Source organism: Rosa chinensis, chromosome 6 (genome assembly GCF_002994745.2).
Source record: "Rosa chinensis cultivar Old Blush chromosome 6, RchiOBHm-V2, whole genome shotgun sequence".
In the NCBI taxonomy this organism is placed as follows: domain Eukaryota; kingdom Viridiplantae; phylum Streptophyta; class Magnoliopsida; order Rosales; family Rosaceae; genus Rosa; species Rosa chinensis.
In genome coordinates, this window is record NC_037093.1 from 9,518,988 (window position 1) to 9,588,468 (window position 69,481).

Below are 69,481 nucleotides of genomic sequence, written 5' to 3' on the forward strand. Positions count from 1 at the left end.
ACACACATAAATATTTTTTGCTGATATATTTACTTTCAGGAGTGTGCATGTCTGTGTGTTTGAGGGGGGTTATTTGTGCTGAATATAACACACACACACAAAATATATACTGCTATTTTCTCTTTGCATTTATGTGGTGTTCTAAATGCTATGCCATTCAAGGTTATTAACCAGATGTTTTTTGCCAGGTCAGCTGAAGACGCAAATATATTCCTTGTGAATGATTTTCAAAATCCTCCGCAGGTATGCATTATTTAAGCTAATTCCAACAGGGCTTGGTGTACACAACAGTTGTTACATTTATAATATATCTGAGTTATATAAAGATGACAAAGGAAAATGAGGGAACCTTTCAGCTGCACCATAAATTGCTGCAATGAAGATATCAATAATTTTGTGTTGACAAGGCTTGCTTGCTACCTAGCCGCTTTATCATCTATTTTGATGCTACACTTATTTGTGGGTTAAAAAAAAAAAATGATATTGTTAATATTTATATGGATTACTCTCTTAATCTTACTAATTTGACAGCTGACCCAAGCTGGAAACTGTATCTTTTCCTCGTATTTTTTTTGGACTCAGAAAACTATATTGTCTTTGGAGATACCATGGGCACTTTCTGTTGGAAGTGCCATCTACCTTTTTCTTGGTTGGCGAGACCTCTGTAGATGAAAGCCTGGAGAAAACGAGTGAGGATATTCAATGTGTGAAAATGATAGTATTTCTCTCAATACTGAGAGGCAAAGGCAAAAGGTTCTGATTCTGCACTTGATCTCTCAACTGAAGTGTTGGAAAGCTCTCTCATTACCAAACTTGCTCGAGAAACAACTTCTCAACTCTTTTCATGATAGTCATAGTAAAGGATATGGTGCTACAGAAAAAAGAAGTAATTGTTAGATTATGCCTACTCATTTAAAGTGCCGTTGTTGTTTGTTTCAGCCTTCAGGTAATGCTTGTATGCAGCTATCAAATCCAAGTGATTACTTATGACAAATGCTGAGATGAGAGAACTTACATTTCAACTTCTTGGGAATGATTTCTTTCCGAGATGGAAAGAAAGGAAGTGACTGAGGCTTCCTAGGACAATAACTCCTTTCTATACTGTACTAGATTACTAGGTCCTCTTGGTTTTATACTTCTGCAGTCACGGTAAGAACTTAGCTTCCTGTCTTAATTTATAATCCTGTTTCCCTAAAAAGTTAGTCCGGTGCATTTCAGTTTTACTGATGGTGGTCCAGTGTTTCACATGCTGCCTGCTTGTTCTGTTGTAATTCAGGTTAAAATCAATCCCACTGTAAGTTTATATTTTGATTTGGAGACCGTACATATTGAAGCACCGGTAAACTATGTTCTCAGGAATCAGAGAAAGGGCACTGGCACATTCCCATGGTATCAGAACATGGTTATGCCTCATGCGAGCTAAATTCCGTGCGGCGAGGAACTTCAAGTGTTGTGTTCATGGTTTTCTTTCCTAATGTTTAAGTTGGCAACATAAGGTGGTACAAATTAAAATCCTGAAGCTCGTAAACAAGTGTATTTAAATCATTATCTATGATATAAAATATTGGCTCAACCTGGTAACCTGGCCTTCTGAATTTGCCTATGGGTCTGGACATATCAATCCTGTCCAAGCAATAGATCCGGGGCTGGTTTATGGAGCTTCTAAGGAAGAATACATAAAGCTGCTCTGCTCGGTCTTGGGAGAGGCCGAGGTCATACTCATATCAGGAGATAATATCACTTGCTCTACACACTCAGACAAAGACTAGCCAAAGGATTACAATTTCCCTTCACTAGCTACTGTTGTTCCACCAAAGCAAGCATTTACAGTTAAAATTCACAGAACAATTAAGAACGTTGGCCTTGCAAACTCCAGTTACAAGGCCAAAATCTTTGCAAACTCAACTCAAGTGGACATCCAAATGGGGAGCCTGAAGTTCATCCTTCAAGTCCTTGAATGAGGAGAAGACTTTTGATGGATCGTTGTTGGATGAGGATTGTCAGATGGTGCACAACTGCATGTGTTGGCGGCATTGCTGGTTTGGTCTGATGGAAGTTCATGGAACTCATAGCATTAAAAGTTCAACTCTCGTCCTCACCAACCAACATCAATCATAACTGCTTTAATATGCAGAACTTCATTGCTGGAAAGGAAATGAATTTTCTGATTTTACGTACTTGCACAAGTTGTTTTCAAAACCAGTGAATGAAATAAGGCCAAACTACATGGCTAGCTCTTGTAATAAAATCTTCTATTAATGGAGGAATATAAAAGTTTTGTCTATCTAATACATGTTTTGCTGGTATATTCTTCTTGATTTTGCTGATATAGTAAAATACCAAATCAAAATGAGACTAGTAGAGACTTTAGTGTGAGTTCGCCACATGAAAGAACAAGTAGAGGAAGGGTTTCACTCTAATATCTTCTCATATTTAAAGAATAAAATTCATCTTTTCTTGCTGATGTAGATATCAGCTGTGAGATACAAACATTTACAAGTAGCAAATACAATTATGGTGCGGAATCTAGGGTTTAGTTAATTCACATAATTTTAGTTAATATCAGTGAGATATTAGTCACATAATTTTACTAACCAGACAATATAAAAAAGACATATATTTCATCATTGCCATCGTCTATCAAAAGAAACCAAACATAAGTCAATGCCGATATTAGGAAGCAATCCACTCATACACTATTAGGTACTATTCCACTTCATAGACTAGGAACCACCCAAACAGGTGGGAAAAAGTGAAATTCTAACTCTTCAGAACTTAACTCTTTGCCAATTAGGTCAGACAATGAGTTTATCCTACGTACCTCAGTGGTTTCAAGATTGTATCTGTTAATCACACCTCTAGCAAGCCATCCACCTTGTAGAAAGTAGATTGAATTGTCTTCAGATCCTAAGAAACATGTCTTGGGCAAAGACATTGACTGATCATGAAACAAAAATAAACTCTGGTCACCCAAATTCTGCACTTTCTCCCACTTCTTATCCTTCACATTCAGCTTTTCCACCAGAAAGTGTGCACTGTTTGTATTCTCACCACCTCTGACCACACGTAGAACTTCACCCATTGACTCCACCAAATAGCTACGACCAACTGATCTCAGAGGAGTGGTGTCAGCAATATTAAAGATCATTTTCAGGTAGGATTCTGTGAAATCCCACACATATAGTGACTGTTTCTTGGTCAATGCGAATAAGTGATCATGGTGAAACAGTATGTCATGAAAGATATACTTGTGTGGATAGTCCAGCTTACTCCAAGATGTGTCTCCATACTTGCAGAATGCAAGTGCTCCAGTAACAAATCTTGTTTGTGTATAATATGCCACTATGACAGAAAAGTTATTGCTAGATGGATTGGAGGACAAAACAACTTTAGTAATTTCAACTGAATGCCATTCAGAGTCAGAAAGAGTGGCCTTACCTGGGATTTCAGTCCTAGCTCTAGTAATCGGATTAACAACATATGCTAAAGATTCTCTCACATCCCAGTTCTTGTGAAAGACAACCATCCAACCATGTGATGATCCCTTACACCTTACATCAGAAAAATCATGATGATGATTGCCATATACATTTTGAATCTCGTAAACCTTTTTCTGTTCTGGATCAACAATGGACGATTTGCAACGAGTATGAACCAAGAGCCATGGAGTTTGAGGAAACCCAGTGTACGAACAAAACGCTTTTGCAGCAGTTCTCCATGTGTGGTAAACAGCTCTAAAGCTAAGAATGTGTTTGAAAATAAGGATGTCGTCGAAGACGGGCGGTACAAACTTTTTCAATATCGACTCACCAATGTCAGTTGGCAGTTCAGACCATCTACTCTTGGATGTCCTCATCACAGCTGAATATGTGTGATCAATCATTTGTTTCAGCTCAACCATCTGGTCATATATACCATTAAAATACACGAGGCATATAGGGTCATGGTTCACTGCAACATGGACTCCACCATGAATAAGCCTGAGTATATCTTCATCCCTATTAGTCTATTACCAGTGACCAAGTTGGAGATGAAGTCCTTGGCTTGTGTGAAAAGCTCGAGAATCATTAATTTCTCATAATCAGTAAGTGACTCTCCCATCTCTTCATGCAAACAGGAGACCCTGGATAAGAGTAGATCAAGGGTTCAGAGCTGGTTTTCTGCTTCTTCCTCTTGTTCATTCTCTGCTTCTTCCTCGTCTTCATTCTCTGCTTCTTCCTCTTCTTCATTCTTTGCATCCTCATTATCATCATCATCATCGTTGTTGCCATCCCCATCCTCATCATCACCTCCTCCATCACCATTAGCTTCAGGGTGATCCTCAGGATCCCCGTCTTCCCCTTGTTTCACTGGAAAGTCCTCATCCATTGCGTCGTATTCCTCCTCAGGCACATCATCATCACAATACTCATCATTGTAATCATCTGTATCGCTGGCATCGTTGTTTTCTGGACCAGGCTTTTCCAATATGAAAAGGTCTTCAAAAGGAAAACTGCAGAAAGAAGCAACAAACCAACTTCAATTGGATGTAGCCTCAAAAACCAACTGCTAAGTGCAGGATGGAGAAAACTAGATTTTTACTACCTTGCAGTAACTGGAGTCAATTTTGGTGACACTTTGACATGATTCATCAGGGATCCAGTCTGAACGAACCAACATTAGAAGTGACAGATATATCATTAGATTAAGCAGCAAGTGCTTTCCATTTTCTTATATCCAATGGCCGGAGACCCTATCTTGACAAGACAGCCTTCCAAATTTATTATGTCAATAGAACATAGAGAAAAAGAAGATTTGAAACGAAGATACATGTGCCATTATTAATGCAAACAAGGTCTGTACATTTTAATAACATCAAGACTTGGTTAACATAAACCACAAGACTAGGGCTCAAGAATTTCATATATAAGATAAAACAAGTTGCTGTCCCAGAAGCAAAGAAGACAAAATGCATGTCTCCAATTAGCATAGAAGGGCGTGTAGCCCACGCTTCCATACTTAAAAGCTAAACAGGAAGGGCGTGTAGCCCACGCTTCCATACTTAAAAGCAAGCCCTTCTCTTCCCACCCTAATTCAAACGAACGAACGACCGACCACATCCCTTGAACTTATCGTAAAAGCAATTTTCACAACTTGAAACACCATAACAATAGTAGCCGCGGAATCCCAGATTCCAAACACACAAGTTCATTCAGACAAAGAAAAAAGGAGAGAGAGAGAGAGAGACCCCCAAAATCAGCAGAGCAAGAGAGTTGTGAACAGCAAGAACACTGTTGACCGACCACCATAGCTTCCAGAATAGAGCTCTTTTCCTCGAACGAGTACAAGGCCATCATCATCATCTTTGCTGCAGAGGCAAGCTCGGGAGCACATGTACCCACAATATGCAATAGGTTCACACTTCACACAGAGAGTGTGAACCATAGTTTTGGTCAGGCTAGGCTCGGTCAATAGGCTCGGTGTCGACGGTGTGGGCCAATAATGTACCTCACAATAGGCTCGGTGTGAGCCAGTAATGTGCTGGATGGGAACGTCTCAGCTCTCTCAAGCCTCAAGTAGTGAGTGTCAAGTCACCTGTGTTAGACTGCCACGTGTTCGCTTATAACTTGACCTTGAGATTCTTCTAGTTAGTTTCCTACTGTGAGCGGATCCAGTATGGACACGGAGGAGCGGCGGTTCAGTATCGGGAAATTATTTTTTGTCAAAATGCAACAAAAAATAAAAATAAAAAAGAATTTACAAGTACTTATAAAAAATTATCAGATACAACACTAAACTAGCACATAAAAACATAAGAATACAAAACCGTACCATATCTATTCAGAAAATTTATTAGTATAAATAAATAAATACAACCGATTAATTTTACAAATACATATAAACAATGATCAGATACAACCAATCCATCTTTTAGTCCCTATAAAAAAAAAGCACTGGAAAATGAAAAAGATGGTACAGAAAATGAACAACAAATCATTTCCAAAATTACCTGGTTTCTTCTTTAGGGGAGCTAAAAGCCATCTACAAGACCAAATTGCCAGATGGATAAACACACATGCGCACAAAAAACGGAATATATAAATAGTCATGCTATATATATATATATAAGAAATAACATGTGAACCTAGAATATATATGAGTTTGAATTAAAAAGGACTTTGATTAACCTAGGATTAAATCTCTAGGTTAAGGACAACTTGGGCACACAAACAAAACAATGATTACTTGTGAATTTGGTCAGCTAGAACATTTCATTGCCCCAGTCACCAAAGGAGAGGAGCTGAGGGAACGTACACTAAATTGTTGTTGATTTACTAGATGGTGAGAAACTAAGTAAGTGCGCACAGATTAACATTCAGAAATGCATCATCATCATAATGATACTTCTTTTATTTGTGAACAGGAAATCCACCGGTACATGGGGTAAATGCATATCCCAAATTAGCCAATATATCATATGTCTCTCAGAGCTAGCACAAAATAATCCAAAAGGTTAGGTGAGGCCACATGCAAGTAGATCGAATATATATGAGATGAACTTGGACACACATGCACAACGAATTACATGAAGAGTAGTAATTATTTATGCACCTATTTCACAGCCATTATATGTTAAAACAATATTTGCACAAGCTGAATTATTGGATCACCAATCCAGAAAAGTAATCCTCCATCTTGCCTCCCTCAGGTAATATATTCCCAGACCAATTAAGCTTCCAATGCTATAAACATTACAAGATACCGTCCCAAAACTGTTACGACCAGTAAGCCCATCAGTTGATCCTAGGAAGTCATTGACGATTTCAAAACGAAGAAATCAAGACTCTTCCATCAAGTGTCTTACCAGTATTAAAATGCTGTATCTACAATTACTGAAACGTAATTGCCGTAAATAACATGCTGTTGTCTAATGAATGACTCCCCTGGCATAAAAAAGTAATTAACTAAAAAAAAACTTACCTATGAACCATATACCAGCTGCTGGAATGAATACAATACGGATGCTAGAATAAGAGCAGTCACGCACCCTCCAATTGTTAATGCAATCCTACATCAGAAACAAAAGAAATCAAAACATACTCAGTGAAACTCATGGTACAGATTAATGGTTGGTCCATGGTGTATAAGGCGGGTGACTTTCTTTACATGACTTGATTTATGAGCACTGCTTATAAACTTGAAGGTATCGAATTTTGCCTCTGGCCCAAGGTTTAATCAGAGAATACTTTTTCTCAAACCAAAGTAGTTCACTCAATTCATACAGTTATGATCTGCCATCAAATGCAAAGATAGACTTAGATGATATATCCTCATTAATAACGGCCACTAAAAGAGGTCTCGAAAAGATGAACAGAAGCAGAGACATAGCCATAGCTAGAGGTCTCGATCATACTAGGTTTAACACAGTGCAGACAAATAAAATTTACAGGACCCTGCGAAGGGAAACATGGAAAGTCAGAGTAAGTATACCATAGTTCAGGCCATAAATGCATATTTGAGTTAATAAAGTGTAATTATCATAATGGTAACTACCGCATTAAGGTATTCCAGATAAAATCATTAGTTTGACCCCAAAAAATATTAACAAATTAGACCATCAAGTGGAAATTTGAAAGTATGCACTGGCAGCATAGGTGACTTCAACCAATTAATCAAATAATACAAGACAATTTATTTTGATAGGCAGATAATTGACTTGCAAAGACAAGTAGTTCGCCAACTGAAAATAGAGCTAGGAAAGCATACATGTACGTTTGAGGAGCAAAAGGCACTGAAGCAAAATATTTCCCCAAAAAACGTAGCTGCTAAAAGGAGCTGCGACAACATCCAATATACATTTTGAGATGTGCAAGATACAAAGGAAACAATGTCGGATATAAAACACCAGGAACAATTGCAGAAAATTGGTAGGCATCAACAGTCGTGTATGCCACAAAGTACAACTATATGCTGCACATCGCCCCCCATCTTATGGTATCCTAGTCTAAGACTAGTGTATGGCTGAAGTATACTATGGCCATCCTGGAAAAAGAAAAAGAAACACCAAAAAAAATGTGGAAAAGAAAGATATGTATATCCTATAACTTGTGTAATCTCATAAAGTGATAAAACAAAACATATGCTTTTTTTCGAATGCTTAAAGAGTTAAAGCAGTGAATGAAATTCAAAGAAACCATCATTATCTTCCGCAAAGTAACACCAAAGTTTCTAAACCAGCAAATAGCAAAAGAGCATCATTATTACATCACAACAATATTGTCTTTGTATTCCTCGTTTTGCTACGGAAGATTACAGCATACCACCCACGCTCGTAAAAGTCGTGATATTCATTTTTATTAGACTATCCCTCTGAGAATTCTTTTCATGCCTCTTTCCTTAAAACACTGACTTCCTCTAATATGCATTTTTTCTACCACTACTCCTTCGGCATTTCGTTAGTGAGAAGGTGATTGGATTTAACAAAAACAAAAAGTCGTAAACAAAATCCCAAGACCAACTAGCAGTTTCAAAAGCCAATGGACTGGCTCAGTATTACATGCACACAGTGAAGAAAAAAGAAAATAATGCATGCGGTAATTGGTAAACAACAGCATCAATAATATTAAATCCGTCCTTAATTATAACACATGAATACGGTGAATACCTACCTTGAAAGCATTAGAAATGCTGCTGGTCATGAAATCCAAAGGAAAGCCTCCTGCTACTGTACCCAATATTCCCACACATTAATTGTAATACCTCCAAATATCAAATCTGATCAGTCTGCCAGAAGAGCATGAATTTAAAGCAGCATTACCCAGTTTATCGTGGTTCTGTTTCCCAAGCACTTAACATCATTCACCACTATATGAAGAATTAAGGAAGATAAAGGAAAAGCCTTATATTGAACGATACAAATCTCAATAGCAAATCCAATGCAATTTCTTACCATATGATTTATATTATAACCAGTCGTAGGCCCCCAATATGAGTATGCACACCTTACAAAGTCGTATGCTATGTAACCTGATGAGCATGAAAATTTCAGAGTATCAAGCGAATTAGCAAATATATGAAGCAAAAAGGAAAAAGAAAAATAAATTATAGCAACTCAAATTAATAATCATTGAGTGACTTCTCCAGAAAATATAGCTATAAAAGAATTTTTTGAGAAAACCGCAATGAACCAAGGTATAAATCAGATAGAAAAGATGAAATGTAAAGCAACTGGAAAAGAGGAAATAAAAAGTACCTAGAACATTAACAACATAAACATTATCAACCAAAAGCATCTTCATATCTTTCGTAAACCTTGAAATTTGAACCTATATTTTCGTTGCGAAGTTCACCCTGCCATAAAATAAGATCCAAGGTGTCAAAATTCAAAATACAAATTCATGTTATGTTGACTGCTAGCACTTCTAAATATGATAGTGTGGAACAATCAGGGAAGAAATAGTATAAAATTAAGAGAAAATTAGGAAAAAACCCAAAAAATGAAGCTCCTCTTAAGGGAAACCCAATCATATGTTTTCTTTTAATCTACACCCATTCACATAATTAAACCTACCGTATAGGTTTTAAGTCTATAATTAAGTTTTTTTCTTTTTTTTTAGTTTGACTATTTTACCCTTCTCGTCAAAGAAGGAAAAAATTCCTCAAATATAGGTGTTTTTTTTTTTTAATTTAAATATGGCATCAGTTATAAACACAAATTAGAATTTAATACCATCAATTTATTTTTCCTGATTTAAAAACGATTACTTGCCTTAATTATTGCATATCTCTTCCTTTTTTATTTGACCTATATATTTGCCATTTTTTAGTAGATATGTTTGTGTAGATAATCCTATTATTAAATATGTCAACGTGATCAATTGCCTTAATTATTGTATGTAACTGATGCCATATTTTAGGAGATATGTTTGTGTAGATATTCCTTATTTAAAAAGATTAATTGTCTTAATTATTGTATATCTCTTCCTTTCAGATTTGATCTTTATATTTGCGATTTTTAAGTAGATGTGGTTGTGTAGATATTGCTATTAGATTTCGTAGATTTCTCAATCTGATTAAACATCCTTTTGTGGAGGTATTCCTATCATGTAGTGATTAAACATCCTCTCATCAAGGTATGTCATTTTGCTTTTCTTTTTTTTCCCTTTTTTTGAATGAAATTTGATTCCCCATTCCAATAGGCGTAGGTATAGAATCAATATTCCATGTTCATTAATTTTCCATAATAGGGTCCATGTTATTGTAGATGATGGAGGGTGCAATCAGATCAAGCTTCACTTTAGTAATTTCAGCCCTTAACTCGTCGGTCATAACACGTCCAAACTTGAGAAGGTCGCACCTAAATTCCAGGTGGGTGTACTCTTTAGCCATCAAAATTAACTTGTAGTATCTATTGAGAAATGAGAAGATGAAACAAAAACCTGCAATCAAGAACTTGTATAGTCTATCATACCTACTCAATATCAAAAACCTAGAATGATCACAAAACAAATACCTCTTCGTCAGGAGCACACACACCTTTTGAATAGATAGCAATCACAATACTCATCAACCGTACCAATCGGATATGCTGTCGAACACAGACAACCCACCAATCTCTGATTGTGCAATCCATTTATATCACAAGCTTGTAGAGATATTGACACCAACTTTGAATGTGCAGATTACACTTTTCAATGTGAAGTTACATAACCTCCAACCCATAGGAGAATTATCAATTGCTGAAATCAAGGGTTAAGTAATTCTGGGCGACGTCTATGGGCAGCCGTTTCATGATCGACTTCCATCAGCAACATTATTGGATTTTATTATCAATCCTATTTAATAGGTGAATGGGAATTTGAAAGTGGCAGATTCAGTAATTCTTAACAACATTGGGTTTTATTATTTAGTCTATTTAATAGGTTTTTTTATTTTGCTTAAATCTAATTAATTGGTTTGGGTATATATTAAAACACTCTTATGGATGGGTTTATTCTAAAAGAGGTGTGTCAATTTGGGTGTAGAATCAAATTCCCCTAAAATTAAACCAACAGTTTGGCTTGATTGTTGCATGCACCCCTAAAATTTGAATACACATATGCATCTCAAATTCGTTGGACTGATGTTTGAAGAACACTTGCATCTATAATTATTTGGTTGATTGCACTTTACATTGGGAATGGTCAATATGTATAGATTGTGCACTTCAGTTTACTCAAGCAGCTCAGTTTCATTTCTTACAACCAAAAAAAAAAAAAAAGAAGCCTCAGTTCTTGCCAAGGTTTGAAATACCTGCCTATTTAGTTATTTTTCCCTAGATATTCCCGGTCCTCCCAACAAAAGCTCTTTCATTACTGATGCATCTGTCAACATGTCCTTAAATTTGAGTTCCTATATATCTGTCATGGCCAATATTTTGAACCTTGGTTTTCCCTTGAGGATGTCTCATGAAGAAACAAGAGACGCCAAAAAAAAAAAAAAAAAAAACCTGAGCAACCTATCTATCCAATAAAACTAACATAAATCAATTACCTTACAAGTTTATTAATTCTCACCTGAATCAAAACATTTGTCACCCCAAAAATCAAGGTAGGCTGTTTGATGACTTTACTAGACTACAGATATATTCACATATACAAAAAAAAGAGCTATTTAATTGACAAGTTCTCAGAGATATTCTGTGTTGACAACTATGGTAATAAACCCACAGCTATACATTTCCTACTAACTGAGCAAACGACTATCTATACACATCCTTACAAACAGAACTACATAAGCCTTAGGATAAGTGACCTCACTAATTCTGTTCATGTATGGTAGAAGTCTCCCTCCACTGAAAATTAAAGAACCATCTTTACCATTCAAAATGCCTGAATCTGCAATGTCCAAGGAAACAAATATATATCATCAAAAAATGATCACTCCAAAGAGGTCTAAAGAACAATAACATATGATAAGTTCAGCAAAAAAAATAAAAAAAAATTGAACATATAAAATGAGCATTTAAATCAATTCCTAAACAGAAAGGTCCAGAGAGTCTGCAAATATTGAGGATGCTGCTTTCTAATGATAAGTCATATCAACTTGAACTTCTGAGACACCCATGCATCTTGACCGCTGTCAGCACTTTTTTTCAATTCAGCATGCAGACAACGTGTAATCAACTAATCACAAATTGCTTTACCAATGACTGTCAAAAAGTTACTGAATCACTATGATTCAATGCATAAAAGTACACCTTCAAGATGCAGAGGCTTCATTACAAATCCAAGAATAGCAAACGATAGCATCAGGATTGCCTCCCCCCCAGAATGCAAATGCCAATTGGAATGAATTCCCACCTATAGAAATCAACAGATAATGTAAGCTGATCAGAGGTAGGAAACTGTAACGAATATGGGAAGCAATAAAGAACATCAAACAGAAAGAAAATACAATTGTAGTTGAAACATGCAGGTTTTTGGGTTCTAGGCATTTTTCAGCTGACCAAGGGAATATTTATTCCTACTTCCCAAAAAAAAAAAAAAAAGGGGGACTACGTATTCCTAATACATAAATTATGCAGCAACTAGGTGTAACACTTACCAACCCACCATATACATAACCAAGTGCATATTCAGATGGTATCCACACAGTTTTCTGAGATAAAAGACAGTATAAATCAATTGACATAGAACTTAGAAGAATATAATCAAGAGAAGCAATGAAGTGACAAGAATATTTGAATGATTGGTTAAAGTAAAGAATAGTAGACCAACAACTAAGAACATATTGAGAAGCTACTGATAGTTTAGGAAAGTCATTACTCATATGAGTCTTATCAAATGAAACCAAGATGACTCCATCAATTAGCACAGGCCCAAATTTTAATCGGAGAATACTTTTCTCAAACCAAGATATAAAAATAAAAGTAGATCACTCATTTCTTACAGTTATGATCTGCCATTAAATGCAAAGCTAGACTTAGATAATATATCCGCATCAATAACGGCCGTAATTCTACTCAAGTATGTGAGCAGGAATTCAATAGAACTTCAGTTTCATCATAAGGAATGGTAGTTTTGATTTTCACCATCTAGATGCGTTGAAGTATTTCACTTTAAATCACTGCTTAACCACAACCAAAAATGAAAAATCAAAGAATTACTATGTACACTTCGCTATCAGGCTAAAAGAGTAAGAAAATAGAGCTTGCGTCCCTTGGTTCAGTAATTACTTCTCGCCAAGTTTTGAATAGAGTACAGAATAGTCATATCAATGTGTTATATGCATGATAATGAAAATAGGCAGATTTCCTGGAGAACTCCAACAAGAGGTGAGGAAGGCACATCCCCAAAAAGATGAACAGAAACAGAGACATGGCCATAGCTAGAGGTCTCATACTAGGTTTAACACAGTGCAGACAAACAAAATTTAAAGGACCCTACGAAGGGAAACATGGAAAGTCAGAGTAAGTATACCATAGTTCAGGCCATAAATGCATAGTTGATCTAATAAAAGTGTAATAGTCATAATGGTAACTACCGCATAAGGTATTCCAGATTACATCATTAATTGGGACCCCAAAAAATACTAACAAATTAGACCATCAAGTGGAAATTTGAAAGTATGCACTAGCAGCGTAGGCGAATTCAACCAATTAATAAAATTATACAAGACAATTTATTTCGATAGGCACATCCCTGAGTTGCAAAGACAAGTAGTTCGCCAACTGAAAATACAGCTAGGAAAGCATACATGTTTGAGAAGCAAGAGGCACTGAAGCTTAATATTTCCCCAAAAAACATAGTTGAAGTGGGATACAACCATATTTATTCAGAAAAAATAATTAGTGCACAAATAAAAAGTACAACCGATCGATCTTACAATTCCTAAAAATGATCGGATACGACCAATCCATCTCACAAATATTTCACCATGGATTAGGAACCATCCAAACAGGTTGTGCATTATAACAATGCTTTAGTTCTTCGAGATGTTTGCCAATTAGAATACATATGGTCTCTATCCTACGAACCATGTTGTATTGAAGGTTGTATATTCCAATTTCTTGACCACAATGTGTGACACAATCACTCGTTCCGTAGTAGATTGAGTTTTCTTCACATCCTAGGAAACATTGGTTAGGTAGTGACAGTAACTGATTATGAAACAAAAATAGAATTTGGTCACCTAAATTTTGCACTTTCTCCCACTTTCCATCGGTCAGATTTAACTTTTCCACAAAAAAGTGTGAAGTATTACCTCGTCCACCTTTTCCCACACGTAAGATCTCGCCCAATGACTCCACCAAATAGGTATGATCAACTGGTATGTGAGAAACAGAGTCTTGAAGATGCACGGTCTTTATAGGAGAGGATCCACTACAGTCCCAGACCTCAAGTGACTCCATAGCCAATGCAAATAGCTTGTCATTGTAAAACATAATATCGTCATAGAGATGGCTAAGAGCATCATTGAACTTAGTCCATGATTTGTCTTCATGTTTATAGAATGCAAGTCCTCCATGACATGCCACTACCACAAAAAAGTTTTTGTTGGTAAATGGATTGGAGGAAATAATACCTTTAGAAATACGGTAACTTTGAAGAGTCTGAATGCCTGGAAGTGGAATGCTACTTCTTGAAATTGGATTAAAAAGATGTGCCATTGACTCTTGGGAATGTATGTCTTCGTAGAATATGATCATCCACCCATGTGATGAACCGACACACCTGGCACAAGGAAAATTCTCATAGACATTCCTGATTTTGTAAACCTTTCTTTCTGCTGGATCAAAAAGGGAGGATCTGTTATTCTGATGAAGCAGAAGCCATGGGGTTTGACACAAAGGAGCGTAAGAGCTACAAGATTTTGCAACACTTCTCCAAGAATGACAAACGAGTTTAGAGCGAAGGATGTCTCTAAAGCCAAGGAGGTCGAATTCAGAAGGTATAAGCTTTTTCAAGATCAATTCTACAAGGTCAGTCGGGAGCTCGGACCACCTCCTTCTGCTGTTGATGATTCCATCAATAACTTTTTGGAGCTCATCGAACACTTTACGAAGTTTCAAGTAATTGGGATCCTTGATCTTCACCATAGGATTGATGTGGATGATGTCTTCAGTCTGCTCTAGGGCAAAATATGTGGCTTGAGGGAACAAATAGGCTAAGTCAACTATGTATACACAAATCAAAGAGATCTCTACTTGTTATAGGAATCCTATTAATACAAGAACAAGTCTACTTTTTTTTTTTTTCAAAGGATTTCACTCGGGAGTTGACAACAAGTCGACTCTATATTGTCAATATAATTAGAAGAAAAAAAAATTGTTATTCCCAATCCAAATATTATTTTCTTGTGAGCCACTTTTTACCAAAATCCTTTTGTTCAAAGAGATCTACTTGTTACGAAAAAAAAAAAAGGTTATAGCTACGAATTTGTTTTGTGTTTTAGAAAGTTGTAATAGGTGATTATCCTTATTTAAAACACTAAAAATAAAAAAAAGTAAAATAAACCGAACCCGGAAAAACATCGGAGCCCCGTATCCTGTCCAAAGTCCGAGACTTGTAGACCCGCCCAAGTCTCCCACAGCAAGTTAAGTTGAGGACTCACTCGTAGAACGGAGAGAAAGCAAAGCAAAGCGAAAAATGGAAGTAGAGGTCGACGAGAAGGAGCTCAAAGCCGCCGGAGCCGAGTTGTTCTCCGACGGACGCCGCGGCCTTCGAATCCACGGCTGGGAAATCGAGACTCGCAACCGCTCCATTCTCAACTCCTCCACCCACGAACTGTACGCGCTCTTATCAATTTCCCCTAATTTTTTTCAATCTTGATTTTCCCTAGGGATTTGTGATTCTAGGGTTTGCTTTGCAGGTGGGAGAAAAAGCTTGAGACTTGTCACATGCCGGAGATGATATTTGGGGAGAGTTGTTTGGTTCTGAAGCATGTGAAGAGTGGCACCACTATTCACTTCAATGCTTTTGATGCTCTGATTGGGTGGAAGAAGGAGGCTTTGCCTCCAGTTGAAGTCCCAGCTGCTGCTCAGTGGAAGTTCAGATGGTAACCTATTCAATTTCATGGATTTACTTTGCGATTTTCGATTTCGAGCCTTATTGATGCCTTAGGATCAACTTCAGAGTATTCTCCAAAAGAATGTTGATATACTTATTGAATTTGGTCAAATTTATGATTTCGTTTAAACTTCTCTTGAGGTGTTCTCATTGGTTATGAGTTGTAGCCTAACTTTGTGACTGTCAATTTGATAGCATGTTTCTAATGTGAGTACCGCTTTTGATTTCAAGGCTGATTTATGCTCTAGGATTCCCTTCATATGATTTATATCCTCCAAATCAATGTTGATATACTTAATTGAAATTAGAAATAAGATTTACTGGCTCTAGTTGACAGGACAGAGATGTATTTTGGCTTATAAAGCTCTCTCAATTGATTATTTCATTTAAACTCCTCAAGAGGTGTTCTTCATCTATATGAGATGTAGATTTGGGGTGGGAAATTACGTCTATTGTAAGTCTATTTGATAACTTGCTTGTGGGGATAGAATTAGCTGTCTGTATTGATGCTGGCTTTTGAATCTTTTGATCAAGTTGTTTTTATTATCAGTTTACTGAAGGATGTATTTTTGAGTCTTACAATCCTTTTCTCAATTTTCAGTAAACCCTCTGAGCAAGTGATACTGGATTATGACTATACATTCACAACACCGTACGGAGGAAGTGAAACTATTACCTTGGATGCAGACAAGGTGCATTCTCTCTCTCTCTCTCTCTCTCTCTCTCTCTCTCTAATATATATATTAATATGTGTGTCAGTGTGTGTGTTTAATTGGTTGAGAATGTCTTGCCTGAAGTAGGATCTCACCAATTGGTTGACAAGGCTTCTCTTATAAATGAGCAAGTGATTATGACTTTGTTAGAAAGGGAATGTCTGTAGCATGCTAAAATCCGGAGCAAAGAAGAAAATGTTTGTGATTCAAAGTCCATTGTTAGAGGGTCAAGCGGAACCGTGGAAGGATGTCTCAGCCAGTATGGATTCTTTTCCTATTGTTATCTGCTAACTGTTAGTAACAGATAAAAGGTTTGGAAGGATTTTGGGATCAATCCTTGAAGCTGCGCTTTGCAGGACTTTTGAGATCATCAAGATTTCAAAATGCAAAACTAAATAAGTTTACCTCTGTGATCTCTTATCTATGATTTGGGATTTCGGTTTTAGAAAGAAACCTAATAAATGAGGAGATACAAGAGGTAGTTTCAATGCTGGAACTCACAGATGGAGTTAGATTGGTGGAAACCAAGTTAGATGTAAGGAGGTGGAAGCTAAGAGGATGCTCGTGCAAATCTTTTAATTGCTATCTCATTGATAACTATGCTGACCCTTTATTTTCTCCTATGAGATCAGTCCGGAAAGCTAAGGTTTCCCGCAATATTTGGCTGGCTTCTGGCGCATGAGAGGGGGAACTCCTGTGATTGGTTTCAAAGAAGATGGCCAAGTTGTTATTTTTCTCCCCAATGGTGTGTCATGTGTAAGCTTCATGGAGAAAGTGCAAAATTGTGGCAGAATCGGTTTAGGGAGGCTGGGGGAGTTGGGCGACTCCATCTGGGTGCCTTGCTCCATTAAGTGAGATTCACAGTGGATTTGGCAAAGGGAGAAAAGCTAAAGTTCTTTGGGGTTGCAGTGTTTTGGCTGTGATTTAGGTAATTTGGATGGAAATGAATAAAAGGATCTATGCTAACCATAATGGAGTGCGAGTGGAGGACCTTCAGGTGAAGGTTAGATTCCCATCAGCTGTATGGGCTTCAGTTTCGGTTGAGTTTAAAGACTACTTTCTCCTCCATTCTTCTAGATTGGATCACAGGCACAGCATAATTGGTTGGCAAGGCTTCTCTTATACATGGTGGAAGTGATTACTATTAACATGATTGTTTAATTAATGGTGTGCAAATTCTTTGTATTATTTCTTTTATGTTTCACTATGACAGTGATGCAATCAGATTTATTTTGGTTTTGTGTGGCAGCACGAAGGAGGAGAGGTATCTAAGGAGACCTGCAATCTCCACTGGGAGGACTGCAAAGAAAAAATTGATGTGGTTGCATTGGCATCTAAAGAGCCTATTCTCTTTTATGACGAGGTGAGAATCCTGATAATAACTAGAAGCACTCAAATACTAATGTGCCTATGCCAAAATATGTATCTTTGTAGGATATATATACTTGCCATGATCAAGATACTCCTTGTAATTGAACAGGTAGTCTTGTATGAAGATGAATTGGCGGATAATGGTGTGTCTCTTTTAACTGTAAAAGTGGTAAGTCTTCAATCTCTATTTTTCTGGTGGCTTTATCTGCTTTATTCAACAATCTGAGGACAGGAAGGACTTATATCTTACATTTGAATTTTCTAGAGAGTCATGCCGAGCGGTTGGTTTCTTCTCTTGCGTTTTTGGGTGAGCTAATCTTCTTAGTTCTTTTAATTTCTACCTAAATGTTATATTAACTGAACAAAATATATCATTTCTTTATGCTATTTACTTTTTTGGCACAAGCTCTTTCGAAACTCTGTTTTAAGCTTAAACATGTCTTAACTAATTGATGCTTTTTGGTAACTATATAATAAATGTCAGTCACTGCTTCTTTCTGTTGCCTTTGATATTGAAAAATATATCATTTCTTTATGGTATTTACTTTTTTGGCACAAGCTCTTTTGAAACTCTGTTTTAAGCTTGAACATGTCTTAACTAATTGATGCTTTTTGGTAACTATATAATAAATGATACTCACTGCTTCTTTCTGTAGCCTTTGATATTGAAACTCACTGATTGAGATCTTCTTGCAGCTTAGAGTTGATGGAGTGCTTATGAGATTAAGGGATACCCGCATGCACTGTGCTTTTGGAGATAATGTAAATCCCATTATTCTTCGAGAGAGCTGCTGGAGAGAAGCTACATTTCAAGCTTTGGCTGCAGTAAGTTCAAGTTCTATGCTCACTGTCAAACAAGCGTAGTTTTGTCTCTATGTGGAAACAAAACTATGCTTCTGATTTGTGAATCTCCCCTACTTTCCCAAAATGATTTTGATATGCGACTTATGGAAACTCAACAGGCTTTTTGTAAACCAATGACTAGCCAGGTCCAGGAACTTTTGAGGGATAAATACTTGGTTGAAGCATTCTTTTAGGAAAAGATATATAAAGTTTGATCCTCTAATTGTTCGGCATATCTAACTAATTAAGTTATGAAGTCCTTCAAAGTTCAATCGTTCAGATTTTGTTAACAGATGGAATTTATATCGCACGGTTCTTTCTTGCACCGTTCAATCTTCTAATCTGGATAAATTTTGGCAATCTGCTCATCCTTTGGTCAAGTATGTAATATCAAAGATTTGCAAGATAAGTAAATCATAATAATGGAAGTCTGTTAGAATTTGGATTTTAAGTAAGGAGTTTATCTTGTCAACCTGTGGATGTAAATTTTGTCTTCAAGTCAAGTTTTGTTTCCTACTGAAATCTAATATGGTAATTAACTAAGCATGGCAAGATTTGCTTAAAGATTTTGTAGAAGCAAGATACAATGCTATTCTACATGGCATTCTTTTATTATCTTCATTGCGGGTTTATTGGGTAGACTTGATACGGTTAATCAGCTAACTGATATTTAATAAACTGGCCACTGATTTTTTCTAAATGCTACTTGTTGTCTAATATTTCCTGATTATCATCCTTCTCATTACAACTTCCTTCCTGTAATATGAAAAGACGATTTTATTACAAGTATTTTCTCTTGTATTTGTCATAAAACAAAGGTCTTTCCATTGCTCATTCTCTTTTTCTAATTTAAACAATGCAGAAGGGATACCCTTCTGAAGCTGCTGCCTACAATGATCCAAGTATCATCAGCCAAAGGCTTCCTGTGGTCATGAGCAAGACCCAAAAGCTAAAGGTATCTAGTAACATGTAACACTGTAAATTATCTTAATGCACAAGGATATATTTCAAATGTTTTCTCAGTGTGGTGGATCCTATTGAATGTAAAAGTTTCTTTGAACCTTCGTTGATATTCTTACTCTATTTCTTGCTTACAACTGCATTTTCTTTCATTTTGCAGTTCAGTTTATTATATCCTGTTCTTCATTCCATTATATGTAGTAATAGAAAGACAGACTAGAAAAATAATCTCTTAGTGAATAACTGAAATTAGAATGTGGATGTATAGAATGAAATGCAGCCACTTTGAGGCATGAAGTGGAACCAAAAAGAAATTTCAGGCTCATATGGTTCTTCAATAGCTCAGTGGTAGAGCAGTCAGCTATTATCTGACTGGTTGTTGGGTCCAAATCCGAATTTGGGAGATTCCATTCAATTTGAATGTAAGGGTTCGCTTAGATATGCGTGGATTACGAATTATATTCTATTTGGCATATAGCAGTCATTTTAGAAAAATGATTAATCAAGATTATTGATGTCTTCTTTAAAAGTAGTGTTGTTTTCTGGGAGTTTAGACTGTTGGCAAGGGTATTACTTGGATCACCTCCTTTGCTGGAAGTGATAGCATTTAAGAATTACAGTTGCTCTTTTTAAGAAGGCAAAAGAACGTACAGGGGAAGGAATGTTAGGCACCGAAGAGTAGTGTAATATGTTTAGGGGGCAAAATCTCCTGATTCTCATATAATCGGATTCTTTGTGAAGCCTAAGTCAGGTTGTATAAATACAAAACTCAGTGTTTTGGATTACAACCTAGACGTGGAATCTTTACCTTGCATACAACCTACTGAGGCTTTTACATACGTACAGAAATATGATATGTCCGGAGTATGTTACTTTTAAAATCTTTGAGTTCCTAGAGTCAATCTGATTATGCGTCAATCAATTTCAAGAGCTTTCTAGTGTTAGCTCTGACGTGATCAAAGCGGGGGAAGCTCTTAGGCAACAATTTTACCGAGGGGAGGGGGATAATATTGTTTGCACCTAGATAAAAGGAAACTACAAGTAAAAAAAATCAGGACAAAATTCTCATAAAGCTTGGCTATGAAATATAATGCACTTGATATTATTGCATGCATAAAACAGTAGGAACTTCTCCGTGTCTATCCTAGGGACACACAAAACATAGGATGATTCACCATAGTAGGCCTCTAACCTACTTTAGTTCTGTACTTGATAGATGAAATCATTGAGACCTCTGCCAAAGTTCCAATAGAAAGTCATATATGGAATATTCCAAACTGGCGTAGCAGGTGGATGGATCAGAGTCGAAGATTTAAATCGAGCTTGCATGGCTCTGATTGTGGCTCTAATTCTAGTGGATCCAAGCGGAAGCTGCCTGGCCACATCGAATCCATTACATCGTCAAGTGTGAAAGGCATCATGCTAAACCTTGTCTTGGCATCATTAAATCTTGCTACAAGTGCAGTTTCATATCTGCTTGGCTTGTGCACAAGTGAATGGGGCTGAACGTTGAGCGATCGAAGCGTTGAAGTATTGAAGGGAAAGCCCATCATGGACATCATTCTTTGAGATTGATATCTTCTAGCTGCACCTCTCTCTCTCTTGTGGGCGTTCTGGTGACCTCCTAATGCCTGGGAGCTGAAGAACTTCCTCATGCAGAAGTTACAGGAGAAAACCTTGCCTGAAGCTGGTCTTGACTGCGAGTCAGTGTCTCCTTCTGTTGAGAGCAAATTCCCACCTAGGCTCAGGTTCAGCCACTCTCCTTGATTAAGATCTTCTGTTTCTTCATTGTTATCATCGCTGTTTGCATATCTGTTTTGCTCTTTCCCTAGTACTATCTCGCTTTCTGCTTCTCCGTGGGAGATCATTTCCTCTCAAAACTCTAGTTTGGTGAGGATGTCAAATGGAAGTTGATGGAATTGGGTTAAGCAAAGTCTCTCTGAAGGGTATCAGATCAAAGAAAAGAGGAAAGAAATGGAGAGAAGCATTAGAATGTGAAGTGGAGAATGCCTGTTTTCTATTTTATCACATCTCTATGCTGTGGCCCCTGTCTTCTGATGCTTGGTGCTCCAAGGGGACAATGCTTAGGTCATCTTCACTATTGCCTTGGTAAAGCTGGGGATTCCCCACTTTCATCTTTCTCCTTTCTTCTGTTCTCAGAGGAGACCTACTTTACATGTTTCCATCTGGAGGGTAACTGAAAATTCACAAGGTTGACAATCTTAAGACTCTTTCATCAAATGTCAACATCATTATACTTGCTTATTTATCTGAAGTGCCTGCCACGATTGCTTCTTATCCACCTACTGCACACTTTGTTATTTCTTGAACTTACTATGTTGGCCTCTTTGTAGTATTAAACAGCTGTTGGGTTAAGATGGCATTAGTGCTGATGATACTGTTCTTATTCTTAATAGGAATATCTAGGTTATGTATAATGGACCACAGTATTCGAATAATTTTCAGGCATATCAGCAGTATTTCTGAACGCTACATTATAAGATACTGTTCTCCAGTTTTCCTATCTTTTGTGAAGTTCTCCATAATTATGAAGAGGAAGTTCTAGGTGGTCAAATTACAGTCTTACTCATATATTGCTCTGCATATAGTACATAAGTTGTTATTTACCCACCAGACAAGTGCAGTAATTAGCAATTCATTTTATGTCAAGTAGGTATGAAATATGAATTGCATTAAAGATTAAACCAATGCTTCTGCCATAGAATGTAAAATTTTGAGTGGGAGGTGAGTGAATGGTAAGATTCAGACCCCTAATGAATGCACCTAATCTATTAGTGAAGTGAGTGGAGGCAAGAGTAGATACTCTTTTCTATTTAATTACCCCTATGATTTGATTGTTTGTGGGGAGGTCCCATCAAGGGTCCCAGAGCATTGGCAATAATGGTTTTAAAAAAGTAAGCAATTACAAACCAGATAGGGTGGTATCTTTGCTTGCAAATTATCAGTGTTTGCTTTTGGACAGTAGTATCTACGTGGGTGTCTTCCTGTTGGGGCTTCTCGATGTTCTTTGGAACCAAGTAGTGGGTGATGTGTATATGTACAGCAGGAGAAGTGCATTAGGAACCACTTGCACACTCGTACTTATATTTGGACCTTTTGTAACAGAACTAAGGAATAGACAAGAGGAGCTGGCCTCCCCTTAAATCTCTATCACACAGATTCTTCAAGGAACCAATGATTTCGAGCTTGCCGAAAGTGTATAACGTTTGGTGGTTGATTGATTGCATGCATCCAGAGTTACCTTAAGTTCTTGTTAAGGTTCGTTCATTTAATTTGAAATTAATTGGCCTATAGTTGTATAGTGCTGTGCATTGCTTAATATTTATCATATTTTTGACGTAAGACTTATATGCGCAATCTGCTCTGGACATTTTGAGAAGTGAATCATGGAATTTTTCGAGTTGGTTGAATAGTGGTTGGTGAAAAGGAGGGTTTTGATTCTCAGACCTCTCGTTTACATTAGTATGATTCTAAACTAAAGTTTAGTTTGACATTCATGCGGAAAGTGAACAGAGGCTATGATCTTTCGTGGCCAAATAGCGCCGACTCTGAGTAGGCTCTCTTTTCTTATTTTAGAGAACAATGGAAATAATGGGAAGGATGTGATAAATTTTGGGAAAGCAATGCTGGTGTTTCTATCTGCAGCCCAACAAAAGGCTCTACACTTCTTTCACTTGCAAATGAGAACTTTGAGTGCCGACTTTATTTTCTGACATTCAGATCATAAAATTTTACGAGAAAACAACCTGGGTTAGGTTGTCCAACTCATTGATGAAGAAATCTGGTATAAAATGTCAAATCATAGTAGAGGGATAATTTTAGTTGGTAGTGGATACACTATTTGTCACAGTTGAGAAAAGGATTGGTGGAAACAGTTTGATGCGAACTTGTCAAGTGGGTTTGTCCGTCTTTAGAAATGTTCACTTTTCCGAACTTACGTTTGAAGCAGTTCTCTTTTAAAGCCAGTAATCTATAGACTTATAGAGCACAAGCTACTTTTGCAGTGGAGTATCTCTCTATATATAGATTATACTCAGTGTTTCTGTTGCTTATATTCAAGTGTGATCATTGTACGAATTGCAGTTTCCCTTTTCAACCTTTTGAAGAGAATGGATTCGATTTCATTCAAAGCCATGGACTCATGGAGAGAAGTATGAACCAATAGAATATAATAAATTGAACTTGATAAGGCGATCATGGCATTGACGCATATAACTACGTTGCCAACTAGTGCGTTTTCTTTCTCTGACACTGCTATTGTTTTACATTGCAAGCACGGACGATGGCCTTTTCTACAGTTTTGACGACAAAATCTAGTTCCTCTCTTAGATCGTTGGTGTCGATCTAATCTCTCCTTTGGGGATCTCGGTGGTTTGGTGATATGCGGTACTTGGCTTTTCGAGGCCTATTTGGGGGTCTATTCTTGATATTTTTTAACTCTTCCCTATGTGTTTTCATCGATTCTCCTCCTGCCGCAAGGGACGATTGGTCCAAGGGGGAGGTGGAATGTGCCATAGCTGACTTTAGTGGTTAGTTTGTAAGTCGGGGAGGCTTCGATCTTTCATGCACAACACCTTCAGACCTAGCCCTAAACATGGGTTGGTGCGGGTGTGCCCTCGCTAGCAATTCCTGTTGGCTGGTATGTACCTATTCCATTCGGTTTGGGACTTTCTGTGAGGTTTTCTACTTCCATACGAAGAGAATGAAAACAGTTAAGAGGAAAAAAAAAAACTTGCACCTTTTTTGTCAGGCCAATCCTCCCATTCAAATTGAACCAACTCAGCAAAACAGAGAAAGTAGTAGATAGCATGGTATACATCACAACTTTGAATTGACAATCCAACACAATAAGTTCATTAGGTCAAGACCCGTAAGCAAATTATGCAAAGAGAAAAAGACATAATAGGTGTTCGACCAAACATGGTGGGGGTGAGGTACCGACTCAAGTTTCCATCAATTACAACTTAAGTGAGCAACAAGGTTCAACTACAGGTGTCAATAAACTAGCTTCTTCGTTTGTTCCCCCCAGAAAAAGGACAATACACTGGGCCAAGCTAGCAGAGACATTAACAGCAATACAAGGGGACACTTGCTCTTGTTAAGAACTTGAGCACCCCATGTGCAGTACCAAGCATGCATTATTTTGACATCCCAACAAAATCACGAGTCAAACATTGAGTTTAGAATGCAAGATCATTGAAAATGACATGAAAATTTCAATTCAAAAACAGTTTAAATTAGAGTTCGTAGTATTTTGTCTATACTTCTTTGAGCAACTTCACAGGAAGTGGGCTTCTAACCCCATTCGCCCTGCTTGGCGACTCTTTAACACACATCAATAGCAAGCACTTATAAACCATGCATGTATTCATAAAATTTGTCAGAGACATTAAGTAATAACAAATGCTGCAATATTTATCAGAAGTGACATACTATTACCTCGAGGGAAAGTGACATACTATTACCTCGAGGGAAAACTAATAAAGGTCTACAGTTGACAACAGAATGTTGAAACGACTAGCTCAAGAGAGAAATTGACCAACAATGAGGCTGAAATTGAGACACTACAGACCACATTTCCCAAAAGTCATTCCAGAAATTGGATTAATTTCTAGGATTCTTATTATGGATAAATTTAAAATGCATATTCTAACTAGACTTTCCAAGTCCACGAGCGCTCGCTACTGAATAGAGCGAGTATCTAATCTCTACGATCACCCCAATATCTAGTTGTACTCAACTGTGCTATATTGATCAAAAAGCCTTTCAAGTCCCTGCAACAACAACAACAAAGGTGTACAACTTTGTTAGAACTTAAATTAGCAGTAATACATTACAACTTATTGCATGAAATTCAAACAAATAAAATATCCTCATTCCCAAATTCATACTTTAAAAAAAAAAAAAAAAAAAAAATTCCACAATAATAACAAAATTATTGCCTACAATGGTTCATTCAGAATGTGATGGTGATTAATTCATCGAAGTAAAAGGCTTAGCAAACAGCCAAACAGATAACAAAAGCACTTCCGTACCAAAATTTGAGTTTAGAAATGCAGTCAATCAAAGTATATCTTAAACGTACACATAAGAAGTGTAAGATTAAGAAGGTGAATGTGCATTGTAATGTTTCAACATCTTCTATGACTACTGACTTTGTGACAAGGAAAGCAGGGGCCAAAAATCTTGTAAAAAACTAAAAACCAAATATAAAAACTTGACAACCAAGGTTGGAGAATGCATCGACTGAAAATACAACCAACGTTATTATTAAAATCTATGAGAAACAATGCTCATCTAAGAAACCAATATCCATTGTATAGAAATAATAATAAATAAGTTTCAACTGAAAATAATAATAATAAAAAAAATTCAACAGAAGAAAAGACATTGGTCCAACCAATGTGTCAATCCTCCTCCTCACCTTAGAAACAAAAAGAACACAAAAGAAGATAGCATAGAATGTGTCTTATTTTACATGGCAATGATTTCCCAAAGAAAATATCAGCTAAGCAGAACAACTACTTGTTGCTATCATTCAATTCTAATATGGAAGTTTAAAATTCATTTGGTAGACACATTTATCTGACCAAACGCCACTTTGTTCACTTAAATTCAAGATAGAAAAGTTCATATCTATAATGTCTAAGAAAGGAATGAAGGACAACCTACAAAGATGCATCATTCTTCTGCCTTTTGGATGATCGTAAGTCCAAGCGCATCACCCATCTTTTCCATTCCTTCCTATCAATCCCAATCCCAATTCCTTAATGATTATTCAACCTTAACATAGTTTAAAATCTACCTACTTCATAGAGGACACTTTTTTTTCCTACTCTAATCTCTCCTAGGGCATCAGCCCATGGATATAGAAAACAAAATGGGAAAAGCATTTTTTTTTTCTTTCAATTTTGTCATGTGTCCTAAAAACAGCAAAACTCACAAATAGACTACTAGCGATCCTGACAAGTACGGCAGAAGGTACCGTGGGACAACTCGCAACAAGCACGCGCATTGACAGTCAGGTGAGATGTGAGGCATGTTGCAGCTCGCATATGCAGCAGCGACTGTGTGCATCCCAGTTCTCCCAAGTTCCTACAAGAAGCAAACACCATTTATTATCCTACTAATCATTACGAAAGGTCAACAATACTTATTCTCTTTTCTGCTTTGGTGCAACAAATCCAAAATTTTATTTTGGGAACTTACACAACTATTAGATATCAAAGAGTTCAAATGTTCTTCATACTCAAAAACCCGATATGACCCAAAAAAAAAACTCGCCGAATTGATAATCTCAGAATGGCTCTTCCAAACAGTGAAAATGAAGGAAAAGACAAGACTTTAATTCAAATGGTGAATCAAACATTTTCAATAAGAGCCAAAATCATCAAAAAAACCAAAATACTGTAAGATAAGAAACCACTCATTGCAATCAACAGACCCTTTCATTTACTCCAAACAGTGAAAAATGAAGAGTTCAATTTCGCTAAAATGGTGAGCCAAGCACTTCGATTGTTTCTCAATAACACCCAAAATCATAAAACAAAACCCAAATCAAACTACAACTACTTCAATAGATTTGAGAATCCACTCATTTGCAATCGGCAATTTAAGAAAGGGGAAGATCGAAATGGGGACCTGGGAGAGGTGAAGGAGAAGCGGCGAGTGGCCGGAGCGGTAGGCGGGCGGAGGCGCCGGAGAGTTGGGGCGGAGCGGTGGAGCGAAACCCTAGCGGTGGAGGCCAAGGACCGAGAGAGCGAACCAGCTGAGCGCAAAGCCATTTTTTCTCTTTTCAGTGTTTGTGGCTAAAGCCAGAGGGCTTTGTGAGGGTTTTGTAAAGGTTTTGTGAGTGGGTCATGGTGTGGCGCAGGTCTATGGTATCTGGTGTGGCCTAGCCATTTCTGAGCCGTTCGATTTTTGGGGATTCGTTGTCCACCGTTTGATTAGAGATGTGTTTGAAGACGATTGCGTTTTTGCTTGATGGTGTAGAGAAGGATGCTCATTTGATGAGGAGAATTGCGTGTTTTCCAAGTTACAAATTACTTCTTTTATTTATCAAAGTTATGAATTTTATTTTTTACTAGGATTTTTTATGGAATGGTAGAATTATGATATGTCAACGGATAAGTTTTACAAGTGATTGTATTTCTATCCACGATATTGAATGATATCAGAAATCTAAATCTTACAGGTCAATTTGAGCACCAACACATGAACATAAGGGACTGCTTCCAATTGTGTTCACAGGATCAGTTTTCCAACAAACTGCTTATTTTTGTTTGCCATACTGAATATAGACTTGAGTTTAAATTCCCTTCTTAAAGAAAAAAAAACAAAGGAAAAGAAAAGGTTTGTACATGAACACTTCTACATCCTTCTCAATGTTCTCATCTCGCTAGAAGTGTTACCAACCACATCAAAATAAGATGACAATATCAGTAACAAATGCCTTGGATTATTCTCTCATTTGGCGAAAATTCCACAACAGATTCAATCACTAATACAAAGGAACCAAAAAGGAGGCTTTATTTTCAGGTTTAATATAGATCAATGAGATGAATTTAACGCCAAAACTGGACCGTATGCTGCTTAATTTCTTAGAGACTTACTGTCCTCACACATTTTAACTGTCTGTTGAATGTATAAATCCTGCCCGACGATATGTTTGCCGTAACTGTACTTCCTCTATAATGTAGTTTTTTAACAGTGTTGTTGTCCTTGGACCAAATGCCAACTTCGTGAAGATCTCCTTCACTCCAGCAGATGTTGACTGTCACCCCGCCGCGTGCCTTCAAGCCCTTGACACAACCATTTGCCCATTTATCCCGAGGAAGAGCAGGAAGTAAATACAGGTCCTTGACTGTGCTTTGGACAAGCATTTCGGCAACTGCTGCTGAAAAACTGGCACCAAAAGAGACAAATGTAACGCCATTGTCATGCTAAACCAGAATGGGTCAAAGTCACTTCACAAAAATTCATTCACTAACATGTAAAGGTTGCAATAATGACATGATAAGAAATGTGCCTGCAACCATATACAAAGAAGTTGGGCAGAATTGGTCATAAACAACATGAATGGAACCTATGTGGCTTACCCAAAGTTGGCATCAATCTGGAAAGGAGGATGTGCAGTGAACAAGTTACTGTATAGTCCTCCTTCAAAATCACCTTCACGTTCTGGATCTACCAAGTCAATCAAATGCTTGACCATACGATACGCATGTTCACTGTTGTGAAGACGTGCCCACAATGCAGTCTTCCAGGTAGTTGACCATCCTGGACCTTCCTCTCCTGTTTTGGAGTACATGAATACAAAGAGCGATAAGTATATAATCATATAAGTGGCTTTCACTTGGTTTTCTAAAAGGAAGTCACTTCCTGGGGATTGCAAGACCAAAATGATACATTTATTTGTGACATACAAACCTCTTTTAAAAAGGGTATAATCCACTGCTTTACAGAGGTCTGGAGTTTTTTCAAGAGTTATTGTGTGGCCTGGAAACAGGCCAAACAGGTGTGATACATGTCGATGGTGCACTTCTGGGTCCTCAAAATCTTGTGCCTGCATCATAACATAGATAATTATTTGTTTACAATTAATATGACAATAATTTAAACGACCTTATCAGACATCATAAAAGACCTGGAAACAGATTCCTAAAGCATGAAATTTAAGACTACTGGCTCACCCATTCCATAATAGAACCATCTCTAGCAATTTTTGTGGGTGGAAGCCTAGATTGAGCATTACGAACTTTTTCAACAAAAGTATCTTGAGTTTTTCCTAGAACCTGTTTCAAAAGGAAATACTGTTAGACTAAAACATACACAGTTGCTATAGCTAAGCATGATTTCACAGGCCTACAAATAGAGCTCAACCTCAGCAGCAGTAAGTACTGCAGAAAAGACTTCTTTTATGATTGAGATGTCCATGGTTGATGAGTAGCTCACGCTGGCCTGCTTACCATCAGGAGCAATAAACATGTGCTCTGGAGAAGTTGATGGGTTGGTTTCAAGATACCCACCACGTCCTTCAATCAACCAGTCCAGCAGAAATAATGCACATCCTTCCAACAAAGGATATGCCTTATTTTTCAGGAAATCCTAATGACAGAAAAATAATTAGCCTCTATTATTCTACCAGAAAACTTACTCAGATTAGTAAGATAAGACGAGAAACAAATACATATACTAGTTTCTTAATATAAATGGCTATACAATTGACACACTGGTAAGTGTAACTAAATTAGACTGCCAATCCAACAGCCATGCAGTTGGAGTGTTGGCCCCTAAACATAACCTCTTCCTCTCCAAGAAAGAGAGAGTAGACAATGTTTTGAGAGTATAGGAGCTCACCTTGTCCATTGTATAAGTATAATGTTCCCATAGATGAGTACAGATCCACGCCCCTCCCATTGGCCATAAAGCCCATACAGCTTGACCTCGATCCGGTGATGTTTTCGCCCATATGTCAGTCACTTGATGCACAACCCAACCACTAACTTCATAGTTGACCTGAAATATTTTACTTGAAATTAATAAGAAAGGAAACGCTCAGAGAAACAGGGAATCCTTTTAAAGGTAACTACAAATATTAATTGATCATAATTGACCAATTCATGCTTGATTGCACAAGGACTACTACTTAGGAGATGCATGGGTTGTCCAAAGGAATTCCAATTGGCCATCCTATAGGCACTGCAATGTGCAGTCACACAATTGAGTAGGGTTTTTTTTATATTTTTTTTATGTAATTACAAAACTTTGATGCCTCTCACAATTTCATCTCAGAATGCTGATTTGCAGCATGCATGTTTTAACACATTAGTCTCACTTAAGAAAAACCTGATCCAAATGTACTCTGGTAACAAGAACCCAAAACATTTATAGCCTTATATGAGAATGCTAAAAGTTAAGAAAGGGTTTGAATATAAACTACAAAGGCAGAATTCTCACCTTTGCTGTTTTACTTCCGTTAATAGATAATAAAGATGTGAAATCAAATAAGGGTTCCTGGCATTCTCGTAGATTACAAGGAAGGGAAGGCCAATAGTTCATCTGAAGATTAATGTTCGTATGAGGAGCACCACTGAAAGAATAAAGGTGAAGTAAGTAACACCTCAGATTATTGCAAAAATCTATGAGAAATAAACAGCCCCAAATTAGTTTAGCTATGGCTCATATTGATATATTTAACTCTATGATGGTTCACTTGCCACGTTGTTACACTCACCTATGTTCCTCTAGAAAGCTTTCAACATCTAAAACAGATCAATACCCTAGGACACACACACACACACAGAGGGAGGGACACATACTCCCATGCAGGTTCAATTTTGTAGTTCCATATACCCTGCAGGTTTGCCGGCTGAGTTCCAGGCCGTGAGCATGAAATAAGGAGATATCGACCATATTGGAACAAGAGTTCCACAAAAGAAGGATCTTCATCAGTTTTAAAGGATTTCACCCTGTCAGCAGTAGAACCCAAGGCATTGTCACTTCCCTTGAAATTCAAATTGGTAATAGGGTTGAGCTTCTTCATCTCCAAAGTTTCATTTCCTAACATGCTCTTGGAGCTCTTAGAGAGCTGCAATGAGACACGATGAAAAAGATTCTGATAGTCATCCAAATGATGAGCATAGAGGTCAGAATATGACAAATTTCTTATTGAATTCAATGCAGTGAGAGACTCTGAAGTTGGATTTCTCTTAGAATCAGAAGGCTTAGTAAATGGATCCTTAAATGAAGATGAGGCCACCAGAAGCAAAACAGCCCAATCTGCCTCTTCAACTCTAAATTTCTTGTCATCCAAAGCATGTATCACACCTTTGTCACCACTAATCTGCAAATCAAGAACTGCAGTAAACTGAATCCCCTCTGGATTGTCATTATACTTTGGTGAAATTCTTCTACCAGGACAACTTCCTTCAAGTATAATTTGGTTTTTACCATTTAAATGTGAACCATGATGCATCTTGCTGTCTAGAGAAACTGTGAATGATAGGGACCCTGATTTACTTGCAGAGATCTTTGTCACAATCACTTGATCGGGATTTGAAGCAAAATGCTCCCTAGTATATTCTACATCACCCACAGAATATTTTATCCTTGCTGTTGCAGTATCTAGGTCTAGCTCTCTGCTGTAAGTTTCTTCAGCATACTTGAGATGCGAATCATCAAATTCTAGGTTGATGTCGCCGAGTAGTTGGTATACCTTCATAAAAAGTATATAACAGAATATTATTCCAAAATAACCAAAGTCTCCTTATAGACATGGAACCATCAAATTTGAACTTTTGAAGTAGCATTGACAACAATAAGCCATTATTGTGACAAAATTGGAATCTAGTTAACCATAAGCTGTGAATTACAAGATTCCAATTAGATTTACCATACAAAACCTAATGGCATTTCAAAACAGACCTCTATAAGATGACATATTGTCTACTCTTTTATGTCACTGATTAAATTATCATTCCGCTATCACCAACAATCAGCAAAATTAGTACTTGTACTGAATTGCATAGCATGTTTGGCCATATTAGAATGTGTTTATCTTCTAATCAATATTCAGTACGAGTTCATTTCTATTAAGTAGCAAAATGACGAAGGAAGCATAATTGAAGCGGATGAAGTTACATACATCAGAAGGATCTCCGGACAACTTAACTGCAGCTTCAGTAGCTTCAACATATTTACCATCATCAACAAGTTTCCTGACCTCTGTTAGCGCCTGTGGAGCATTTGGGTTGGTGTAGTTGCCCGGAGTTCCAGTCCAGAGTGTGTCCTCTATACCAATTGAAACGTTTTGCAATTAGTTTCACTATAATTTACGGTGTGTCTGTCTGTGCAAGAGAGAAAGAAAGAGAGAGAGAAATAGACTTGAACATTTAGAATTTATTTCATCATCAAAAACCTGAAAAGGCAAAAATCTCAATTCAACTCACCCTAAAATTAATTGTGATAAAAAGTAATTTATCAGAAAAAGACTGCTGTAAGAATAATCTTTCATTTCAAAATTTCTTTATATCTCAGATTTCCCACCCACCAAATTGAATATTTAGAACCAAAATTTGTTCTCAACAACAAAGTCAGATGACCAAACTTCCCAAAAGATGCTCAACAATCAACGCCTATAAGGTTCTTGCATTCAAATTCTACTCATTTTCAAGCACAACAAGTAAGGTGCATCCTGATTCAATTCAGGGTCCCTCTACAAATCATTTGCTCACTCAAAAACATAAGTGAAACTGGAATCACTCTATTTCCTTTATAATCTTTCCAATGCCACTATAATCAAAGGCACTAAGCTCACAACCGCAAGAATTTCATGACATATGAACTATAATACAGGAAACCCAATAAAACACCTATACAATTACACGAAGTTGTAATGACACTAGGAAAACACAATGCAGGTCCCAATTTATGAGGAACGAATGCAAAACACCTATACAATCACACAGAGTAGTAATAACACGCTCAAGCGGTGCAGGTCCCAATCTACGGTTTCTCCCAATAGGAAAATGCAATTTAACTAGAATTCATTACATTCCTATATGATGTTGGTATCCCCTTTATAATTAAAGACACTGAACTCAACAAACCAACCATTTCAACCAACATAGACCATTTTGTTAAATTGTATAGGGTATAGTTTTACATTCAAATTGTAATCATTTTCAAGCATACTCTGAGTCCCATTGCAGTATCTTATTCCAGAGCATTTGGTCAGTTAGATAACCTACATTCATTATATCGTTGCAACCTCCCAATAATGAAAACCATTAAACCCACAACACCAAGAATTTCGACACACAGACCAAAATACAGAATACTCAACAAAAAATTACTTAAGAGGAACACAATGCAAAACACCTATATAAACTTACATCCAAGTTGTAATCACACTTCGCAGGAGATCTGAGTCACAATTTACAAGTCTCTCCCACTAGGAAAACGCAATTGAACTAGAATTCATTCTACCCCGGTATGATTTTGGTATCCCACTTGATAATTGAAAACACTAAACTCACAAAACCAAGCATTTCAACCAACATTTAGGGTCCCTCTACAAGCATTTCGTCTTGCATTCACATTCTAATCAGATACGAGCATTTCAAGTATTCTGAATCCCGATTCAGGGTCCCTCTACAATCCATTTGATCACTCAGAAAGCCAAGCATTTGAAGCAACATGGACCAAAACACAGAAAACCCAATTGATTGATTGAAGATCAATTAATGTGAACGCAATGTATATAAAGCTTTGAACTTTACCATTGAGCTGAATAGTTTCTGAAGGCACACCGCCCCAGACCATAGCTCCAAGCCTCCCATTCCCAATTGGAATTGCATCAGTCCAGAACTTCGCAGGCCCACCAAAAGTAACCTTCAAAGGCTTAGAACTCTCATCCTCCTTCACTAGACTCGGAGTCCAGAGGTCCTTCTCTGCAGGCGGCCGCACCAGAACCCAGTCACCATCCTCCATTGCACACAAAAAACGAAAAGGGTCCAACAGAAACAAGAAGAAGAACCCCAAAAGCTTAAAAAGCTTGCAACTTTCAGTGACACAAATGAGCTGTTAGTCGGTGAAGTAGTGAAAGAGTGTGAATGAGAGTGAGACAGAGAAATTAAGGGTTGTGGGGTTTTTGGGTTCGGTGAGTAGGTAGTATTGAGGAGTAGAGGTGAGATGGGTTCTGTTACAGAACTTCTGTATGGTGAAGCAAAGTAAAGGGTCCCATGAAAACCAGTCATATGTGGGTGGCAGGTTTGAAAAGTTGAAGTTCTTTTTTATCTTTTATGCTTATTTTGTACTGCAGGAACCAGAATCACGAGAGAACCAAGAATGATGTGTGTTTCTTTCCTCTTTTAAAGCGATGAGAAGGCGGTGAATATGTTAATGTTTTGTGTTATGTCAGATTGGCCCACGAAAATTTTAGTTTATTAGGGGAATTTTTTTCGATTACATATTTTACTGGAAATTAGGGATAAATCCCTAGAACTATATGTTTTGCACCATTGGTTATGTAGTTTGGACTCTGGTCTCATTTTAAAAAATGATTTTTTTTGAAGTGGTGGACTTTGGTCCCATTTTGTTAAGAGATTTTGTGGAAAACATATACTACCTGACCGCTACCAAATTTTTAATCCTATTTGGACTAGTAATCCTACCTGGACGCTACCAAATTCCTAATCCTAATTGGATCGAGATTCAAGTTGTTATGCATTATATATAAAAGAAAGCATCGCATCTTTTATTGAATATTGAATGCAGGTTGATAGCCAAAGCTTGATATTTCTGTAGAGCAAGAGAGGATGGTTACTAATGAGTATAGTTGTTGGCAGACACCACCTCTAGATATCATGGAGAACATTCTACAACGTGTCAATTTAGGAGATCGAATACGGTTAAGAAACTCTTGCAAGTATTGGAAGTCAATTGTTATGCGAAGAGACATCCCCGGGGCTCCGCATGAACTCCCATGGTTACTGCTGCCTCAAGCCCCCAAATGCAGCAACAAGTGCTTGAGCTTTGCCAGCCTCACTGAGAGGAAAGAAGTCAAGTTAAAGCTTCCTAAGGAAGTTCGAGGAAGCTGGATTTATGGGTCTTGGAAAGGTTGGTTGATCATGGTCAAGGAAAAAGGATTACAGTCTACGATGTGTCTACTTAACCCAATTTCAGGAGCCCTACACAAACTTCCGCCGTTGAGGACAATTCCATCTTTCAAAAAGATTGTAAAAACGAGGCAATGGAAACGTTTTGGTGCCAGTACTTTCCTCTGGTATGTTGCATTACTTACCCCTCATGATCTTAATTCTTCAGGCCATTTTACGGTAGCCATAATCTTTGAGGATTTCAAGGGCCAGAAGACATTGGGTTTATGCAAACTTGAAGACCTAACATGGAGTCTCTTCCGGGTATTCGACAACAAGGACCGCCTTGAGCTTGTGGATATACTGTTTTCTCGAGGCATTCTGTATGCTTTAGTCGATAGTCAAAAGGATGGCTTGGTAGCAGCTACTCGTGTTTTAAACTTTGCAGATCATGGAGTGAAGTTGAAATTGATTCACGACAAGCAAGAACACAAGAATGTGAGAATTGATGATTTGAATAGTGACTATCCGAGAGTTTCCAATGCAAACTATCGCTCAATGTTGCTAGAATCCACCAGCAATGAAGTCTTGGTAATCCATCAAATGGTAGATTATGTTTTGTGCAGAGACGGTGCTGGTGATATCAATGACATTGAAGAAGACGACGGCAATATTATTGTGGATAATCAGGAAGGCGTTGATCAAGATAATGATGGTGATGAAGGCAATCATGAGAATGATCACGAGGAAAGCAACTTGGAAGCTAATAATCAAGATGGAGGAGAAATTGATGATGTTGAATATGTTATTGATGAAGACGCGCCCGGCTTTAATCCACATGTCACAACAAGGAGTTTTAGAGTATACAAGATTGATCCAAATAATAACAATTTGCTTCCAGTGCAGAACTTGGGGGACCAAGTGTTCTTTTTGGGAGATGGTGCTGGTTCTGTCTCTCTTCCGTCCGGTAATTTCCCAGAAGTGAAAAGGAATTGTATTTATTTTGCAACAAATTATGTATGGAATGAGGAATTGAGTCCTAAAACATATAGGTCTCGTGAGATCGGCATATTCTACTTAGATGGTGAAAGAATTAGACGGCCTTTTTCGAGTGTCAAAATATTATTGTCGTATCGAGCCACATGGTTCACTCCAAGTTTATAGTAGATATACTTAACTAATATTTCTTCTTCTTTTTCTTTTCTAAAAAAATTATGGATGCTTGTCAAGTTGTCATGACTCCCACAGTTGGTGGTACCTTCAGTTCCTTTTTCTTCATAATACTTCAGCCAGTGTGAGCGATGATATTTCATCTACAAGCCTAAAAACATGCTCCGTGGTATATCCATATGAAGTAGACCAGTTCTACTTAGAGGTAAACCAACTCCATTGATAGAAATTATTAAACGGCGGTTTATAGACTCCGCTTGAAGTTTTTTAACATATGGCCAAGGAGAGAGATGTAGGTAGGCATTACACTATAGCACTTGGTTTGAGAAATATTGTACTACTTTTAGCGAGAATTTCATTGCTACAATGCTTTAATTACATGAAGATACATGAGTACATGCAAGTGAGTAATTCTCTTTTTTTTTTTTTGTGAGAATAATGCAAGTGAGTGAGTAAGAACAATGAATTAGGAAAATGCATCTAATTAGATTAGAGTTCTCAATATGGGTTTTGAAGGCCATACCCAGGGGTGAGGGGTGTGGTATATTCTAGGGAACTCATAATTAGCGCCGTTGGCAGGCATACGCTTTGATTCATATTAGGCTGGGGTGTTTATGCATGTGCTTGCAATCTTGCATTCATTTGCCAATAACTCAGAAAATAGCATTTTTGCTCATATCACACTAAATGCATTTTTTTTTTAACCTACATACATGATCGAGGGAAAGACAATTGCATTAGTAATGAGCATTTCCTTGAAAAGAAGGCATGCATCAATCACCATACACTACGTTCTAAAAAATAAGGGGAATAGTCTCAGGATGCCCAATTCTTTTTAGATGTGTTACATTTGAGATGATAAAATTGGTGCCCTAGTGTTCCCCAATATTCAGGTTTCATCTCACACTAGACATTTACCACTATTTGCTTCTTTCCCACTGTGTTTAATCGGCCTCAAAGAAAGGCATGAAAGATATTTACACTCATATGGGGTCCTTAAGCCCTTCCTCAACTTAATCCCTTCAAGTATATGATAGGTAATAATTTGATGGGGGGGGGCAGTTGCGCCCTCAAAGCAAAGCAATCATCCCATTTCTGAATTCTATACCCCTTCACACACTTCCACTGGTTAGCTAGCTAGATCTATTTCAGCGTTTTCACATGGACAAATTATTAAAGCTAAAGGGAAGAAAACATGAAGATAATTACATCAATTACGACACTGCAAAAGAAAAGAGGAAAACGATTTCAAAAACCAGAATACGGTGAATACCTAATACATTCCAAATTCAACATCCCAATACTGTATGCGATATTATACCAACTTCATTCCCCAGGGTTCGAATACCTAATATATTCCAAATTCAACATCACTAGACATCATAATACTGTTTGAGAGATTATACTAACTTCATTCACATGGGTTCAAATACCTAATATATTCCAAATTCAACATCACTAGACATCACAACACTGTTTGAGAGATTATACTACCTTCATTCCCCTGGGTTCAGTCCCCACCTGAAAAACTCAAGCCTCAATCTACGATTATCGGGCCAGTCTCGAGTGCGAAGATCCCACACCGATGACTCAGGACCAACATGAATAGCATCAGAATCAGAATCAGAATCAGAAGCAGGTTCAGCAGTGCTCATCTTCTTTTGGGAACCGTGAAGCTTCGGGAGTTGGAGCAATTTCATCACCCTTTTCTGATTGGGAGACATCACTGATGTCAAATCGGCTAAATCTTTCCTTGGGTCTTCCTTGGTCAGAGATTTGGTCTTTGCAGATTGGGATTTCAAATCAAACTTCTGAGATTTCACTCCTCCCACAGCCATTTTGCCAGACTTCAGAGATGCCCTCTTTCCACCCATTTTGCCAAAGAGAGATAGAGCCTAGAGAGAGAGACACTGTTTTAGGGTTTTGGGTTGAGCTGCTACTGTAACTATTCTATTTATACCCCTAAAATGTTAGGGTTCATTTGAAACAAAAATTCCCAAATAACCCCTATGAATTGAAAAATAAATTCAACATTCTTCTGGACAAATAATATATACAAAAGGCCCAATTTTTAGCTGGGTCTATTACCCAAAAGAGTTGGGACTTCAATTATAAATTGATATGGGGCAAAGCTACAATTAAAATTTACCTGAGCTAAGTTGCAAGTGATTTCTAAAGAAATATTGTAAAAACTTTACTTAACTATAAGGAAACACTCGCAATCTTTGAAATAATTATGTCGCACTTTCTCACTCATTTTACTTTCGTTTTATTCTTTTCTTTTAGATCATCTTGAAAACACAATTCTGTAAACAAAGGCCAGTGTGACATACTCTAGTCTTGTGAAAACACAATTATGTCCTCACTCATTTTACTTTCATTTATTCTGTTCTTTTAGATCATCTTGAAAACACAATTTTGTAAGAGGTCAGTGTGACATACACACTGACATGATTATTTTTCAAAATAAATGAAAATCTTAATGATAAAGAAAAAAAATGAAAATGATATTGAAAATCTTAAGGAAATGAACACCTATTAATGTTCTAAGATTGGAGGGAAAAAAAATGCACTAGAGAGTTTTGAAATAAGGATACCGGAAAATGAGATGAAACGTTTTTATAATAAGAATGTCGGGACTGCTGACCTCAAAGTTGGGGGCAGCGAATGTTAGGTCTGCTAACCATGACCAGCCTGCCGGCCGGAGGCACAGGCATGCAAAGCTCAATCCGACAGCGTCATCAATCGTCAATGAAATCATTATTGACCTGCAAATCGAACAGAAACCCAATCAAAACCTTAGATTTCAACTAAAGCCACTAAAAATCCATTCTTTTGACCCTCCCAATTGCACAAGAAACAAAAAAGTTTAAGAGTCCTTCCCAAGAAGAAAGCTTTAATTTTCATTCTATAATCCTAATAAACAAACACTCATGGACACAAAGATTAACAGCAGTGCCGGCATATGTCCTTGAACTAGAATTAAACTTTGTTGATGAAGGAAATCACGACCATTCAATAACAATAGCAGACAGTATAGACAGGAAAATTGAATATCAGCACCATGCAACATGAAACTATAGTGAGAAAAACCTCCGATAATCAAAGATTTTTAAACATAACATTTTAAGGCCAAGGAAAAAAGAAGCTAGCTACAGGCCCAATGATCAAAAGATTTTAAATATAAACTTCAAACGCAGGTGGAAGTGAAAATGTAAGCAAAAAATTTACGAAAATATGAATAAACAGAATAGATCAGCAACTTTTTACGTCTCTATCTACCTTGGGGACCGAGTCAGAGGCATGGAATGAAGCTCTTCAAACTTGTAATTGTGACTTCTTTTTTATATTACAAAATGGGGACAAATTTGCTGTCCAGGGCTCCCTGCTTTCCTGCTCCTTATGATCCTCTGAAGAACAAGAACAAGCAAACCCAACAAAACGGATCAGATGTGATATTTTATTGAACCCAGATTCCTGTTCAGGACACAAAGAAAATCAAAACGAAAAGATTAGCAGTATAGGTGATACAAAAACACAATATTCCTCTACCTTGAGAGGTGTAAAGCAGGACATGACCGGTAATATCTGAATTCTTCACTCCCTCCACCACTATCGATCTGGGAAGTTAAAACGCCGTTCAGATCTCAAAACAGAGACAAAAATCCTGACCCACACAAGAAGCAGAGGGAAGAAAAAAGTTTGAAATTATGCAAAATTAACAAGGGTGGGCAAAAAAATAAAAATCCTGCGTGAAGGGTTGTAAAAAAAATGGAGCTCAAAATTGAAAAAAGACTACTGTCACTACACAAACAGCATAACAGAATCCTCTAATTCGATCTCCGCAATTTAATTGACAAGGATTGCCGGCGGTACTTATGATGCAAACTCTACCAACTCTTACGCAGAATTCTTCAAAAAAAAAAAAAAAAAAAGATAAGAGCAAACCAAAGAAAGGCCAAACAACAAAAGATAACCAAAACAGGTCGTCAGTAGGGCTTATCAGGGACAGAAGATTTAGAATTGAAAATTCGAATCCTAAGAAAGAAGACCCTCTAAAAAAACCAAAGAAGGCAAATCAAAATTGTTCAGATTTGAAATTCAATTGAAACCAGAGAGCCAACTTCAAATTGAAGCCAACAAAAGATTAACAACAAACAAAGACCATTCTACCATTTGCAGGAAAGGACGGAGAAAGAAGGAATCCTTTGAGTTCTCCACAAAACAGAGTAGTGAGTCTTCCATATTCGTCGATCTGTGAACATCAACCAGGATCAAGCCTCCAACACTGCACTCCCCCATCCAATCTTTTGACCCTCTGAAGAAACAGAGAGATGGACAGAAGGTTGATATTCATGGCAGAAACTTGAGGCGCGGTTCTGGCTGACCAAGGATTTTCCAAGAATATTTTTGCGGTTGTTGTTGCAGAAGACTGAGGACGATAGATGCGGCTATGGTGCCCTGTTCTAGGTCGCAGAGAAAGAGAGAGGCTTGGTCTGGGTTAGAGTAAAACAGAGAGAAACGTAGGTTTATGTAAGACGTAAAACAAGAAAAACTACCCCTTTTAGCAAAAAATAAAAAACATGTTAATATAATCCTAAGTTACCCAAATGAGATAAAAGACGTGCCGCCAGTATAAAATCATTCATCCAATAGATTACTGTATCCTTGGACAGCGTCGTCCTGCGTCTTTATTTTTACCGAAGATTCTACGTCTCAAAACCAAAATTGCCAAAAAGAGACAGTAGCCGGAACGCTCTGGAAACAAAGAAGCTGAAATAGTTTTGAAACTTTCAGTGGGTTTGTTCAACCCTTGTTATTATATGCAATTCCATGAGAATTATTGGGCGACGGATTCTAAAATGAGAGACAGAATTGCTAAGAAAAACAGGGCAAACAACTTAACATCACCCCAATCCTCTAATTTGACCACTCTAATCAACCCAAAATTGGCGAAATTAACAAACATGCAAACTCGAAGAAAGAAAAATAGCAAACCAAAGAAACCAACAAGCGGGACAAGGATAAATCATCGTTCTACGAGGGGACGTTAAGGCCAAAAGATAAAAAAATTCAGAGTTCGAGTCCTGGGGAATACCATCTGAAAACCAAAAACGGCAAACCAAATTTGCGGAGACTTTAAAAATTCAATTGAAAACATAAACTAAATTCAAATTCAGATTAAGGGCCTGAAAACCGGATCTAAACGAAAAGATTAAACAGCCGAGAAATCGCTATCTACATGTGAAGAAACAGAGCAGGACCAATGCTTTGAATTCTCCACAGAACAGAACAGTGATTTTTCCTGAATCCTATCCGTAGTTAACGATCTGGTAAATCCAAATCGAAACAGATCAAGACTCTCACAATCCACTCCAACATCATCAAACCTTTCTTCATCTTTCTCCAGAAACAGAGGGATGGACAAAAGTTTGGTGATATTCATAACGAAAACTTGAGCAGCCGCGCTTCTGGGTGACCAAGGATTTTCCAGAAGGTGAGATATGGTGCAAAGACGGGAGATATGGTCCTGTTCTAGGGTTACAGAAGGAGAGAGAGAGAGAGAGAGAGAGCATGGTCTTCGGCTGCAGATAGATAAAAGGTTGCGGCTCTGAACTAGTTGCTGTGTTTCTGAAAACCCCTAATTTAGCAAATAAGCAGGAAATATAAATTTAGTGGAAAATTACTCGTTTGAGTAAATATGTGCACATTCTTTAAACATTTCACTTTATCCAAATTAATGACGTCACATGTGAATTATTTCCTTTTACCAACAATTCTTTTTTCTTTTTTTTTTTGAGAAAAAAAAAAAAGCAATTCTTTTCTTTTACATATCTTCTGAAAATATAGTTTGTAATTGTTTGTATACTGATTTTTAATATAGTTTATAATTGTAATATATAAAGATGTAATTACTAACAAAAAAAATTTACAAAAAATGTAATAAAAAATAAACTGAAATAGCTAGCCCATACAAATGGCCCACACACCACATCAATCTTCAATAACTTTGAATAACAAAACTCCGTACTCAAATCAAATCTATCCTACATCTAATCAATAAGTTGAGGCCTCAACCATAGTAGTACCATGCATTAACTAGGACGGTAAATTTTTTTTTTTTTTACAGTAATTTCTTTTAGTTTGGGAGAAAGACCAATTTACATATCTTTCATTCAATTGGGTGAAAAGAAAGAGGCATTGGTAGATTTGACAGGAACTTAGCGTCTGACGCATTTTGATTTGGCCTTGTACTTTCAGAGAGAAGACTGGAAACCCCCGTTTTAATTTGACTGGAAACAACCCGAAACAGTATTATTTCTAGTACAAGAGCAATTCCACTATGCTTCATTTCTAGAAACATCAATACAAAAACACAATATCTCTCTACCTTGAGAGGTGTATGGCAGACAAGACCGGTAATATTTGAATTCTTCAATCCATAGATCTGGGAAGTTAAAATGGAGTTCACAGATCTCAAAACACGGACGAAAATCTTGACCCACACAAGAAGCAGAGGGATAGAAAAAGTTTGAAATTAAACCCTCTACTTCAACCTTCGTAATTATGCAAAATTAACAAGGGGGAACTAAAAAAAAAAAAAAAAAACTCATGGGTGAAGGGTTCTAAGAAAAAAGATACAGAGATCAAAGTTGAGAGAAAAGACTAATGTCACTCCACAAACAGCATAAAAGGGTCCTCTAATTCGATCTCAGCAATTTAATTGACAAAGATGGGCAGCGGAAATACTTATGATGCAAACTCTACCAACTCGCAGAATTCTAGAAAGAAAAAAAAAAGAGCAAACCAGAGAAAGGCCAAACAACAGAAGATAACGAAAACAAGTCGTCAGTAGGGCTTAGCAGGGACAGAAGATTTAGAATTGAAAGTTGGAATCAGAGAAAGAAGACCCTCTAAAAACCCAAAAAAGCAAAGCAAAATTGTTCAGATTTGAAAGTCAATTGAAACCAGAGAGCCAACTTCAAATTGAAGCCAAAAAAAAGAGATTAACAAGAAAGAAAGACCAATCTACCATTTGCAGGAAAGGACAGAGAAAGAAGGAATCCTTTGAATTGTCCACAAAACATAGCAGTGAGTTTCTCTGAATCACTTCCATATTCATGGATCTGTGAAATCTACATCAACCAGGATCAAGCCTCCAACACTGCACTCCCCCATCAAATCTTTCGACCCTCTGAAGAAACAGAGAGATGCAAAGAAGGTTGATATTCATGGCGGAAACTTGAAGCGCGGTTCTGGGAGACCAAGGATTTTCCGAGAATATTTATGCGGCTGTTGTTGCAGAAGACTGAGGAAGATAGATGCGGCTATGGTGCCCTGTTCTAGGTCAGATAAAGAGAGAGAGGGGATTGGTCTAGGTCAGAGAAAAACAGAGAGAAACGTGGGTTATGTAAGACGAAAAACTACCCCTTTTAGCAAAAAAATAAATACATGTAAATATAGTCGTAAGTTACTCATATGAGATAAAAGACGTGCCGCCAGATCCAAAAGATTACTCTATCCTTGGACGACGTCGTCCTGCCTCTTTATTTTTACCGAACTCAAGATAAGAAACAGTAATCGGAACAAAGAAACTGAAATAGTTTTGAAACTTTCAGTGGGAAACCCTCTAGTTCAACCTTTGTTATTATATGCAATTGTATGAGAATTATTGTTGGGCGACGGACTCTAAAAAGAGACAGAATTGCTAAGAAAAACAGAGGAAACAACTTAACATCACTCCATTCACCCCAATCTTCAAATTTGACCACTCTAAGAGCAAGTTCACCGTTAGGTCAACATGTCACCCACTATTCACTGCTTTTTAGTGTTAATTTCACCATCTAGGTCACGAGCACAGTGTATTTCGTGCCCTGGGTCACGAATACAGTGTATTTCGTGACCTAGAGAATGAAAATATACACTAAAAAACAGTGAATAGTAGGTGACCCGGTGACCCAACGAGTGAACTTGCTCTAATTAACCCAGAATTGGCGAAAATAACAAACATGTAAACTTGAAGAAAGAAAAACAGCAAACCAAAGAAACCAAGAATTAGAGCCAAAAATGGATTTTCAAACTGGACAAGAATAAATCATCGTCCTAGGAGGGGACGTTAAGGCCAAAAGATATTAAATTCATGGTTCAAGTCCTGGGCAGTACCCATCTGAAAACCAAAAACGGCAAACAAAATTTGCTCAGACTTCGAAATTCAATTGAAAACATAAACCAAATTCAAATTCAGATTCAGGGGCTGAAAACCAGGATCTCAACGAAATGATTAAACAGCCGAGAAATCACTATCTACCTTGTGTAAGGTACAGAGCAGGACAAGTGCTTTGAATGGAACAGTGATTTTTCCTGAATTCTATCCGTAGTTAACGATCTGGGAAATCCAAATCCAAACAGATCAAGACTCTGACAATCCACTCCAATATCATCAAACCTTTGTTCATCGTTCTCCAGAAACAGAGAGACGGACGAAAGTTTGATGATATTCATAACGAAAACTTAAGCAGCCGCGCTTCTGGGTGACCAAGGATTTTCCAGAAGGGGAGATATGGTGCTGTTCTGGGGTGCCAGAGGGAGCAAGAGAGAGAGAGAGAGCTTGGTCTTAGGTTGCAGAGAGATAGAAGGTTGTGGCTCTGAACTAGTTGCTCTGATTTAGCAAGAAAGCCCGAAATATAAATTTAATCGAAAATTACTCGTTTGAGTAAATATGTGCAACACAGTGTTTTTTAATTAAAAATCTTCTTCAAACAATTAGCTTTATCCCGATTAACCACGTCACCATGACAATATTTCCTTTTACCAGCAGTTTTTTTTTTTTTTTTTTAACATATCTTCTGAAAATAAAGAGATTTATTTTCTACTATAAAAGATTAAAAGGTAAAAACCATTTTAGAACAAATCACTTCATATCAAAACTACTATTATTCACAGTGGTGTTCGCCTGGTAAGTTACTGACTAAAGAATTTATGTTCAATAACCCTTAGATTTACATCCAAGGGTGGAAAATAAAACACCTCAACTTAATAATAATTCTCTCTGCCATTGAATTTATATGCAAGGGTTGTTGAGCATTATTTTCTTGATCAATAACTGACCAGGTGAACATTTTTACTATTATTCATTTGTCAAAAAAGAAAAAAACTACTATTATTCAAAGAGAACAAAAATACTGATTAATCTATACTATTATTAGGAGAAGAGAGTTTGTCAACTAAAACAAAATGTTTTTATCAAACTATCCCTTAAATATTAAAAAAATCTTTGAACTGAAATATTTGAAAAGAACAAAAAGGCCAATTCGCAAAATTTAAAAAAAAAAATTTAACAAAATAAAATTTAAAATAATGGTGGAGCAGTTTTCTCCATATTTTTATTTAAAAGAAGGATAATACTTAGCTAACCATAACCAATGATAAGATTACACATGTTCATTTAACAAGGATGATACTAATAGTTTATTGTAGTGGAATTTTATTTATATATTTTTTTTCTTTTGAAATAAGTGCTGGTGCGATCGCCCTCAGGCCTTAATTGATGAAGCTGATGAATACAAGGGGCGACCCCATATAACAATATAGCTCAAGAAGGCCTCCCAAATCTGACGAACACGGCACCCAAAACCCTATTATGGAGGTTTTAGCATGGAATTGCCGTGGATTAAACAACCCGGCGGCGGTTCAGGTGTTGAAGGTTCTCATTCAACAGCAGCGTCCTTCCATTATCTTCATCTCTGAGACCAAAGTGGATGATTGGGAGTACATGAATAGTCTGCGACTACAACTAGGGTTTCGCAATTGCGAAGCAGTCTGGAGTGAGGGGCAATCAAGGGGGATTGTTATGTTCTGGGCGGATGATTTGGATGTTGTTCTTCGCTCGAAGTCTACCCACCACATCGATGTGGAGATTAGGGCTACTGACAGTTCGGGTATAGCCTGGAGATTGACTGGTTTTTATGGACATCCGGTGACGGCTTCTCGTCATCTCACGTGGAATTTGCTTCGCTCTTTGGGTGAGGAGTCTGCCCTACCGTGGGTGGTGATCGGTGACATGAATGAATTGTTACATGCATCGGAGAAGGAGGGTGGGGTGGTGCGACGTGAAAACCAGATGCAGCCTTTCCGGGATGTGTTGACTGAATGTGATCTGATTGATCTAGGGTTCACTGGTTCTCCTTTCACCTGGAAGGGGCCGGGGATGAGAAGCAGACTGGACCGTGCAGTGGCCACGACCACCTGGTCTGACATCTTCACGGCAGCGCGTGTGCGTCATCTGGTGCCTATCCATGGCGACCATGTTCCGCTCTTGTTGGGCGCTTTCCAAGTTCCGCCGAGGCAGAAGTATCGGTTCCGCTTTGAGAGCTGCTGGACGTAGCGTCCAGACTGCCTGGATGTCGTGCAGGAGGGGTGGATGGCTGATTTCCCTGGTTTTCCTATGTTCCAGGTCTGTAAGAAGATTACACATACCCGGTTCTTTTTGAATGACTGGCAGAAACGGGTCTTTGGAGTTCGCAAGCGGGAAATTGGGATGTTAAGGGATAGGTTGCAATTCCTACTTTCTCAGCCTCTATCTGAGTCAAATCAACAAGAGAGTATCCTGTTGAATTCAAAGTTGGATGCTTTGCTCGAAGAGGAAAATGCTTATTGGCGTCAACGCTCTAAGGTGACTTGGTTAGCGGAGGGGGATAGAAATACGAAGTACTTTCATCGCAAAGCTTCAAACAGGAGAGCGAAGAATCGATTGCAAGGGCTTTTTGACCACAATGGTTTGTGGCAAGAGTCAGCAGAAGGGATGGAGTATGTTGTGCTTCATTATTTTTCTAAAATGTTCAAGGCAGGTGAAATTGATTACGGGCATATGCATTCTGTTATTGATCTTTTGCAACCTAGAGTTACGGCAAATATGAATGCCGACCTTTGTGCTCCTTATACAGCGGTGGAAATCAAGGCTGCATTGTTCCAGATGTACCCTACCAAAGCACCGGGTCTGGACGGTATGCCTCCTCTGTTTTTTCAGAAGTATTGGGATGTTGTTGGGGGAGACGTTGTTGATGCGGTGCAGAATTTTCTTCATTCTGGGCAGCTGCTAGGTGAGGTCAATTTCACTCATATCTGCTTGATTCTGAAGGTTAAGAATCCTCAGTCTGTTTCTGATCTTCGTCCCATTGCCTTGTGTAATGTTGTGTATAAAATATGTTCTAAAGCTATCGCTAATAGACTTAAGAAGATTTTATCTCAGATTATCAGTCCCTTTCAGAGTGCTTTCATTCCTGGGAGGCTGATTACAGATAATACTTTGGTGGCAAATGAGGTATCCCACTACATTCACAATTGTCATTCTAGTACAGATGGTGTTTTCTCTCTGAAATTGGATATGAGCAAAGCATATGATCGTATGGAGTGGAGTTTTCTTGAATATGTTTTACTCCGTTTGGGTTTTGATGAATCTTGGGTTGCTTTGATTATGCAATGTGTTACCACAGTTAGATATGCGTTCTTGCTGAATGGGCAACCTAGAGGGTATCTCACTCCTACTAGGGGACTTCGTCAAGGGGATCCGCTATCACCTTACCTTTTCTTACTCTATGCTGAAATATTTTCTGCTTTACCAGAGCGTCAAGTATTGAATGGGGAGTTGCAAGGTATTAGTGTCTGCGAAGATGCGCCTGTTATTCATCATCTATTATTTGCAGATGATAGCTTGTTATTTGGCAGAGCTAGTATAACTGAGTGTTTTCATATTAAGAAGGTGTTGGAGGATTATGAGTTGACATCCGGACAACAGATTAATTTTTCTAAAAGCAGCATTGTTTTCAGCAAGAAAGTTCCAGAGGCAGACAAACAGGCTATGGCTGGCCTTTTGGGAGTTCCTATTGAAGCTAAACATGAGAAATATTTGGGCCTCCCTACCTATTTGGGGCGCAACAGAACTGAACCTTTCTCTTATATTAAAGAAAGTTTGAGTAAGAAGTTGGCAGGTTGGCAAGGACAATTACTAAGCGGTTCTGGTAAGGATTTGCTGATAAGGGTTGTGGCTCAGGCTCTTCCCTCTTGTGCTATGAGTTGTTTTTTGTTACCAAAGGACTTTTGTGATTCTCTTCATCAGATGTGTGCCCGGTTTTGGTGGGGGAGTAAAGCAGATAACCGGAAAATTCACTGGATGTCTTGGGAACACTTGTGTAGGCCCAATGATGATGGAGGGATGGGGTTTCGAGACTTGTATGCGCATAATTTGGCTTTACTAGCTAAGCAGGGCTAGAGAATTCTGCGTAACCCTAATTCTCTGGTTGGAAGGTTGTTTAAAGCTCGTTATTTTCCTCATAGTGATTTTTTATCTGCTCCGTTAGCTCGTTCTCCTTCAGCTTGCTGGAGGGGAATTTATACTGCCCAGTCAACTCTCAGGCGTGGTGTGAGGTGGCAGGTTGGTGATGGAGCTATGATCAGGATTTGGGAGGATGCATGGCTCCCTGGACCAGCTCTATTTCGTCCTATACGGTATGGCAACTCTGCCTTGATTTTTGTTAGTGAGCTATTGCGTCGTGGACAGTGGGATAGCGATTTGATTGCGGCTAATTTTGATGAGGGTGATGCTTCTCTCATTCTTTCTATTCCTCTTAGCTCTAATCATGTAGCAGATAGATTGGTTTGGCATTATGACATGAAAGGAAGGTTTACAACCAAAAGTGCCTATAAACTGGCAGTCAGTTTGTTGAACCCTAATGTCGCGGCTAGCTCTAGTTCTGTGGAGTCCACTCCTATCTGGAAATCAATTTGGGCAGCCAAGATTCCAGGTAAAATTAAAGTTCACATTTGGAAAGCTTGTGCTTCAATTTTACCTACTGTTTCCCAGCTTCGAGATCGTAGAGTTTACCTCCAAGATGGCTGTTATTTCTGTAATGACGCAGAGGAGTCTGTTGCACATATCAGCAGGGAGTGTGCATTTGTGAAAGACTTGTTCGGTCTATTTCCATCTCTACAACCAGTTATGGTGGCACCGGTGAGTTCTATTATTGATTGGTTGAGCTTCTGTCTGTCTTGCTTATCGCATGAGGACTTTGAATTATTGCTTATGCTTATTTGGGGAGTTTGGAAGGAAAGAAATCAGAGAGTTTGGTCTGGGAAGTCTCATTCTCTAGCTCAAGTTCAATTCCAAGTGTTGTCTTTATTTCATAGCTTCAAGGCAGTTAGTGTGAAGCGCAGATTCAAATTGGGTAGGCAGATCAAACCTTGGTCACCTCCTTCAGCTGGTTGGCTAAAAGTCAATGTTGATGGTGCTTTTGACGAGAATCTGCACAGGGGAGGACTAGGTGTTGTAGTCCGTGATTCCTTGGGTGTTTTTGTTGCTGGTGCTTGTTGTCGATGTGATAATGTAACTTCTCCCTATATGGTGGAGGCTTTGGCTGGTCGCTTGGCTTGCCAGATAGCCTTAGAGTTTCATTTGTCACCTGTTACTATTGAGACTGATTGCTTACAGTTGGTTCAGGCTATTCAAACAGAGGGTGAGGATACTTCTGTGTTTGGGAGAGTTATTGATGATATCTCTCTGGCTTTGACCTCTTTGGCGGGTTCTTTCTTTTGTCATGTTTATAGGGAATCTAATAAGATTGCTCATAAGCTAGCTCATAGTGCTATGATTTCAGGGTTGCAAGTTTCTTGGAGTGGGGATGTCCCTCCAGTATTTGATGAAATCCTTTGTAACAATTAGGTTTTATCAATAAAGTTTGTCGTCCTTCCTTTCAAAAAAAAAAAAAGGCCTCTCAAATAATAACAGGAGTCTTCACTACTACCATGTATTCGAACATGCACCACCAGTGGAAGTGTGTGAAGGGGTATAGAATTCAGAAATGGGATGATTGCTTTGCTTTGCCCCCCATCAAATCATATACTTGAAGGGATTAAGTTGAGGAAGGGCTTAAGGACCCCATGAGTGTAAATATCTTTCATGCCTTTCTTTGAGGCCAATTAAACACAGTGGGAAAGAAGCAAATAGTGGTAAATGTCTAGTGTGAGATGAAACCTGAACTATTGGGGAACACTAGGGCACCAATTTTATCATCCCAAATGAAACACATCTAAAAAGAATTGGGCATCCTGAGTCTATTCTCCTTATTTTTTAGAACGTAGTGTATGGTGTCTTTTCAAGGAAATACTCATTACTAATGCAATTAGTCTTTCCCTCGATCATGTATGTAGGTTAAAAAATATATATATGCATTTAGTGTGATATGAGCTAAAATGCTATGGATTAAATAGTTAATAGTTTTCTGAGTTATTGGCAAATGAATGCATGATTGCAAGCACATGCATAAACACCCCAGCCTAATATGAATCAAAGTGTATGCCTGCCAACGGCGCTAATTATGAGTTCCCTAGTTCCCTAGAATATATCCAAACCCTCACCCCTGGGTATGGCCTTCAAAACCCATATTGAGAACTCTAATCTAATCAGATTCATTTTCCTAATTCATTGTTCTTACTCACTCACTTGCATTATTCTCACCAAAAAAAAAAAAAAAAAAAAGGAGAATTACTCACTTGCATGTACTCATGTATCTTCATGTAATTAAGCATTGTAGCAATGAAATTCTTGTTAAAAGTAGTACAATATTTCTCGAATCAAGTGCTAAAGTGTAATGCCTACCTACATCTCTCTCCTTGGCCATATGTTAAAAACTTCAGGCGGAGTCATGCTGTTCTTATAAAACCGTTTAATAATTTCTATCAATGGAGTTGGTTTACCTCTAAGTAGAACTGGTCTACTTTATATGGATATACCACGGAGCATGTTTTTAGGCTCGTAGATGAAATATCATCACTCACACTGGCTGAAGTATTATGAAGAAAAAGGAACTGAAGGTACCACCAACTGTGGGAGTCATGACAACTAGACAAGCATCCATAATTTTTTTTTTTTTTAAAAAGAAGAAGAAGAAGAAGAAGAAATATTAGTTCAGTATATCTACTATAAACTTGGAGTGAACCATGTGGCTTGATACAACAATGATATTCTGACACTCGAAAAAAGCCGTATAATTCTTTCACCATCTAAGTAGAATATGCCGATCTCACGAGACCTATATGTTTTAGGAGTCAATTCTCTACTCCATACATAATTTGTTGCAAAATAAATACAATTCCTTTTTACTTCTGGGAAATTACCAGCCGGAAGAGAGACAGAACCACCACCATCTCCCAAAAAGAACACTTGGTTCCCCAAGTTCTGCACTGGAAGCAAATTGTTATTATTTGGATCAATCTTGTATACTCTAAAACTCCTTGTTGTGACATGTGGATTAAAGCCGGGCATGTCTTCATCAATAACATATTCAACATCATCAATTTCTCCTCCATCTTGATTATTAGCTTCCAAGTTGCCTTCCTCATGATCATTCTCATGATTGCCTTCATCACCATCATTATCTTGATCAACGCCTTCCTGATTATCCACAATAATATTGCCGTCGTCTTCTTCAATGTCATTGAAATCACCAGCACCTTCTCTGCACAAAACATAATCTACCATTTGATGGATTACCAAGACTTCATTGCTGGTGGATTCTAGCAATATTGATCGATAGTTTGCATTGGAAACTCTTGCATAGTCACTATTAAAATCATCAACTCTCACATTCTTGTGTTCATGCTTGTCGTGAATCAATTTCAACTTCACTTCATGATCTGCAAAGTTTAAAATACGAGTAGCTGCTACCAAGCCATCCTTTTGACTATTGACTAAAGCATACAGAATGCCTCGAGAAAACAGTATACCCACAAGCTCAAGGCGGTCCTTGTTGTCGAATACCCGGAAGAGACTCCATGTTAGGTCTTCAAGTTTGCATAAACCCAATGTCTTCTGGCCCTTGAAATCCTCAAAGATTATGGCTACCGTAAAATGGCCTGAAGAATTAAGATCATGAGGGGTAAGTAATGCAACATACAAGAGGAAAATATTGGCACCAAAACGTTTCCATTGCCACGTTTTTACAATCTTTTTGAAAGATGGAATTGTCCTCAACGGCGGAAGTTTGTGTAGGGCTCCTGAAATTGGGTTAAGTAGACACATCGTAGACTGTAATCCTTTTTCCTTGACCATGATCAACCAACCTTTAGAAGACCCATAAATCCAGCTTCCTCGAACTTCCTTAGGAAGCTTTAACTTGACTTCTTTCCTCTCAGTGAAGCTGGCAAAGCTCAAGCACTTGCTGCTGCCTTTGGGGCCTTGAGGCAGCAGTAACCATGGGAGTTCATGCGGAGCCCCGGGGATGTCTCTTCGCATAACAATTGACTTCCAATGCTTGCAAGAGTTTCTTAACCGTATTCGATCTCCTGAATTGACACGTTGTAGAATATTCTCCTAAAGGTGGTGTCTGCCAACAACCATACTCATTAGCAACCATCCTGTCTTGCTCTACAGAGATATCAAGCTTTGGCTATCAACTTCCATTCAATATTCAATAAAAGATGCGATGATTTCTTTTATATATAATGCATATCTCGATCCAATTAGGATTAGGAATTTGGTAGCGTCCAGGCATCCTGAGTCTATTCTCCTTATTTTTTAGAACGTAGTGTATGGTGTCTTTTCAAGGAAATACTCATTACTAATGCAATTAGTCTTTCCCTCGATCATGTATGTAGGTTAAAAAAAATATATATGCATTTAGTGTGATATGAGCTAAAATGCTATGGATTAAATAGTTTTAAAGGATCTTCATCAGTTTTAAAGGATTTCACCCTGTCAGCAGTAGAACCCAAGGCATTGTCACTTCTCGTGAAATTCAAATTGGTAATAGGGTTGAGCTTCTTCATCTCCAAAGTTTTATTTCCTAATATGCTCTTAGAGCTCTTAGAGAGCTGCAATGAGACACGATGAAAAAGATTCTGATAGTCATCCAAATGATGAGCATAGAGGTCAGAATATGACAAATTTCTTATTGAATTCAATGCAGTGAGAGACTCTGAAGTTGGATTTCTCTTAGAATCAGAAGGCTTAGTAAATGCATCCTTAAATGAAGATGAGGCCACCAGAAGCAAAACAGCCGAATCTGCCTCTTCAACTCTAAATTTCTTGTCATCCAAAGCATGTATCACACCTTTGTCACCACTAATCTGCAAATCAAGAACTGCAGTAAACTGAATCCCCTCTGGATTGTCATTATACTTTGGTGCAATTCTTCTACCAGGACAACTTCCTTCAAGTATAATTTGGTTTTTACCATTTAAATGTGAACCATGATGCATCTTGCTGTCTAGAGAAACTGTGAATGATAGGGACCCTGATTTACTTGCAGAGATCTTTGTCACAATCACTTGATCGGGATTCGAAGCAAAATGCTCCCTAGTATATTCTACATCACCCACAGAATATTTTATCCTTGCTGTTGCAGTATCTAGGTCTAGCTCTCTGCTGTAAGTTTCTTCAGCATACTTGAGATGCGAATCCTCAAATTCTAGGTTGATGTCGCCGAGTAGTTGGTATACCTTCATAAAAAGTATATAACAGAATATTATTCCAGAATAACCAAAGTCTCCTCATAGACATGGAACCATCAAATTCGAACTTTTGAAGTAGCATTGCCAACAATAAGCCATTATTGTGACATAATCAGAATCTAGTTAACCATAAGCTGTGAATTACAAGATTCCAATTAGATTTACCATACAAAACCTAATGGCATTTCAAAACAGACCTCCATAAGATGGCACATTGTCTACTCTTTTATGTCACTGATTAAATTAGCATTCGCTATCACCAACAATCAGCAAAATTAGTACTTGTACTGAATTGCATAGCATGTCTGGCCATATTAGAATGTGTTTATCTTCTAATCAATATTCAGTACGAGTTCATTTCTATTAAGTAGCAAAATGACGAAGGAAGCATAATTGAAGCGGATGAAGTTACATACATCAGAAGGATCTCCGGACAACTTGACCGCAGCTTCAGTAGCTTCAACATATTTACCATCATCAACAAGTTTCCTAACCTCTGTTAGTGCCTGTGGAGCATTTGGGTTGGTGTAGTTGCCCGGAGTTCCAGCCCAGAGTGTGTCCTCTACACCAATTGAAACGTTTTGCAATTAGTTTCACTATAATTTACGGTGTGTGCGTCTGTGCAAGAGAGAAAGAAAGAGAAAGAGAAAGAGAAATAGACTTGAACATTTAGAATTTATTTCATCATCAAAAACCTGAAAAGGAAAAAATCTCAATTCAACTAACCCTAAAATTCATTGTGATAAAAGGTAATTTATCAGAAACCAACTGCTGTAAGAATAATCTTTCATTTCAAAATTTCTTTATATCTCAGATTTCCCACCCACCAAAATGAATATTTAGAACCAAAATTTGTTCTCAACAACAAAGTCGGATGACCAAACTTCCCAAAAGATGCTCAACAATCAACACCTATAAGGTTCTTGCATTCAAATTCTACTCATTTTCAAGCACAACAGGTAATGTGCGTCCTGATTCAATTCAGGGTCCCTCTACAAATCATTTGCTCACTCAAAAACATAAGTGAAACTGAAATCACTCTATTTCCTTTATAATCTTTCCAATGACACTATAATCAAAGCCACTAAGCTCACAACTCCGAGAATTTCATGACATATGAACTATAATACAGGAAACCCAATAAAACACCTATACAATTACACGAAGTTGTAATGACACTAGGAAAACACAATGCAGGTCCCAATTTATGAGGAACGAATGCAAAACACCTATATAATCACACAAAGTAGTAATAACACGCTCAAGCGGTGCAGGTCCCAATCTACGGTTTCTCCCAATAGGAAAATGCAATTTAACTAGAATTCATTACATTCCTATATGATGTTGGTATCCCCTTTATAATTAAAGACACTGAACTCAACAAACCAACCATTTCAACCAACATAGATCATTTTGTTAAATTGTATAGGGTATAGTTTTACATTCAAATTGTAATCATTTTCAAGCATTTCGAGTACTCTGAGTCCCATTGTAGTATCTTATTCCAGAGCATTTGGTCAGTTAGATAACCTATATTCATTATATCTTTGCAACCTCCCAATAATGAAAACCACTAAACTCACAACACCAAGAATTTCGACACACAGACCAAAATACAGAATACTCAACAAAAAATTACTTATGAGGAACACAATGCAAAACACCTATATATAAACTTACATCCAAGTTGTAATCACACTTCGCAGGAGATCTGAGTCACAATTTACAAGTCTCTCCCACTAGGAAAACGCAATTGAACTAGAATTCATTCTACCCCGGTATGATTTTGGTGTCCCACTTAATAATTGAAAACACTAAACTCACAAAACCAAGCATTTCAACCAACATTTAGGGTCCCTCAACAAGCATTTCGTCTTGCATTCACATTCTAATCAGATACGAGCATTTCAAGTATTCTGAAACCCGATTCAGGGTCCCTCTACAATCCATTTGATCACTCAGAAAGCCAAGCATTTCAAGCAACATGGACCAAAAACAGAAAACCCAATTGATTGATTGAAGACCACTTAATGTGAACACAATGCAAATAAAGCTTTGAACTTTACCATTGAGCTGAAGAGTTTCTGAAGGCACACCACCCCAGACCATAGCTCCAAGCCTCCCATTCCCAATTGGAATTGCATCAGTCCAGAACTTCGCAGGCCCACCAAAAGTAACCTTCAAAGGCTTAGAACTCTCATCCTCCTTCACTAAACTTGGGGTCCAGAGGTCCTTCTCTGCAGGCGGCCGCACCAGAACCCAGTCACCATCCTCCATTGCACACAAAAAACGAAAAGGGTCCAACAGAAACAAGAAGAAGAACCCCAAAAGCTTAAAAAGCTTGCAACTTTCAGCGACACAAATGAGCTGTTAGTCGGTGATCGAAGTAGTGAAAGAGTGTGAATGAGAGTGAGACAGAGAAATTAAGGCCGGGTTGTGGGGTTTTTGGGTTTGGTGAGTAGTGAGCCTTGAGGAGTAGAGGTGAGATGGGTTCTGTCTGGTGAAGCAAAGTAAAGGGTCCCATGAAAACCAGTCATATGTGGGTGGCAGTGGCAGGTTTGAAAAGTTGAAGTTCTTTTTTATCTTTTTTTTGCTTATTTTGTACTGCAGGAACCAGAATCACGAGAGAACCAAGAATGATGTGTGTTTCTTTCCTCTTTTAATGTTTTGTTATGTCATATTGGCCCACGAAACTTTTAACTTATTATGGGAATTTTATTCGATTACATATTTTACTGGAAATTGATTATCCCCAGAACTATATGTTTTGCACCATTGGTTATCACTTATTTGGTTATGTAGTTTGGACTTTGGTCTCATTTTTTTTTTTCTGAAATGGTGGAGTTTGATCTCATTTTGTTAAAAGAGTTTTTGTCAAAAACATATACTACCTGGGCGCTACCAAATTCTTAAGGGGTAATGACCATTTACACAATTTGAACCTAAAAATTGCCCACTTACTCTACTGAAAGTTTTTTACTCCCATTTACCCAATTTAAGACCAAAAGATAAATTTCACCCCAAATAATTAACAAATTACAAGCTATCTTCCTTCTACTCTCAGGCTCTCATTCCCGTCTCTCTCTCTCTCTCTCTCTCTCTCTCTCTCTCTCTCTCTCTCTCTCTCTCTCTCTCTCTCTCTCTCTCTCTCTCTCTCTCTCTCTATCTCTTTTCCAAAATCTGATTCCAGTTTTGGTTGGCATCGCCTCCGATAGCCAGAGAGTGAAAATGGAGCCACTGGCACAAGGACTTCGACGTCCAGCACAAGCACCTTTCACCGGAGGCTTCGGGTTTCGATTCCGGGGAGAGAGAGATGTGTGGTCCGATTCCGGTTCAGGCGACGAGGTCGAAGAATCCGATGATTTGGGCGTGGGATCGCCGGAAGCGGGAGCTGGAGGAATCTGGAGCGTAGATTCAGAGGGAACCATCGGAGCAACCGAGGAGGAGCTTAGGGCCGTAGGATTCGATGGCTTCGATCTTGGTAGGGCAGTCGAAGATGAGCTCGACAGAATCGTAGCCACTGTTAAACATGGTGGTGGTTCGGTTTGGAACTTTATATTCGTCGCAGTGTTGGAGCGAGCTGGTATGATTATAGAGGTGGTGCGTGAAACGACGTCGTCAGGCGCTGTTTCTTTTTCTTAAGCGAAAATCAGAATAAAACTTTACAGATACTAACATTGCATAACTGCAATGTTAACCAGCTTCTATTAACCAGATATTGCCCAATTACTGTACTTGTTTTCTCCAAAAAAAAAAAAAAAAAAAAGCCTACTATACTTGCTGAAATTTATCTCATCTTATTCCTATCTAAATGTCGTTGTTTAATTAGTGATATGACTATTTTATTATGATTTGGTTGGCAATAATAAGATTATTGGGAGGCAATAATAATATTATTGGGGGGCAATAAAATGTTTATTAGGGCAATAATAAGATTATTTATTTGGATGAACCTACTAAAACATTCAAAATTAAAAACATCTTCATTTTTCACTAATTATTGATCCCCAATGAACTTGTTACTGGGGGGCAATAATATGATTATAGGGGGGCAATAATATGATTATTGGGGGGTAATAAAATCAGACGCCGGAATCCGGTCACCAGTCCGGCAGTCGGATTCGGGATTCCGGTGACTAGTTGTCAGATTCCGGTCAGTGGACGCCGGACTCCGGTCACCGGTCGTCGAAGACCGCGGCCGGCCACTGGTCACCGGTGCACAGCAAGGTGGAGGATAATGTCTCTCTCTAAGTGAGAAAGAAGGAAAGGGCAAAAAAGTCCCAAAAATAAATAAAGAGAATAGAAAAAGAATTAATTGGGTATTAGAGAAATAATCCCTTAGAGTGTTTTGGGTAAATAGGGTTAAAAAATTGTTGGTGGAGCAAGTGGGCAATTTTTAAGCTGAAATTGGGTAAATGATCGTTTCCCCAATTCTTAATCCTATTTGTTGTGTTTTAAATGATTACTCGCAAGTGCACGAATCGATTGTAGTATAGTTAGTGCAAGCACGAGGTCGTTCCAACAAGGATTGAAACTCGAATTGATTCTAACTCAAATAACCAATTGAACACAAAAATAAAGAAACATTTGGGAAGATTGTGATGATTGAAATTATAACTAAACAACTAAGAATAGAAACAAAAGAATTGAGAGAAGGGTTTTTCTAGAAGGTTAACAAAATATGAGACTTGAATGCTAAGACTTTGAATCCACCACCTAGTACTTCTACTCTATTGCTAGCTGACAACCATTAAATTCCCTAGATTTTATGCTAATGATTCCCGTACATAAACCTTATTGATCCCGGACATATGCCAAAGTTCTTCTAACTTATGAATTCCAACTTATTGATCCTGTATAGAACTCACGTAGCCAAACTATAATTCACTCCACTTAATGATCAAGTTCAAGCAAACATGTTCAACTCCATTAAGCAAAAGAGAACTAGGAAATCATGCAAACAAGAATATCGACTATGATCAAGCACTTGTATCCTTAATTCACAACTCTTTAATAACAAGATTGAATTATCTTTTGGTACCCTAGAAAACATCATCTCTTTGATCAAGCATCATGTTCTCCAACCAAATAACTCATAAACAAAACCTAGGTCTTATTGATCCCGAGCAGAGATTTTGAATAAAAGTTCTATTGAAACGGTGATTAAGAGTTTAACATAGAAATCAGAAATTCAATAGTAAACCAACTAAACAAATAGAATAGTCATACTAGAGGCTTCATCTCAGCCCTAGCTTAGAACTTTAGCAAAAAGAAACGATAAAAATAACTAAGAAAAACATAGTAAAGGAGGAATAAAGATGGAGGTGACTCCTCTTGCTCTTGTTGCGTCCTAATCTGCTCTCTAGGCCTCCTCTTGTCTCTAGACGTCCTCTTTTTCTGCCTTGTATGTCTCTTTTTAATTCCTACTTGACTTGGGCTTCTTAAGTCTTCTAGTCCAACTTGGAAGAGATTTCTTATCTCTAAAGAAACACAAGGTTATTATAGTCAACGCAAGAAATTACTCCAATTATGTCATATACGTTCAGTCTTGTTCCATTCGAGTACTAAGATCAACGGACTTGGGCCTCACAAGTCAGATTCCGAAAAGATATGCAAAATCTGTCAGAATCTGCCTTCCCGAACTAGGTTCACTTAAATTATCATAACTTCCTCCAGAAGAATGCGAATTCACTTCCGTAAAATTCATCAGAAAGCTAACATCCATATCTTTCCAATGGTATATGGCTCGCCTGCTAATTCCTTGTGAGAAGGTACAGTTTAATCCTCAAAATTGACGCACAGCAGAGACAATTCTGGACGCTCAGGATAGCAAGCACCCTTTCAATCCTGCGTTTGACTTTAAGCTCCAAATCATTCTTTTCTCCAATTTAACCTACAAAACACAAAGACAAAGTAAATGACTCAAAGATGACAAGTTCTAAACCTAGAATCCTACATTTAAGGGTATAAAAATGTATGAAATTATGAACCTATCACTATTTGTAATAGTAATCCTACCTCGATGCTACCAAATTCCTAATCCTAATTGAATCGAGATTCAAGTTGTTTTTATGACAGATTGAGATTCAAGTTGTTGTGCATTATATATAACGGATTCCTTTATTGAATATTGAATGGAGGTTGATAGCCAAAGCTTGATATTTCTGTAGAGCAAGAGAGGATGGTTACTAATGAGTATAGTTGTTGGCAGACACCACCTCTAGATATCATGGAGAACATTCTACAACGTGTCAATTTAGGAGATCGAATACGGTTAAGAACTCTTGCAAGCATTGGAAGTCAATTGTTATGCGAAGAGACATCCCCGGGGCTCCGCATGAACTCCCATGGTTACTGCTGCCTCAAGCCCCCAAATGCAGCAACAAGTGCTTGAGCTTTGCCAGCTCACTGAGAGGAAAGAAGTCAAGTTAAAGCTTCCTAAGGAAGTTCGAGGAAGCTGGATTTTTGGGTCTTCTAAAGGTTGGTTGATCATGGTCAAGGAAAAAGGATTACAGTCTACGATGTGTCTACTTAACCCAATTTCAGGAGCCCTACACAAACTTCCGCCGTTGAGGACAATTCCATCTTTCAAAAAGATTGTAAAAATGAGGCAGTGGAAACGTTTTGGTGCCAACTCTTTCCTTTTTAATGTTTCATTACTTACTTCTCATGATCTTAATTCTTCAGGCCATTTTAGGGTAGCCATAATCTTTGAGGATTTTAAGGACCAAAAGACATTAGGTTTATGCAAAATTGGAGACCTAACATGGAGTGTCTGCCAGGTATTTAATAACAACGACCGCCTTGAGCTTGTGGATATACTGTTTTCTCGAGGCATTCTGTATGCTTTAGTCAGTAGTCAAAAGGATGGCTTGGTAGCAGCTACTCGTGTTTTAAACTTTGCAGATCATGGAGTGAAGTTGAAATTGATTCACAACAAGCATGAACACAGGAATGTGATAATTGATGATTTTAATAGTGACTATCCGAGAGTTTCCAATGCAAACTATCGATCAATATTGCTAGAATCCACCAGCAATGAAGTCTTGGTAATCCATCAAATGGTAGATTATGTTTTGTGCAGCAGTGCAGAGAAGGTGCTGGTGATGTCAATGACATTGAAGACGACGACGGCAATATTATTGAGGATAATCAGGAAGGCGTCGATCAAGATAATGATGGTGATGAAGGCAATCATGAGAATGATCATGAGGAAGGCAACTTGGAAGCTGATGATCAAGATGGAGGAGAAATTGATGATGTTGAATATGTTATTGATGAAGACGCGCCCGGCTTTAATCCACATGTCACAACAAGGAGTTTTAGAGTGTACAAGATTGATCCAAATAATAACAATTTGCTTCCAGTGCAGAACTTGGGGAACCAGTGTTCTTTTTGGGAAATGGTGGTGGTTCTGTCTCTCTTCCGGCTGGTAATTTCCCAGAAGTAAAAAGGAATTGTATTTATTTTGCAACAAATTTTGTATGGAATGAGGAATTGACTCCTAAAACATATAGGTCTCGTGAGATCGGCATATTCTACTTAGATGGTGAAAGAATTATACGGCCTTTTTCGAGTGTCAAAATATCATTGTCGTATCAAGGCACATAGTTCACTCCAAGTTTATAGTAGATATACTGAATGAATATTTCTTACAAAAAAAATTGGATGCTTGTCAAGTTGTAAGTCATGACTCCCACAGTTGGTGGTACCTTCAGTTCCTTTTTCTTCATAATACTTCAGCCAGTGTGAGTGATGATATTTCATCTACGAGCCTAAAAACATGCTCCGTGGTATATCCATATAAAGTAGACCAGTTCTACTTAGAGGTAAACCAACACCATTGATAGAAATTATTTAACGGTTAACGGTTTTATAAAAACAGCATGACTCCGCTTGAAGTTTTTTCACATATGGCCAAAGGAGAGAGATGTAGGCAACTAGATATTACACTTTCGCACTTAGTTTGAGAAATATTGTACTACTTTTAACGAGAATTTCATTGCTATAATGCTTAATTACATGAAGATACATGCAAGTGAGTAAGTTTTTTTTTTTTTTTTTTAGAATAATGCATGTGATCGAGTAAGTTAGAACAATGAATTAGGAAAGGGCATCTGATTAGATTAGAGTTTTCAATACGGGTTTTGAAGGCCATACCCAGGGTGAGGGTATGGATATATTCTAGGGAACTCATAGTTAGCGCCGTTGGCAGGCATGCACTTTGATTTTTTCCATAGTACCAACCCTCGAAAACAGTGGAGAAAGGATCCCAAAAACGGCAGCGCACATCACAAAACCAACATCCTCTCTCAGACCGAAACACCAGAGGGAGCGCCGGCAGTGTTCTGCCGGGAGAGAGTTCACGCTCGTATTTTCTTTTTGGACTTCGAGAGTGGGACGCGTTCTAAAGAAGGGAGAGAAATTTTCTATCTTCTAAAGCCGCGCTCATGGGATGTGAGCACTAGGGGATTGGGTGATCCATTGCATTCCTCACTACTGTGGAGAATGCTAGATGTGTCATACACTCATGCCCCAAAATAGAGCTTACTTTGTGCTATCTGTGTCACATGAAAGAATCTATTAAAAAGCTAACCATGTAAGCCACTGATCATTCTCATCATAATTCAGAGATTCTGAATAGAGCAATTTGCAACTGAAAACCGGTGCATCCTGAGGAGAATTTGATCTGCAACGAAATCCTTTCCGCTGGTTGTCAATGCAGTCGCAGAAATTAATCTTTTGAGCATATATTTAAACATCCTTTCACCTTCTTTATTGATTTATTCTGAACTCTTTACACTCTAAAGAAGCAGCACTAAACAGATATAGGAAACAACATTTGCATAGGCTGAAGCACAGTGGAAAAAATAAATTCATCATCATCATTAAGCAGATGAATTAATCTAGCTCTCAGCTTTCAACATTACAAGCATCTACAAGAATGCTCTTCATATGATCCATTAAGTCCAACATTTGTTCCCCAGAATGCAAAAGTGTGTTTATCCCACCTTCATAAAAAGTATATAACAGAATATTATTCCAGGATAACCAAAGTTTCCTCATAGACATGGAAACATCAAATTTGAACTTTTGAAGTAGCATTGACAACAATAAGCCATTATTGTGACATAATCGGAATCTAGTTAACCATAAGTTGTGAATTACAAGATTCCAATTAGATTTACCATACAAAGCCTAATGGCATTTCAAAACAGACCTCTATAAGATGGCATATTGTCCAGAGGTCCTCCTCTGCAGGCGGCCGCACCAGAACCCAGTCACCATCCTCCATTGCACACAAAAAACGAAAAGGGTCCAACAAAAACAAGAAGAAGAACCCCAAAAGCTTAAAAAGCTTGCAACTTTCAGCGACACAAATGAGCTGTTAGTCGGTGATCGAAGTAGTGAAAGAGTGTGAATGAGAGTGAGACAGAGAAATTAAGGCCGGGTTGTGGGGTTTTTGGGTTTGGTGAGTAGTGAGTATTGAGGAGTAGAGGTGAGATGGGTTCTGTCTGGTGAAGCAAAGTAAAGGGTCCCATAAAAACCAGTCATATGTGGGTGGCAGGTTTGAAAAGTTGAAGTTCTTTTTTATCTTCTATGCTTATTTTGTACTGCATGCAAGGCATGCATTAGCTGGCTAGCAGCAGCACTGGTTCAACCAAATCACAATACCTGATTAATTTTAAGCCTCATTAGCCAAACTTTTTAGTTTTCTGATCGAGACTTGAACCTAAATTATACTATTTCCTCATCCCATCCTAACATCATTAGGATGGGACGAGGAAATAGCTTATTGTGAGTCAAAATGATTTAATAACTGAAATATGACCTTTAGAAGTCAAACGAATCAAACAACTGAAGCATGCAGACTGGCAATTAACAAAAGAGAAAAATGCACCAACAGTTCCCTAACTCTTGTGCACCGGCCAATTTGATACCCACACTCTCAATGCTATCAATGTGATACCTGAACACTTATTTTGCTATCAACGACATACATCTGTTAGATTTTCCTAACGGAGACGTTAGAATAGTGACGTGGCAAGCACGTGATATTTTTATTAAGGGCAAAATTGTCTTTCTACTAAGTAGTTAAAATAATTTTATCTTTCTTTTTAATTTATTTTCCTTTCTCCTTCTTCCTCATCTACTTTCTTCTTCTCCCGTCCTCATCCTTCCTCAGATCCTCTCTTTCTTTTTTCCTTGAAATTTTTGGAATTAGTGTTTAGAGGATTTCGGGTTGGAATCTTGATTCATGGATTGAGGATTTTAAAATTATAGCAACATTCCTCATCATTCAACCCACTTGTTCATACTGAAACCCAGAAACTCTGGATCGCTTTCTTCCCATCAAACCCGATAATTTCTCAATTCCACCCATCACATCCAAAAGCCCCAATCTTGCTAGAAAACCCTAACCCTAAACCAATTCTTGCAATTACCCCCAATTTCTTTCTAAATGGAATTTTTAAAGAAGAAGCCATCATCATTCATCAAGAAGCATGAGATCATACTTGCAATTACCAAGCAAGAGATTGACATGGGCTCTATTCGAAAACAAAATAGACGTCTCTGGGTCACCCAAAGCTTGGGTATTGATTGCCCTGGTGTAGCAGTCTATGGTATCCGAGTAATGCTTCTTACCCTTTTTCACAAACTCGTTGCCATTCTCCTACAACCCCAGTAAAATTTTAAACACAAAAGACCAGAGTCATAAAATTGTTTTACTTGTTGAGAAAGAGAGGACCTTGAGTTCAATAGCAGCAGATTCTTTGAAGGCGGCAATGGCATCAAGGTCAGCTTTTTCGCTTTCGGTTTGGGGTTCGGCGACTTTCTCCATCCATAGTGCCATTGCTTTGCTTCTTTGAATTCGCTTCTTCTCTTGCAAATCCAGTGGGTTGGATTTGGATTTGGTGATGGTTGGGTAAAAGCCTTGAAGGTTGAAGCTTTAATCGATTCGGATGGATAGAGTTAAAGAGAGAGAAGGAGAGACTTGCCATTCTTCTTTGTTCTTTTAGAACCCAGACCAGGCAATCGATGAACAACAATGAAACAACAGACCCATAAATTTTTTTTTTCCAGAAGAAAAAAAAAATTAACTAAGATTTGATTAGTTACTTAATTATCTTCTCCTGGAAGAACCTCCGCGATCCTTGACGTTTCGATACCCTTGTAACTCTCTTTATTCAAATTCTCGGACTTAACAACATCATCAAGAGCATCCCAAAACGATGAATACCCAGAAATTTGGTATATGGCTTGATTTAGTCATTTTAAAAAAAAATTAATAAATAAATTAACAAAATAAAAGGATAAATTGGTCATTTATACTTTTTTTTGTCTCTACGTCCTTGCCACGTCACACGTCTAACGGAACCATCTACGAAATCTGACGGAAGTATCTCGTCGATAGCAAAATAAGTGTTCAGGTATCATATTGATAGCATTGAGAGTATGGGTATCAAATTGGCCGGTGCACAAGAGTTGAGGGACTGTTGGTGCATTTTTCTCTTAACAAAAAGCAAGTATAGGGATATCCAATATTCCTAATTTCAAAATAATTTAATTTTTTTAGAGCATATTCACAACTTTTTAGCATATGCTGATTGCTGCATATCTTTATGGTTCATTTCTAGCTTGTAACTTTTAGAACCTGAATACAACTTTCAAATATATACATATTTAGATTAACAAAAACACTTTAAGCTCTAGGAGACTTAATTTGAAGATAATGCAGAGACAGGCCCGCTCAACTGCGGGACTACTTTTCAGGGACAAAAATGGACAGATGGTCTATGGCCATTAGATTTAAATGAACCAGATCCGAGGGGTGAAAGAAATTGTACAAACCTTCATGAACTCCACCCAATCCGTTACCCATCGTCATTCGCTGCTCTCTCTCTCTCTCCCCCCTCTCTCCTCTCTCTCTCTCTCTATTCTATCCGGCTCATTCGATCACTGGGGTTGGTCTCGTTTGAGACTCATGAATTTTACTAATAAATGTTTAATTATTCATGAGTCTCAAACGAGACCAACCCCAGTGATCGAATGAGCCGGATAGAATAGAGAGAGAGAGAGAGAGAGAGAGAGAGGAGAGAGGGGGGGAGAGAGAGAGAGAGCAGTGAATGACGATGGGTAACGGATTGGGTGAAGTCCATGAAGGTTTGTACAGTTTCTTTCACCCCTCGGATCTGGTTCATTTAAATCTAATGGTCATAGACCATCTGTCCCTTTTTGTCACTGAAAAGTAGTCCCGCAGGTGAGCGGGCCCGAATGCAGAGATACCCTAACCGGAATTGTAGCCACTGTCCTAGTTCCACCTCATTTGACATTAATCACTGCAACATCATAGAAACCTCCAATATATGGTTTGAAACCAGAAATGCACATCAACTAAGACAATGGAATATTCCGTGAGAATACAACTACATGACACAACTCAAACGAAGATTGTGGAGGAATAAAAGTAAATCTTTATTTAATGTGAAACTGCAGCACTATTGATAAAGTAAGTTGTCTCACAGAATTCGATGAAAGATACCGTAAAGCATCAGCAAGACAGAAGTGGGAAAATTACGGAGAGAATACCATAACATTACAGAATACAGAGACGTCTCTCGATCATTCCCATTCCGTGAACCTAAATCCTAAATAGATAAAACCAAGAATGGAATGGAAAAGGTACCAGAAATAATATATAAGCCCTTGACTGGTAGACAGGTAAAAAAGAAAATTACCGTCCAGCTCGTTCATGTGATGCTGTTGCACGTATTGAAATTTTCTCATTTGTTTTAATTCCTTAAAGAGTTCGATCTGGAGGAAGATAGCTAACATTAGCTCGTCAAGCTTAGCTTAGAAATATTATATATACATCATTTGTAACCAACTAAATTCAATAAATGAAAAATCACAATTTTCTCATGCCAAAAATCTGTCTTTTAATGTGGTGGAATTATATTGGACTATTGATAGGTCAGGTTTGACTTGAACTCGAAAAGATGAAGTTTGAGGTTTTAGGGTCCTGTCTGTATATCAGGTTGCTAAGAGCTTTTCGTGAAAAACATGGTTCATTGAGTTTAAAAAAAGTATGATGCTATTGTTTTGACCTTTGTGCTGACCAGGTTTTGATCAAATTAAGGAAACTCAAAAGAAATAGCCTAACCCTATAAATAAGCCTGGGACACCATCAAAATCCTAATAAGCCTAGGAAGTTTTTTCCTACTCTAATCCTACTCGGACACCATTCCTAATCAAAGAGGGATATTTGGATCTATTTTCACCTTGATATATTATATAATACCAGGCCATTGGCAATCTCTCCAAGTCAAGACTGAAAGCAGGTCGATCGCCGTTTTACTTCTTTATAACGTTTCTAAAGAAGTAGGGTTCATAGTTGCTCGATTTCTGCCGAAAAGGAGATCGATGATGATCGAGTCTCTATTCGCTTGCTTCAATCCTCGATGCAATACGAGCAAGCTTAGGCTGCTAAAGAGAAAAAAACTCCCAAAGAAATTAGAGAGAGAGCAGAAGGAGAATGAAGATGATAAGTACAGAAACCAAACCAGTTCTAATGAATGTACCTCTTGGCAGCCACCGCCTCCTGATATCATGGAGCAAGTTCTGCCGCGTGTCAGAGTAAGTGATCAAATAAGGCTAAGCATTGCCTGCAAGTCTTGGATGTCAATCGTTATGCGTAGAGACATCCGCAGTGCTTCTCATGAATTCCCATGGTTACTACTCCCTCAAACCCCACATTGCAGCAACAAGTACGTAAGCTTTGCCAGCGTGTCAGAGGGGAGAGTTGTCAAGTTGAAGCTACCTAAGCAAGTTCGTGGATGGTGGATTTTTGGGTCTTCTAAAGGTTGGTTGATCATGATAAAGGAAAGAGGTCTAAATTCCAAGATGTGTCTACTTAACCCAATTTCAGGAGCCCTACTCCAACTTCCACCCTTGAGAACACTTTCTTTTCTGAAAGATTTTGTGAAAACCGAGGACTGGAAACTTTTTGGTGCCAATGCATTCGACTTAAGGATTGCACTATCAACCTCTGATGGAATTGCTTTAGATTCAAAGCGTTGTACGGTAGCAGCAGTTTTTAATGATAAGTCGAAATTGAGTTTGTGCAGACCTGGAGACAGAACATGGAGTGACTTTCAAGTATTAGATACTAATCAAAACGACTGGATTGCTGATTTATTGTTTTCTTCCGGCAGTCTATATGTTTTGGTTCGTGGTGGTCAAAAGGAAAGCTTTGTAGACTCAGTTACTCAAACCTTGAACTTTAGCTTTGGAGATGCAGAAAATTTGAAAATGAAGTTGGTCTACGACAAGCATGAAAACAGGAACGTGAACGTTAATGAATGTCATAGTGACTATAAGATCGTTTACAATGCATTATACTACTCAAGATTGTTAGAATCAACCAGCAATGAAGTCTTATTGATCCATCAAATGGTAGATTATGTTGTGGGAAGAACAGAGGATATTATTGGTGACAATAATGAGAATAATGGAGGCGGCAATATGGAGAATGATGAGGATGATGATGAAGCCAACAACTTAGAAGATATTGATCAGCAAAATGGAGGAAACATTATTTATGGTGATGAAGGCAGCATTAGTGGCGACAGCAATATGGAAAATGATGATGGTGGTGAAGTCCATAACGACAATAATGATGTTGATGTGGGAGACATTAATCAGAATCCTGAAGGTGATGAGGAAGACAACAATAACCCAGAAGATAATGGTCAGCAAGGAGAAACTATTGATGAAGATGCACCGGGATTTAATGCATATATGACAACAAGGAGTTTTAGAGTATACAAGACTGACGACGACAACTTTATTCCATTGCAATGCTTGGGGGATCAATTATTCTTTCTTGGAGATTGTGGTTCCTTCTCCTTTGGAGTCAGTAATATGAAAAAATCAGAAAGGAATTGTATTTATTTTGCATCAAATTTGATGTACGATTGGGAGGCAGCTCCAAAAACGTATGCATCTCGTGACATTGGTATATTCTACCTAGATAGCCAAAGAATTGAGCGGTCATTTCCAAGTGTTGAGATGTCTCTACGGTATCAAGGGACTTGGTTCACTCCAAGTTTATATTAGGTCCCTATGTGGCTAGGCAGTTAGATAGAACTATTGATTTACATTTGAGCATTCCTATATTTAATGTTTTTCTTTACGCCTTACCAAAGGATGAATATTGTTGCATTTTGATGTCTATTGCTTTGAGGGCTCTCTTTATGTGCCACATACTTGC

The 69,481-nt window shown here is 37.9% G+C and overlaps 7 protein-coding genes and 2 long non-coding RNA genes across 24 annotated transcripts; 1 reads left to right on the forward strand and 8 right to left on the reverse strand.

Annotated features, from left to right (window-relative positions):
• Nucleotides 1-2,672: 2,672 nt before the first annotated feature.
• On the reverse strand, nt 2,673-5,507 carry LOC112168908 (glutamic acid-rich protein-like). Of its 2 annotated transcripts, none has more exons than XM_040509702.1 (2): nt 4,585-5,507; nt 2,673-4,492 (listed from the first exon to the last, which is right to left on the reverse strand). In XM_040509702.1, exon 2 carries the CDS (start codon nt 3,899-3,901, stop codon nt 2,717-2,719), a length of 1,185 nt encoding a protein of 394 aa, XP_040365636.1. In that variant the 5' UTR covers nt 3,902-4,492; nt 4,585-5,507; the 3' UTR covers nt 2,673-2,716. Both variants share the same exon structure in this region, with proteins under 2 accessions (XP_040365636.1, XP_024161610.1).
• Nucleotides 5,508-12,268: 6,761 nt separating this feature from the next.
• Nucleotides 12,269-15,058, reverse strand: LOC121049937 (putative F-box protein At5g66830). The gene is made up of 4 exons (XM_040508417.1): nt 14,224-15,058; nt 13,997-14,088; nt 12,565-12,618; nt 12,269-12,364 (listed from the first exon to the last, which is right to left on the reverse strand). The coding sequence occupies exons 1-4, from the start codon at nt 15,056-15,058 to the stop codon at nt 12,269-12,271; spliced, it is 1,077 nt and encodes a 358-aa protein (XP_040364351.1).
• A 505-nt stretch (nt 15,059-15,563) lies between these two features.
• Nucleotides 15,564-22,416, forward strand: LOC112172535 (TIP41-like protein). Of its 7 annotated transcripts, none has more exons than XR_005801923.1 (10): nt 15,565-15,748; nt 15,832-16,017; nt 16,630-16,720; nt 17,991-18,104; nt 18,222-18,281; nt 18,378-18,419; nt 18,809-18,937; nt 19,818-19,910; nt 20,184-20,337; nt 21,132-22,416. XR_005801923.1 is itself a non-coding variant. In XM_040509036.1 (9 exons), the coding sequence occupies exons 1-9, from the start codon at nt 15,609-15,611 to the stop codon at nt 20,133-20,135; spliced, it is 915 nt and encodes a 304-aa protein (XP_040364970.1). In that variant the 5' UTR covers nt 15,564-15,608; the 3' UTR covers nt 20,136-20,150. The 7 variants fall into 7 exon arrangements, 5 of the variants coding, with proteins under 5 accessions (XP_040364970.1, XP_040364971.1, XP_040364974.1 ...); XR_005801924.1 differs by having other exon boundaries at nt 20,196-20,337; XM_040509036.1 differs by lacking the exons at nt 20,184-20,337; nt 21,132-22,416 and adding an exon at nt 20,076-20,150 and having other exon boundaries at nt 15,564-15,748.
• On the reverse strand, nt 20,958-21,812 carry LOC121050108 (zinc finger protein 7-like). The gene has a single exon (XM_040509041.1). The coding sequence runs from the start codon at nt 21,781-21,783 to the stop codon at nt 21,214-21,216; it is 570 nt and encodes a 189-aa protein (XP_040364975.1). The 5' UTR covers nt 21,784-21,812; the 3' UTR covers nt 20,958-21,213.
• Nucleotides 22,417-25,333: 2,917 nt separating the features above from the next.
• Nucleotides 25,334-27,769, reverse strand: LOC112172786. Of its 4 annotated transcripts, none has more exons than XR_002925355.2 (4): nt 27,578-27,769; nt 26,880-27,031; nt 26,609-26,680; nt 25,334-25,710 (listed from the first exon to the last, which is right to left on the reverse strand). XR_002925355.2 is itself a non-coding variant. In XM_024310262.2 (3 exons), the coding sequence occupies exons 1-2, from the start codon at nt 27,718-27,720 to the stop codon at nt 26,890-26,892; spliced, it is 285 nt and encodes a 94-aa protein (XP_024166030.1). In that variant the 5' UTR covers nt 27,721-27,769; the 3' UTR covers nt 25,334-25,710; nt 26,880-26,889. The 4 variants fall into 4 exon arrangements, 2 of the variants coding, with proteins under 2 accessions (XP_024166030.1, XP_024166032.1); XR_002925354.2 differs by having other exon boundaries at nt 26,605-26,680; XM_024310262.2 differs by lacking the exon at nt 26,609-26,680.
• A 603-nt stretch (nt 27,770-28,372) lies between these two features.
• Nucleotides 28,373-56,730, reverse strand: LOC112170214 (alpha-L-fucosidase 2). Of its 2 annotated transcripts, none has more exons than XM_040509042.1 (10): nt 56,274-56,730; nt 32,583-32,728; nt 31,258-32,153; nt 30,896-31,028; nt 30,296-30,454; nt 29,819-30,043; nt 29,629-29,730; nt 29,366-29,501; nt 29,035-29,230; nt 28,373-28,840 (listed from the first exon to the last, which is right to left on the reverse strand). In XM_040509042.1, the coding sequence occupies exons 1-10, from the start codon at nt 56,482-56,484 to the stop codon at nt 28,537-28,539; spliced, it is 2,508 nt and encodes an 835-aa protein (XP_040364976.1). In that variant the 5' UTR covers nt 56,485-56,730; the 3' UTR covers nt 28,373-28,536. The 2 variants fall into 2 exon arrangements, with proteins under 2 accessions (XP_040364976.1, XP_024163183.1); XM_024307415.2 differs by lacking the exon at nt 56,274-56,730 and adding an exon at nt 34,219-34,699.
• Nucleotides 37,933-44,107, reverse strand: LOC112170215. Of its 5 annotated transcripts, none has more exons than XR_005801926.1 (5): nt 40,879-43,730; nt 40,258-40,372; nt 39,988-40,115; nt 39,353-39,473; nt 37,933-38,600 (listed from the first exon to the last, which is right to left on the reverse strand). XR_005801926.1 is itself a non-coding variant. In XM_024307420.2 (5 exons), the coding sequence occupies exons 3-5, from the start codon at nt 40,008-40,010 to the stop codon at nt 38,202-38,204; spliced, it is 543 nt and encodes a 180-aa protein (XP_024163188.1). In that variant the 5' UTR covers nt 40,011-40,115; nt 40,258-40,325; nt 43,739-44,107; the 3' UTR covers nt 37,933-38,201. The 5 variants fall into 5 exon arrangements, 2 of the variants coding, with proteins under 2 accessions (XP_024163188.1, XP_024163187.1); XR_005801925.1 differs by having other exon boundaries at nt 40,258-40,325; nt 40,879-43,728; XM_024307420.2 differs by lacking the exon at nt 40,879-43,730 and adding an exon at nt 43,739-44,107 and having other exon boundaries at nt 40,258-40,325.
• Nucleotides 56,731-62,958: 6,228 nt separating the features above from the next.
• LOC121050109 lies at nt 62,959-63,943 on the reverse strand. The gene is made up of 2 exons (XR_005801928.1): nt 63,428-63,943; nt 62,959-63,218 (listed from the first exon to the last, which is right to left on the reverse strand). It is a non-coding gene; the product is annotated as an uncharacterized LOC121050109 (long non-coding RNA).
• Nucleotides 63,944-66,493: 2,550 nt separating this feature from the next.
• Nucleotides 66,494-68,327, reverse strand: LOC121050086. Its single transcript, XR_005801755.1, has 3 exons — nt 67,791-68,327; nt 67,491-67,695; nt 66,494-67,023 (listed from the first exon to the last, which is right to left on the reverse strand). It is a non-coding gene; the product is annotated as an uncharacterized LOC121050086 (long non-coding RNA).
• Nucleotides 68,328-69,481: the final 1,154 nt, after the last annotated feature.

Excerpts from the sequence above, each read along its gene's own strand:
- LOC112172786 (XM_024310262.2), bottom strand. The coding sequence starts at position 27,720 with ATGGCTTTGCGCTCAGCTGGTTCGCTCTCTCGGTCCTTGGCCTCCACC. Across the intron at positions 27,032-27,577 it reads TTCTCCTTCACCTCTCCCAG|GAACTTGGGAGAACTGGGAT; the intron begins GTCCCCATTTCG and ends TGCTTCTTGTAG.
- LOC112170214 (XM_040509042.1), bottom strand. The coding sequence starts at position 56,484 with ATGGAGGATGGTGACTGGGTTCTGGTGCGGCCGCCTGCAGAGAAGGAC. Across the intron at positions 30,044-30,295 it reads ATACTTATACAATGGACAAG|GATTTCCTGAAAAATAAGGC; the intron begins GTGAGCTCCTAT and ends TTCTGTCATTAG. Across the intron at positions 29,502-29,628 it reads ATGGTTCTATTATGGAATGG|GCACAAGATTTTGAGGACCC; the intron begins GTGAGCCAGTAG and ends GTTATGATGCAG.
- LOC121049937 (XM_040508417.1), bottom strand. The coding sequence starts at position 15,058 with ATGGTGAAGATCAAGGATCCCAATTACTTGAAACTTCGTAAAGTGTTC. Across the intron at positions 14,089-14,223 it reads TGTGGGAAAAGGTGGACGAG|GATGTGAAGAAAACTCAATC; the intron begins GTAATACTTCAC and ends AATGTTTCCTAG. Across the intron at positions 12,365-12,564 it reads GTTATGTATATGGTGGGTTG|TTTCCTACCTCTGATCAGCT; the intron begins GTAAGTGTTACA and ends TATTCGTTACAG.
- LOC112170215 (XM_024307420.2), bottom strand. The coding sequence starts at position 40,010 with ATGCCTCTGACTCGGTCCCCAAG. Across the intron at positions 39,474-39,987 it reads CCTCTGACTCGGTCCCCAAG|GTCAATAATGATTTCATTGA; the intron begins GTAGATAGAGAC and ends TTCGATTTGCAG. Across the intron at positions 38,601-39,352 it reads TCGCTGCCCCCAACTTTGAG|GCTCTATCTCTCTTTGGCAA; the intron begins GTCAGCAGTCCC and ends CTCTCTCTCTAG.
- LOC112172535 (XM_040509036.1), top strand. The coding sequence starts at position 15,609 with ATGGAAGTAGAGGTCGACGAGAAGGAGCTCAAAGCCGCCGGAGCCGAG. Across the intron at positions 16,018-16,629 it reads GCTCAGTGGAAGTTCAGATG|TAAACCCTCTGAGCAAGTGA; the intron begins GTAACCTATTCA and ends CTCAATTTTCAG. Across the intron at positions 18,420-18,808 it reads TTCTTCTCTTGCGTTTTTGG|CTTAGAGTTGATGGAGTGCT; the intron begins GTGAGCTAATCT and ends ATCTTCTTGCAG.
- LOC112168908 (XM_040509702.1), bottom strand. The coding sequence starts at position 3,901 with ATGGTTGAGCTGAAACAAATGATTGATCACACATATTCAGCTGTGATG.
- LOC121050108 (XM_040509041.1), bottom strand. The coding sequence starts at position 21,783 with ATGATCTCCCACGGAGAAGCAGAAAGCGAGATAGTACTAGGGAAAGAG.